The sequence below is a fragment of the Carassius auratus genome, chromosome 18, assembly GCF_003368295.1.
Source record: "Carassius auratus strain Wakin chromosome 18, ASM336829v1, whole genome shotgun sequence".
Lineage (NCBI taxonomy): Eukaryota > Metazoa > Chordata > Actinopteri > Cypriniformes > Cyprinidae > Carassius > Carassius auratus.
In genome coordinates this window covers 14,376,596-14,448,684 of record NC_039260.1, presented here as the reverse complement: position 1 = coordinate 14,448,684, position 72,089 = coordinate 14,376,596, and the positions used below count along the sequence as shown (strand labels likewise).

The 72,089-nt window shown below is 39.4% G+C and overlaps 1 protein-coding gene, 2 long non-coding RNA genes and 1 pseudogene across 4 annotated transcripts in view; all 4 read left to right on the top strand.

Moving 5' to 3' along the window:
- LOC113118531 (uncharacterized) overlaps positions 1–2,002 on the top strand; it is a 10,047-nt gene extending 8,045 nt beyond the window's left edge. The window contains exons 2-5 of the long non-coding RNA XR_003294330.1: positions 810–881; positions 1,092–1,164; positions 1,252–1,354; positions 1,652–2,002. This is a non-coding gene — a long non-coding RNA (uncharacterized LOC113118531). The remainder of the gene's footprint in view (positions 1–809; positions 882–1,091; positions 1,165–1,251; positions 1,355–1,651) is intronic.
- An 18,849-nt stretch (positions 2,003–20,851) lies between these two features.
- LOC113118532 (uncharacterized) lies at positions 20,852–22,163 on the top strand. 2 transcript variants are annotated; one of them, XR_003294332.1, is made up of 3 exons: positions 20,852–21,209; positions 21,346–21,409; positions 21,538–21,571. It is a non-coding gene; the product is annotated as an uncharacterized LOC113118532 (long non-coding RNA). The 2 variants fall into 2 exon arrangements; XR_003294331.1 differs by having other exon boundaries at positions 21,346–22,163.
- A 1,299-nt stretch (positions 22,164–23,462) lies between these two features.
- On the top strand, positions 23,463–35,357 carry LOC113118020 (vomeronasal type-2 receptor 1-like). The gene is made up of 5 exons (XM_026286873.1): positions 23,463–23,581; positions 23,677–23,719; positions 23,815–23,918; positions 34,248–34,338; positions 34,548–35,357. Exons 1-5 carry the CDS (start codon positions 23,463–23,465, stop codon positions 35,352–35,354), a joined length of 1,164 nt encoding a protein of 387 aa, XP_026142658.1. The 3' UTR covers positions 35,355–35,357.
- A 658-nt stretch (positions 35,358–36,015) lies between these two features.
- LOC113118530 (extracellular calcium-sensing receptor-like) lies at positions 36,016–37,421 on the top strand (annotated as a pseudogene).
- The last annotated feature ends 34,668 nt before the right edge of the window (positions 37,422–72,089 follow it).

Here is a 72,089-nt window from a genome sequence, read left to right as displayed (position 1 = left end):
ATTCGATGTTCAAGTGTTTTGATCAAAACACTTGAAAACGCTTATTTTTTGCGTCTCGAGATGCCTTTCTCTGCGTTAGCCCTGAACACTGCAAGTACTGAATCGGGCTCTTTCACATATTTTTGTTTGTTCAAACTGCGATTTGTATTTGTTCGTTCCGGTGCAGGAGGGACTTTGAGGAGAACTTCGCAGAAGAGAGCTCGGTTCAGTGTCATTGTCCGTTAGGCTGGCCTCACCCAAGTCGGTTATATAAAATGTCAATCTCAAAGTCATCATAGGTTGCTTAGTATATACCCAGCTCCCAACCCAACTTTGAGAATAGATTAACGGCGATATTTTTTTTATCGCCCGATAAGAGTCTCGCGTTAACGCAGCACGTTAACGCCGATAACGGCCCACCACTAATATATATATATATATATATATATATATATATATATATATATATATATATAAAATACTTCCCTTGGTAATGGATGTCTTATTTTACGTCATGAGCAGGGTAACTCATACCTTTTTACAAAACTCACTCACTCACACACATACATACATACAATTCAAATATAGATTTAACATGATTTAATGACTTAAACCATTTCTCTCCCTCGCTTACAGCCAGCCTGGAACAGAGGCAATTAATAGTCAGGCTATGCGCCTGATTTTGGAGGGCAGCTCCAGGGCCAGGAGTACTTATTTCTTAAAAGTTAGAGTTATGTAAATGTTTAAAGTTAGTGTTCAGTGCTGCTGAACACATTAGGTGTCAAGTTTATGTATGTTTGTTCATGAATGTTTTCCTCTTTTCCTGTCAGAAAAAAATTCTTAAAGGAGCCAGTGCCATCTTCGGGCCCTACTTGCTGGGAGAGTGCCACTGGACCCTCTTTGTAGGTTGCTTTTAGGTTATGCAGACACTAAATAGCATCACACTAGTCATTATTGTTGCTGTTGTGTCATTATCATTTGTGTTGTTTGAGCTGTTAGTGCTTCACATTTTAAAAGAATTTAAATAATTTTCAACACAGATTGGTTGAAATTCTCCTTCAAACCTTTCTCATATGTTTTCCCATCTTTTGTATACCATTGCAACTTGAAAGAGGGAACTATTACCTACATCGACTCCTTGGGGGAGCAACCAAAGCATTGCTTCCAAATAATGGAAAATTGGAGGTACAAGGTTTTTGTATTGCTCTATAAAATGAGATAATGAAAATTCAGCAGAGATCTCCTTCACAATTATTTTCTCTAATCTTTCAGCTTATTTGCTGCTAGCAGAGGCTGCCAAGGGCCCTGAAAGATGATGAAGAGGGACCATGACTTACAAAACGACTCTTTGTCATGTGGGGTGTTCTCACTAATGGTACAGTTTGGTCGTTTTCTGCATAATGTTTCTGTTTTCTTTTGGAAATATAAATATTTTTAGTTTTCACTTTAGAGCAATTTTGAATGAAAGTTTCAGATCAAATATTAATGGATGTTTGACATGGACACAAGTACTACCTTCAACAGACAATACAGTAGTCATGATCATATAATTATTAAATGAGCACCATAATCTTCTCTTGTAATATAGTCCAATTTTTTTTACCACAATTTGTTGTTCACATTTATTATAAGTTACATTATTTCATTAAAATAGACTTTCTGTTGCTCTTAGTTTGCAGAAATGATCCTCCAGGGACAACTAGGGCACCTCCAATGCCTCCCTACCGCTCAAGAGTGAGAGAGACTTTGGACTTTGTTGTTCAACTCCCTTGGTAAGTAGTAGACATATGTATGGCATGGGTGCTCCTTATTGAGCTCTGCTGGCTACCTGTAGCTGCCTGCATTAAGTTTAACTTACTGATGATTTGGAGTGGTAGCTTTAACTTGTAAATTCGGAGGATGTCATACTTTGGAGTACATTGTTACCAGAGATGTATAGTAACGAAGTAGAACTACTTCACTACTGTACTTAAGTACTAAAAGGCGGTATCTGTACTTTACTAGAGTATTATTTTTTTCTCCTACTTCCACTTTTACTTCAGTACATATTTTCGCTGAGTTTAATACTTTTACTCCGATATTTTTTTTATGTGCTGCATCGTTACTCGTTACAATTATAAAAATGTTACGAATCATTCCATTACAAACCACTGCCAGAACTGTAGATGGCAGGTTTGATGAAGCTGGCACATCATTGAGCGAATCAAGCGATTAAGAAGACTGCGCATGCTGACTGAACTGCTGTGAAGAGAGAAATGAACACCGAGCCGAGCCAGATAATGACTCGTTCACGAGTCAAGAACCGGTTGCATCGGTTCTCGGATGACCAGTAACGTTAGTTCTTTCTGACAGTTCGATTCAATAAACCAGTTAAAGAAAACAGTTCACCGATTCTTTTGCGCTCGACGCAATGGCGTCATTGGCGTTGACTGCACCTGGGCTCAAAACTATGGCGAGTGGAATGTGACAGGATTACCAGCCGAAGTCGAAAGTCGTGTACTTTTACGTGTGAGAAGGGTACGCCGCCTCAACTGACGCATGATAAGCACGCCGCCTCAACTGACGCATGAAAGGCACGCCGCCTCAACTGACCTCTGCCAAAAAAAAAAAATTATTCATTATGTACATCTCTGCATTACACTTACTCTCTAAATAATACATAATCATCGAAGGTGTGATTTTTACCAAGTATTAAACAGTAATAAAATGAAAGAGAACATGTTTTTTTCTATAATCCAGTGATACAAGTTAAAATAAGTAATATCTTAAGTATAATTTCATGCATATAGTAATGCATTTGATTTTACTTAAAGGGATGTATTTGTATTTTACTTAAAGGATAGTTTACCAAAATAAAAAGCTTCATAATCAAGTAATCACTGAGTAATCATTTACTCATTTTCATGTCTGTCCAAGCCTGCAGGATTTTATTTCTTCTATGGAACATAAAAGTTGTTCTAAGACCTTCCTATAATCCAATACTTTTTCCATGTCCCTCAAAGATATGATTTTTGGCTTCCAATAAGTACAATGGCTCATTTCACTGAATTTTACAAAAAACTATCATGACTAGTAATATTTATAAAACATATCATATATGGATTCATTTAAAAAAAATAAAAAAAAGAGAGATGAGATAACATGATAAACAGCCAACAAGTATGACCCATGCTCAGAATTCGTGCTCTGTATTTAACCCATCCAAAGTGCACAGTGAACACACACTCCGAGTGTGTGTCAGAAGTGCCACTTTGTCACTTTAGTAGTTTATCAATTTATTTTCTGGTATTTTTTCCTCCATTTTAATTTGTTGACTTCTGCTGTTTTCAGATTTTATTACTTAAACATTGTTTGTACTCTGCTTGCTCATGGAATAAAGAAAAGTATAAAAAATTGACACTGCTTTATTTAATATTGTGGGAAGAGGTCTTAAAGCCATCACAATTCACTGAATCTTAATTTTGGATTGTGAGAAATCTAGATAAACGAAAAAAATATTAAGAATAAAAATCAAAGTATACTTTCATACTGTTTTGATGACTTAAAAAATACAAAATAGACACATTTTTTTAAAATGGTTATTAAACATTTAAACTTGAGTAAAGGTCACAACAAGAAAACCATGTGATGTTTCAGATGAAAGTTTAATCATTTAATAACAAATATATTATTGGCTGGAGTTTTTGTAAATGTTTTACAATAAAATCTTTAATCTTTAACTGTTATTTAATTAACAAAAGTACAAATAAATATAATATATTATTAAATATATTTTTTAAATATAAAAACATTTTAATTTTGATGGCTGCAAAATAATAATAATAATAATTTTTAAAAATAAAATAAAAATGAAAGTAAAAAAAAAACACCTCCTGCATGAAAAATAATCAAATTAGTAAGTAACCCCTGAATGAAATTACCAAAGAAATATTTAAAAGCTTAGAATATCTCAGCTCTAATGAATGTAAGTAATATTATTTTTGGGCTTTATTTATTTATTTATTTTTGCTCATAAAACATAAAACAAAAATAAACACCACTATTTAGATTCTCCTGATTAAAAAGGGCCCAAAATTACCATAATCCGTCATTATCTAAAGATATTCCTCATGAAGTTATTACTCACACATTAAACTACACAGGAGCTTGGCAACAAAAAAAACATCAAAGATATCTGTAATGGCGATTTCGTTCGTAACCTCATGAAACATCATATATCATAGAAAAAGGCACGTCATTATTTGCAGAAAATCAATCATTTAGATCCTAAGATATCTGTCATAAAGCTATAATACATAAAAATTAATTATGACATGTAGCTGAGCAAAATATAAATTAATTAATTAAATGATATATATATAAAAAAATCAGAGGTTGCACTCCTGCCAAACATGCATAGATCTTGAAAAATGACACATTCTTTTCATAAAATCCTTCCAATTAATAATCCAAAATTGACCATGATCAGTCGATCAGATTGATAGATAGATATTCCTCATAAAGCACAACACATTAAATCAGACAGGGTCACAGGGACACATATGGCGCAGCAAAGAAAAAAAGGCTCAATGCTACAAGTTTTCTCGAAACATGCTCATAATTGGATGTCATTATTTTCAGGAAATTCTCCTGATTAAAAAGAGTTTACCATAATCTGTCATAGATCTAAAGATATTCATCATCTAATTATAAATTACAAGTGTGTAACTTTCTCGTGGATTTTTATGCTGGTCATTTCATAACACATGCTCTGATTGTGGAAAATGTCCTATCATTATTTACAGCAGATTCTCACGATTGAAATGAGTCTAAAATCAAAACAACCCATTTCGTCTTTCATGTGAATAATAATACCTAAACCCATGAACTAAAGAAATCAGTTGGAAATATCCTTTGAACACTTGGCAAGCAGAATATAAAACCTAAAATGTTTCTGTATTTTATCTTTTATATAACTTATATAACTATACCCTTGTACCCTAATATGTCAGAAACATCATACAGCTCAGTTAGTTTTTGTCATATGTAATTTAAAGGGTCTCATAGTAAAATAAAACAAGTGTAATTATTTAGGACTTTGACTAAACTTGAAATTCAAAACAACAATTTCTAAATGTCAAGCACTAAGAGTACCTTGGTTCCAAATGCTGTAACTTTTGATTACTTCATGATATCACCATAAAATGTTATTCACATATATGAATGAATCATGTGGAACATCAACATTTATTTCAGACAGGAACCACTTTGGCAAGTTTACTTGAGTATATTGAACACAATTTATCTTTGGTGGTATGGTTCTTTATGGGGGTTCTTGCGCCCAGAATAATTGATGTAACACCAATGAGCGGATGGTATTCAACCATCTGTTCCATATTAATGAATCCTGACCCTTTTGACACATTCTACACTCAAAGACCAGAACGTGAGTTAAAGAAAAAACAAGGACTTTCGTTTTACAACCCTCTTACAACATAACTCACCACCCTGGGCGCCGCCATGACGGCAACATCCTGGCGTGGATGAGAGTTATAACACCTTGGAGACTATCCAGAGATGCAATATCGAACTTCAAAAGGGAAGACAAACACCCCCCCTTCTTGATTGCACATTCCAGTGAAACAGACGCACACACATTCATGAGACGCACACACACTCAAAAACAGGCACAAGCATTTTTGGCTAGCCCATGGAACTACCTCTAAATGTATTTTAATGTCTCCCTTTTTGTGCTCAAATGTATGTATGCGGCATAGTGGAATATATGAATGTTACTGTGTGTTTAATGCAAACTTTATATGCATTTAGTTAAGAATAACTCTGTACCTCTGTATATGGGATTGGTAAAATCATAGTTCTTGGTGTCTGTATAATCGTAAAAACACGACTGTAACGAATCTTGATAGCAAATTACAAAAAGATGCATTGTTTCAGAGGAACGATCTTGCTTAAGAAAAATGTTTAATCTTGTCATTGCCATAAATTAGACCAGTGGGCGGTGATCAGCAAACAAAGAAGATTTTTCCCGCCTCAGTTTGTTTACACTTCATTGGCTCATACTGAAAAATAGGTGTAAACCTGGTTTTACGTAAAAGCTCAGGGAAACCTGTATTCTGGGCATTCTGCCAGAGAAAAAAGAGGGTTCCCAGCTTTGAAACCGGACTTCAAGAAGTTCTCCGTTTATTCTTCTTTACTTTTCGTTTCATTCTAGTTTTTCTTTATTGTCTTCGGATATTTGACTTCGTTCAATTGTCTTCACGAGCCAAACGAACTTAAGTCTAGTCATCTTTTGGCAAAGTTTACCTTCGCGTTAACCATCGAGCTCGCGCATCATCTGCTCTGGAAAGAACCACGCTGAGGCCGCACGGACCGGACAATTTGAGCGCAGCTACACACAAGAGCCAGATCAAAGCAAGTACTTTCTAAAATTAAAATCACAACTAAAATTGCTGTTTAAGGTTGTCTAGGCTATTCCATGTTTGTGAAATTATTCAATGACTTGGGGTCTCTTGCAAAGTTAACTGTTGTTAACTGTTAATTGTCACGCTGAGATTGGTTCTCACTTTCACTTTCTCTCCCCCCCTCTCTCTCTCTCTCTCTTTATCTCTCTCTCTCATTTATCTCATTATTATTCTTGTTCGTTTACCTTGTTTAAATTGTATTTTCGTTTTGCTGTATACTCATATTTACTCCGTGTGAATTGTAGTTATGTACTCTTTAGTGTTTTTATTAAATCCTATAATTTGCTTGAATTTAATTGTTTTATTGCTCATTGAGATCGAAGTCCCTGAATCGTGTGATCTACGCTACAAGCTTTGTTTTATATTATTTAATTTCAGTAATCTTAGTAGTACAGACACAGAAAATATTGTTTTTTCCTGATCAGAAGATTAATATTTCTTGGAGTTTGTAAGAAGGGTATTTTTATTGAATTTTGATAAGGAAGTCTAGCTTCCAGTTCGCTGGACGAACAGATTGTCTAGAGTAACTTAAATTAATTCTAATAAAGCTTACCTTTAAATGATTAAATATTCCCTCTTTGGGTAATTTAATATTTGTAAGCAATAAGCGCGTTATATTAATAGACTCATGAATATTCACTTCATTTGAGTTAATTATTCCCCAGAAAGTGATTGTTGCTACATTGAACATACAAGAGCTTTACATTAACCCCCTGGAACCATGAATTTAGAAATACATAACAATTAAGACTTTATTAAAAGTCTTTAAAGCAAACGGTGATAATCATATAGATGTGGCACGTCTATCCTGTAGCCTGGTTATGAAGATGGGTGTCTCTCTGCAGTGAGGTCCATACCAGCTAAGATTTAGGAAGCCTTAGTGATCTGAAACAAAGAAGGCGACAGCCACAAGGTGCGCAGTAATGTGCTCATGCTTATAATGGGGAGGGAGGGTTGTGAGCCGTTGAGCATACTTACCGAGCAGTAGTGCCACATATATATATTTCCCGTGTCTAATAGAAGAGAGGTGGTGATTGGAGTGATTTGACAGCTGTTCACAGCCTTTCCTCCATGGCCTGACTGAACTAACGCTGCGCTCGATTTATCTTAAGATAAATATTGGATGCCAATTAAGAGAGATATTAAAAAAAATATCCCTTGACCACGCAAATTTCTCTTACATTTTATCATCTATTTCTCCACATGAGAATATTCAGAGGGCAAAGATTTTTTCCCCTAAAAATATAGAAAGATTTCTGTCAATTGATACCAACCTTTTGACTCTCCTTGCTACAGTTTTTGAGCTACGAGTCATTATTTTTGTGTATGTCAAAGCAAAATCAATACCTTCACTGAGGTGAAGCCTCAGGGCTTAAAGGGTTCAAACGGTCTATAATCAGAGTAAATTGGTAATAGGTCAGGGTATCAGGTTTGACTCATCAGAAAGCTATACATCAATTCTATGCAGTGATGCCATGGATTATCTCAGATAGTCAGAGACAATGGAAATGTGTGATGTGCTCAGATGAGTCCACTGGGAAAAACAGATGAGTTCTCAGTCCCAAAGACCAATGGGCCATCCAGACTTTTACCAGTGATAGATGCAAAAGCAAACATTTGTTATTGGAAGGGGGTTCATCAGAGCAAGAGGCTTGGTGACTGGCATGTGTGAGGGTACACTGACTTGGAGGCATTACATGTCATTGGTACATCTGACATCTTTCAAGAGAAGTCCATGGTTATTAGACAAAAAGACAACGCCAGCTCTCATTCTGTCCTTCTCTCATGTGCTACAACAGCATGGTTTTGTAGAGACAGAGTGAATGTTCTAGATCAGTCCAGATCTGTCTCCTATATTGAACATCATGAACCCTAACCCATCATGAAAAGGACATCCAGGCAATGATGACCACAGACTGATGAGCAGCTGAAGTCTTGTAAAAAAAACTATTAGTATCTTCGATTTACAAACAATTAAACATTGTAATTTAAAAGAGTTACTGGGACACAGTGTTAATCTTATATTTACAGATTACCAATTATTTGGTCAGTGAAAACATTGAAAATCTTTTCTTTGCACTTTTGCCAATCAAATAAACAATAGAATTACGATTTTATTATAAGATCTTGATTTTATTGCATTTTAAAAATCTTTTTCTCATTTGGGGTTGTATTTAATCATATCTTGATGTTTTTGTCTTATTGATGTCTATAAAAGTTAATGTAATGATAAATATAAAATTCAAAGATTTCTATGTACTGTAATTATATAAAACTATACTGTAAGCGCACCATAGTTATGCAAATGAAGTAGATCATTGTGTTCGATTCAATTCATAAGGAATTAAAACTTCTCGAAGCACATTTGGGTTAAAATCAATCCCATGGCGCCATCTAGTGGACAACATTAATATCACAGCCTTAGTGTCCCAAATATCATAAATTAATAAACCTAATCATGTTTGCTTAGAATTACTTTGTTCTCCACGCAATTTAATATTAAAGATCGAATGTCTAATGAATATCTATTATAAATACAACTTTATTTCTGTTAAAATTACACTCTTCTATGTCAAGATCACAAGGAACCAAGAAAGAAATGTAATTCAAGCTGAAATCATGCATTTCCTCTCAGTTTTTCCCTACTTTTTGTAGCATCCAAGCAAACTGAACATTACTGTGCTTGTACTTCACTTCAACACCAACTTAACAGATAAACATAATTTATCAAACATAAAATAGACTTTATGCAGTTATTATTATGCACTATTACCACGTTTTGGGAAATATCTAAATAACAACCTGTTACAAATGCATCTACTGTAATGCAAACTTTACATTTCGGGTAAAGCGAAGTATACTGAGACGATGTATATATCAGGCGTCTTGTGAGGCGACGTATATTGAGACGGCATATATATCAGGCGTCTTGTGAGGCGGCGTATATTGAGATGGCGTATATATCAGGCGTCTTGTGAGGCAACGTATATTGAGACAGCGTTTATATCAGGCGTCATCTAAGGCAACGTAGCTAGTTCAGACGTACTTATAACACGTATTATTTTTGATAAATTTCTTATGTACGCCGTTGTCACGTCGCCGCATATGATTGGTTCCAACAGTCGGAAGGGTCGGCTGCTCCTTCTCCTGCTAAGCCTTAGATTTGGCAGATTTCACACTTCATACATAACATTAACAGATTCACACATGCACAGTATCATCAGCTCCTCGTTTCACGAATCGGACGCGTCTGACAGAAACGGTTCTTGACTCGTGAACGAGTCATTATCTGGCTCGGCTCGGTGTTCATCTTCAGTTCTCTCTTCACACCAGTTCAGTCAGTGTACTGTTTGAGTCAATGAATTACTCCGGGATATTGGTTTGTTTTAACTCAGAGGGAGTGTCAGACACATTAAACAAGTTAACAGCTTAATTCATCTGTGGATTAATGTGTATTGGAGACGCGAACCGTTTAAAACGATTCAGTTCGATTTGGTGAACTGTTTCAAAAAGATCCGGTTACATCGAATGATTCGTTCGCGAACCGGATATCACAAACTGCTTTGTTTTTAACTGTCTTACAACAGACACGGAAGAGAAGACAATGCTGAATAAAGTCGTAGTTTTTGCTATTTTTGGACCAAAATCTATTTTCGATGCTTCAAAAAATTCTAAATGACCCTCTGATGTCTTACGGGTTTGAAACAACATGAGGGTATGTTATTAATGACATAATTTTGCAAAGTGGGCTAACTAACTCTAGTAACTGTTTTTTGTTTAGAAGAAGTTACAGTCAAAGGAATTGTGATTGTCCTTTAGGTTAATCATTTGAAATAGTAAAAACAATATGTTCAAACTTTTGACTACTTTCTTTAATAGTTACATAACACAATACTTCTACTTTTACTTTCAGTACTTGAGTAGTACATTTTAAAATAGACTACTTTCAATACTTAAGTACAAAAAATGTTGAATACTTTAGTACTTCTACTTAAGTGTGGTGCTTAAAGAGCACAATAAAAGCCCAATATGTTCACTTAAACAGAGATAAATTTAAAACATCCCAGTATGCTACAAATTCACACAAGAAAAAACTCACAATTAGTGGACAATCGGTGATTACTCTGGAAAAGCCGTAAAAATAAATCCCTCAACATGTGCTGATCCAAGACAAGTGAAGAAGGCAGCACAGGAGACTTCCACCTGAATAAAATCAAAAGTCTAGCCAATAGGGAGACAAAGAGACCCAGTCAGCTTTATATTTAGGAAGTTGCAAAGACAATTTGGGGAGGATATTCATCTTAACCGAATTGACCATGGCCACAAGGGAAAGAGGCAACAATGACCACCGTTGAAAATCCAACCGTATCTGATATAGCAAAGGAGCAAAATTATAATCTAACAAATCAGTCTCTAATATTAATAATAAGTTCAATGAGACAGACGTTATTTTTCAGCACCATTTATTGTTTCTGTCATTTTGAACAATAAGCTTGAACATTACACATCGTGTTTTGTAGCTGGAAACCTTTAACAATGCGTGCAAACAAACTAAAGTACAGATTAAAAGCAAAAAAAAGTTAACAAAGAAAAAACGTAAAGCAGCCTGCAGCAATTAGGCTATTGTAGAACATAGCCTACAATTAACTTTGAAACTATGAAACTGTCAGCAAATCATTTTTGCTTTTTTTCTATGGTTTTGCATGTTCTTGTTAAGAAATACGGACATGTAAACATGATCGGGGGAAAGTCGCCTCTTTAGTCTGTTAACAATAAAGCAGACCGCAGATAAAACCCGTTCTGACGGCACAGACGTTGCTGGGACACACAAATAACGGTGTGCTAAGCAAATAAGTTTTGTGAAGCTCTTCGTGTTTTCGTTTCACCACTGAATGGGATCCTCATCTGGTGGAATACATGGCTCCAGCAAGAACTGTTCCCACTCGTCTCGGTTGGACTCTCTGTATAATCATCGCTGAAGAACTGCCTCAGCCTTCTCCGACGAGTGGGCATTGCATCCTCTTCATCGTTGATGGGGGTGGCTGCATCCGCACCACTCGCATCAAGGAAAAGAATGTTCTGATAATGTTCAAAAAAAAAAATTTTCTTACTTCTCTCATGTTTTCATCGAGAAACCTGAGATGTTTGTTATGAGGGTCTAAGGCAGACGCGAGAAGAGGAGTTTTCACTGCATTCTCCAAGTTAGCAGTGTTTATTCGTTGCTTGAAAGATGCCGCGACAATGTTCTTGAATTCGGTCACTTTCTGTGATTCTCCATGGCATATTTGAAGTACTGTAGAAGACAGCAGTTCACATATCGCGTCTTTTGCACGCTCAAGTTTGTTATTTCCAATGTAGGCGCGCAGTATGCGCGTTCATAATGGAAGCTACGTGGTCGCGATGCGCATGCGATGCGACGCGCCCGTTTTTTCCAGGTGCGTCCGCACCGCATCGAGTTAAAAACATCTCAACTTTTCAGAGAGCCGCAAGCAGAGGTGGGTAGTAACGAGTTACATTTACTTCGTTACATTTACTTGAATAATTTTTTTGGGTAACTAATACTTTTGGAGTATATTTAAAGATGGGTACTTTTTACTCGAGTAAATTTTGGGGGAAACATCTGTATTTTTACTTCGTTACTGTGGGCAACGCTCCTCTCTTTACTTTATCTTAATGCAATAAATGTTATAATTGCTTCAGTTTATTCCAAACAGCGATGAAGATCTTTATTAGATGAACACTGCATGTGCTGTCTACTGTTTAACAGGTAATAACTTGGGCTATATTCATTTACAGTACACGATACCACTGTGACATTAGTTTGTTGTACATAAGACTTATAACAGAAGGGAACCAAGGTGAATGCAGCTTCCAAAAGACAAAAAATAGCTGATTAAGATTTTATAAATTTTAATACAATCACACCGGCATGAGTACGTTCAGCGAGTCATATCATCAGCTGCTCAATTCAGATCTGTGATCGCTTGCTGGCACTGAGCCATGTTTAACAGGTAATAACTTGGGCTATATTCATTTACAGTACACGATACCACTGTGACATTAGTTTGTTGTACATAAGACTTATAACAGAAGGGAACCAAGCTGAATGCAGCTTCCAAAAGACAAAAAATTGCTGAATAAGATTTTATAAATTTTAATACAATCACACCGGCATGAGTACGTTCAGCGAGTCATATCATCAGCTGCTCAATTCAGATCTGTGATCGCTTGCTGGCGCTGAGCCAGAGAAAGACACTTTTTTATAGCACTGCTCATTATAACCAATCACACACGATTCTGTTGAGCTTATTAAAGCATTTGCCAAATAGAGGCGTCCAGATGAATCATCGATAAAATGCCGGTGCTTCCTTCACTTGCTCACTGACGCAATACCTCTTTCTGGCTAATTATCTCATCAGAAACTACAAAGTGCAGATGTGTGTTCGAATCTACAAATAAGATATTGATTTCACAGTGTTAACAGGTTCAGTGATTTTAATGGGAGTTTCTGAGAGTGAATGAACTCTAGACTGTCAGTGAAAATGATCTTTGATAATGTAAATGTTATTTGCTCTCTATCTGAACAATGAAAGATTAGTAGCAGTTTTTATATCACATTTACTTTCAATGTTAAATTCACATGTAATATAAAGTCACCCGTATTATATGTTATGGCATGACACCTATATATGTTACTTAAGTAAACAGACAGGTGTTTATAATAGATTACATAATTAGGCTATTTTGACCAACGCATATTGTCATTAATAACTATCTATGAAATGTGAGAATCGAGATATTTCATTATATAGTTCATCCATCTGGGAATGTTTCTAATAATAAAAAAAACAAATATGCTTAATAATAATTTGCCAATATGCTGTTGTGGCTGCTGTGTGTCACAAGACGACCCACATATGCCTAGACACAATTAATTATGATATTTCCACAATATTTACGCTTGCAGAAATATACTTCTGCGTGCAGACAGAAGAAGATTCATCAATGTGCATTTGGTTCGTTATGTTCAGATGTTCTGTAACTTAACGGTCATGAGGAGTTTTTACTCTTCTCTCTGTCAGAGGTTATTTATACATATATAATACATACTTTAAAATATAGTTTACTTTGTGATGCAAATCTGAATTTTCATCAGCTGTTACTCCAGTTTTCAGAGTTATAATACTTCAAAATATAAATCTAATATATTGATTTATTACCAGTGCTGCAAACCGTTTTGCTGCTTAATATTTTTTTGGAACCTATGATATTTTGTTTAGGACTATTTGATGGATAGAAATCTAAAAAAAGTACATCACTGATAGTAAATCAACATATTGGAATGATTTCTGAAGGATTAAATGACTATCGCCCCGTAGCACTCACACCCATCATTATGAAGTGCTTCGAGCGACTGGTCCTAGCACATCTCAAAGACTGCCTCCCACCCACACTGGACCCACACCAATTTGCCTATCGCAGAAATAGGAGCACAGAGGATGCAGTATGCACAGTGCTGCACTCTGCACTCACACACCTGGACCATAACAACACGTATGTTAGGATGTTGTTTGTTGACTTCAGTTCAGCATTTAACACCGTCATTCCCTCCAAGCTGACCAAAAAACTTGGAGAACTGGACATTAACACCTCCCTCTGCAACTGGATTATGGACTTTCTGACCAACAGGCCTCAGCATGTTCGGTCAGGCCACAACCACTCCACCACCATCACACTTAACACTGGCGTACCACAGGGCTGTGTGCTGAGCCCATTCCTCTACTCCCTTTACACCCACGACTGCAAGCCTGTGCATGGATCCAACTCCATCATTAAGTTTGCAGATGCCACCACGGTGATTGGCCTCATCAGTGACAACGATGAGACTGCCTACAGGGAAGAGGTACAGCACCTGGCCACATGGTGCGCTGACAATAACCTGCTCCTTAACACCAATAAGACCAAGGAGCTCATTGTGGACTTCAGGAAGAAGAAAGGAAGCACGCATGACCCCATCCACATTAACGGGATGGTTGTTGAACGTGTCTCCAGCTTCAAGTTCCTGGGAACCACCATCTCGGAGGACCTGTCCTGGACTACAAACACCTGAAGCCTCGTCAAAAAGGCTCACCAGCGCCTTTTCTTCCTCAGGACACTGAAGAAGAACCAGCTGTCTTCAACCATCCTGGTGAACTTTTACCGGTGTGCGATCGAGAGCATCCTGACCAGTTGCATCACAGTCTGGTATGGGAACTGCTCAGTGGCTGACCGCAAGGCACTGCAGAGGGTGGTGAAAACTGCCCAATGAATCACAGGGACACCACTTCCTGCTCTTGCGGACATCCAGAGGAAACGCTGTCTACGTCGAGCTCGCAGTATTCTCAAGGACTCCTCTCACCCTGACCACGAACTGTTTAACCTCCTCCCCTCCGGAAGGCGTTTCAGGAGCCTCCGGACAATGACCACAAGATTCAGGAACATCTTTTTCCCTAAAGCTGTCTCCTTGCTGAACTCTGCCCTCTGACACCCCTCGACACCCCCCGATATCCGATACTTTTTTACTCTTACTCAAGTAACTATTCAGACTAGTATTTTTAACTTTTACTTGAGTAAATATTTCTAGAAGTACTTTTACTTTTACCTGAGTACAGTTTTTGGGTACTCTACCCACCTCTGGCCGCAAGCGCACCACAGGTCAAGTGACAAGAACTAAACATTCAGCTTCATCCTTTCCCGTAACAGATGAAGCAACAGCTGATCATAGTTGTGTATGGATTGCCATTTTGAAATAAAATTAGGAGCAGAACTACTGAAAGCAATTTTTTGTGCTGCAAATCTATTTATCCTTTGCTGAAATTTCCGCATCTTCATGGAGAGATCGCTTCATTGTCACCTCTGCCCGAGCACTTTGGAAAGGAGAAAGTGGCGCGCCTAGCGTTTTCCACGCGTTTTTAGGCGCGATATATGAACGGCCTCTTATTCATTCATTACCTTTTTTTTTTTTTTTTTGAAATTCGAATATCATTTTTATTTATCGAATAATTAGAGCAGAACGAATATTCGAATGTTCGGCTATCCGTGCACATCCCTACTCTGAACACTTCGTTCATATAGCTTCGAAAGACTGCAGGGGCGTTGGATAAACCGAAAGGCATTACCCTGTACTCATAGTGGCCAGAGGGCGTGACGAAAGCAGTCTTCCACTCCTCACCCTGACGAATACGGATCAAGTTGTATGCGCTGCGCAGATCCAACTTGGAGAATATACGGGCCCCACGTAGTTGTTCTAGTGCTGCTGGGACCAGAGGAAGGGGATAGCAAAATTTGACTGTTTGGGAGTTGAGATGGCGGTAATCAATACACGGTCTCAAGCCTCCATCCCTCTTAGCCACGAATAAGAAGCTGGAAGCGACAGGTGAAGCCGATGGACGAATGAACTTGTAACGGATATGCAGATCATCGATTCATGGGTTAAATTCAGGCATAAAAAAATGAAACCCATTTTGCACTAATTGCCTGGCCTGGCGCCAGCCTGGCTGGACTTAAATTAATTTACGATACCCGTGCAAGCCTCAAAGGAGAAATGAAAACCCCCAACCAAATTCCTGAAGACGAAGGAAACCTTTCTTAGAAGTTCCTTACTTTCATAATTTTATTAATAATATGTATTTTAAATATGTTTATGGATTGCATAAAATGGTTAATCCTTGTTATGTGAAGAGTATAAGTTGCTAGCTTATACTTTAGGAAATGTCTCTCCTCACTTTAACTTTCTCAAAGAGAGCCATGTTTCTGCAAAACTTTATGACCACCCTGGACAACAGGACAGGAGAGAAGCCAAATCACTGGTTTCCTTTCCTTATGGAATGTATTCATTACCTTTTTGTTTTTATGTTTTATAAATGTATTACGTATTCCTTTTTGGTACATTTAGATGTTTCCCATATAAATTGGGACTATCTGCAGTGTTATCATGTGTTAATCAAATCTTTAAATATGTGTAATTCTGCATTTGAATGTAACTTCATGTTTTGATCACTTATATATATTATGTTTAGTATCTTTGTGATCGTCATGCTCTGACAGACCCATTTATCTAGAGCAAAGTAATGAAAAATGTATGTAATCTGAATTACAAACTCGCTAGAAATATCCCTGAGGAAATCTGACACGCCCTAGATCACCAGGGGGTTGTTTCTACAGAGACAAAGGAACTTTTTCCCGCTGCAGATCGAGGACATTCATTGGATGTTCCCTCGAAAAAGGGGCGTGAACCATTTCAAGCCATAAGAACGACCGAACAAGGTCCGCTCTTCCTCTCACCTACGCTCTTCTTCTCCTTCTCCGTCCTCGGACACGCTGCTCTCCAACGTTGCTTCCGCGCTCATAGCGCAAGCCCCCTCAGCACAAGGGCTGAGAGAAAAAGCCATTTTAATGGCTCCTTTGGAAGCTTTCGTTCTTTTCTTTTCTTTTCTTTACTTTACTAAGTTTATTCAACTATTCGCCTCTCCACGCAAGGAAGACGAATTCTGGAACATTGTTTGTTGAACCTTTCAAATACCGCGCGAGGACAGAACAAAAGACCACGTGCTCCAGCGTGCGCCGGTCTCCAGCACGCGCACGCCGGTTTCAAAAGATCCAGCGCGCCCCGATGTCCAGCTCACGCACATTGGACACTTTGCAAGTATCACTTTCTCTATGGAGATTTAAATGCTGCTTTAAATTGTTGCTGTGATCTGATCGTTGTTGGCTTCAAAAAGTTACTGATTATGATTTCCATACCTGAGCTCCTTATGTGATCTCATTCTATTTTCTCTCTCTCTCTCTCTCTCTCTCTCTCTCTCTTTTATTTGGATTTCGTTATGTCTTGTATAAAGCTTATTGTTTGTATTGTCGTACGCATATTTACTCTGTGTGATTTGTAGTTTAATGTATTACTAGTTTAATTATTAAAAACCCATATACTGACGATTGGCTTGGACTCCACCCCACTTACATTACGAGTCACTGAGATGTCTGATCTATAGCTACAAGCTTTAAATTTAGAAACTAAATTTATCATAAGGATAGGATAATGTTTTCATGGCCAGAGACTATTTTTCCTTGAATTATAAGGCGTGATAACCTTATTGAAAATTGATAGGTCAACAGTGGTTTGCTGGACATACCACTGTTTGATTTGCAGTAATTTACAGTAAGAGATCACAATAATTGATATGAAGAATGTAATATTGACATATTAATGAGTAAGTTACAGTGCCCTGTGATTATTTATTGGTATAGGCAATTAAGCTATTTTTCATAATCAATCAAATTTAATGTAACTGTCATCTGAGATATAAATTAATCATATTCCTGATTAATTATTCAAATTCCCTATATATCATTTGAGTTAATTATTCTGTAAAACTCATTGTTGTTACAAACTGTTGCTGAAGGGATTCTTTTTACTTTCTACTCCATGGCGTTCTGTTCCGGGATGGAGAGAGGGTAGATACGGCCTTCAGGTAGAGTGACTCCAGGTAGCAGGTCGATGGCGCAGTCCCATGGCCGATGAGGTGGTAACTTGGTAGCAAACTGCTTGTTGAACACATCCTGGAATGCCCTGTACTCAGCAGGAATCTCTACTTGATGCTGGTGTAACACAGGTTAAATGAAGTTAATTATTTTATTTAGACAATTTAGTTATATGATTGTCCCTTAATAAAAGTTGAAAAGTGATGTATTATTAGAGCTGTAGTCAAGTCCGGCTTTGTCGAGTCCAAGTCAAGTCCAAGTCCAGGATTAGTCGAGACCGAGTCAAGACCGAGTCCAAAGAGGTTCGAGTCCAAGTCAAGTCCAAGTCCAAAAGTTTCGAGTCCAAGTCCAAGACCGAGTCCAAATGAGTGAAAAAAGGGTCCTATTCAAGAGCACATACTTAACTACTGATAATGTTTGTGATGGGAGAGAAAGCATATCTCCTATTCTAAGAAAATCATTTTACATTATTATTTGTAATGATCAAAAAGCATGTGCAAAGTAACAACTCTGTAGGACAGGGGTCTCCAAACTACATCCTGGATGGCCAATGTCCTGAAAAGTTTAGCTCCAACTGGCCTTAAAACACCTGGAAGATTAGTGTGTCTAGTAAGAGCTTGATTAAGTTCAAGTGTGTATAATTAGGGTTAAAGCTAACAGGGGCGTTAAACAAGATCCTGGGCCCTATGCATAGGCAGTCCTGATGGGCCCCCATGCCCCCCACCCATGAAAATATCCAGGTAAAATAAAATATATTTCAGATTCATACTTTTCAAGGGCCCTCTCTTCCTTTGGGGCCTTGCTAATGAGTACTGGTTTTACCCCCAGTCCGACCCTGGGAGCTAAACTTGGATAAACAAACAAAGTTTGGAACTGTAAGGTCAAATAATTTTTATGTACTTTATTTTTTGTTGACATTATATCTGTGGTCAAAAATGTATATGACTATGCCTAATTGGCACAGTGCACAGACACACGCAAAGCTCGGGATATGACAAATGCACGCAGCAAGGCTAGAATGGATACGTTTGGCTCTACTGGGCATGCGCACATAAATACAGCAATTTTTGTCATACTGTGCTAGTGTTTGCATAGACTAGTCCAGCACTGTCGGAAACAATCGACTACTCCAGCATGTATTAACCATAATGCATACAAAGTGTTTGCAAGTACGACGTGAATTTTAGAATTACAATATTGCGTGGAGCTGTTACTATATGACCTTATCTATGTTGCATGTAAAAATAAAATAGGCCTATGTAATGTAATAATTAGGGTTGTGCCTGAAGCCGAATACCTTATTCGGAATGGCACGGATAATGGCTTAAAAAACGAATAACGGACAAGGAATAATTCTGCCTGAATACTCGGCTGAAGCTAACACAGTCTGGTGTTTGCTAGATAACAGGTGAGCCAGGGCATCAGCGCCAGAAGTGAATGAATGTAAACTTTATGAGTGAAAAGAGCGCAAATCAAACACCGCATTGTTGTCGCCTCTCTGTGCATCTCTCAGAAATCAGAGCGTTGCAAGAGTAATTTTACCTATAATAATACATCATAGCTACACGTTATATTATTTGTATATATTTAAAAGGCAAATATTGAAAGCTTAGGCTACCATGATACGAATGAATGGAATAAGCACAGCGCGCTCACCAATCAAACAGCCGCGCTGCGCATCTCAGTCTCTCAAAAACCAAATCAGTTCTCTCTCAAAAGTAGGCTAATAATCAACATAGATATGGATACATTGTCTACTTGTCCTACATGTTTGCATCTTTATGTTTTGCTGGTTTGCGCGGCACACACACATCTGTTTAGTGAAGTCGACTATACATTATAGACTCGCTCAAAGTGTTCTGCGTAATGAGAATGTGTGCATTGAATGGATTCAGTCGTGTTCAAATGATCACTATGACACGTTTGTCATGACATCTCTCTGCTTGCATGATAAATATTATTTTAGAAATTAATAATTAATTCAGTTTAACACGACATACTTGTTCAGTGATAACTACGAAAAAATATATAAAAAGTCATAACAGTCTTATCAAGTAACTGTAGGCTACGATGTTGTATCCGAATGCAGATAGGAAAAATTTTGTGATTGTTACAGATACAAATACTGGCTGTTACATGAAAATGTAAATATGTAATGTCATATATAAAGTTTTTAAAATTTACATATTTAATTGTTGCATAAGGCTATACATTAATACGCGTTTATTGATTAAAAAAAAAGGCTATCTAGGTGTAGACGTAAATAAAACACAATCTAACAGGTAGAAAATTAAATTAGAAACATCTAAACTTTTCAGGTCGCAGTAAGTGCACCACTGGTCATGCACATCCTTTCCCGGAACAATACTGAAAGCTAAGGCAAGATGGAGAAACAGACGATCATAGTTGTACAAGGATAGTCATTTTTTAAATGAATCTATTAGCAGAGCTACTGCAAGTGATTTTAAGTGCTGGAATTCCAATTATTCTTTGCTGAAACTTCTGCGTCATCATGGAGAGCGGGTCATGGTTGCCCAGCAACAGCAGACGCCACTGGAGCACGAGCGCAGATTACAGAGTGCTTTGGAAATAAGGAGAGCGGCGCGCCTAGCGTTTTCCACACGTTTTCAGTCGCGACATCATGCAAATGTGGTTTTGTTTTGAAGGAGACATTTTTTATTTTATTTTTTTTTGCTGGACTCGGTCGAGACCAACTAGAAGACTTGGCGAGTCCAATGGCCAAGTCCGAGACAAGTCCGAGTGCAAATTCAACGAGTCCGAGACAAGTCCGAGACGACAGAAAAATGTCTCGAGTCCGGACTCGAGTCCAAGACCGGACTCGAGTACTACAGCCCTATGTATTATAAAAAGAAAAAAAAATGATTTAACTCAAACAGTTGACGTTTTAAGTTATTACTATTTGATTGGTGATTGACCAATGAGCGAGCGTCATCACGCGCTGTGTGTGTGTGTGGTTGGACGCGCCTGCGTAACGAGAAGAGAGCTGAGCATAGAGGAGAGAAGACGCGAGTCGATCTCTGCGATCAAAACTAGAAGTATATAATTGAAGAAAAGTAGAAAACCTTTATTTGATAAATTTAATACCAAGCAGCGTATGGAGAAGCCGAGTGAATGTTGTTGAGTCACATTTCACTCCAGGCTTATAGTGAATCGTGTGGGTATTCATCGTTCACCAACGCCATTGCTGGCCGACGCGTGCTTGGGTGAAAGCAAAAGACGCTAAATATAGAGGTAAATGATTAATATAGGATTAAAAGTTCTTGTGAAAAATTAATATTGATATGTTCTATCGTTTAATTGTACTATTTCACTCTAAATGAGTATAAGTGTGGTCATAGTGAACCTCGTGGTTATTCCTCCATTTCAGTTCACCGGCGCCATTATTGGTCACATGCGCCTGTGTGAGGAAGACAGATAGGATTGTTCTAGAGGTAAATTAGTGTGATATATGATGTCTTGAAACACATATTTGTGTGTTAATTGTTTATTTTGATTGTTTCGATCTTTGATGTGAAATTATTTCTGAAATCACTAAATGAATGGTCTGGTCTGTGATCAGGCCAGGTTTTTTTTGTCCCTTTCTTTTTTTTTTTTTTTTTTTTTCTTGTATTTCTATTTTTTTTTTCCTTGGTTCTGGATTGTGATCTTCTGCGATATCCTGTGAAATTCACGTTTGATGGCGAGCCACCCGAATCTGCTACAGAGAGGAAAAGACTACAATTCATAAAGAAGGGGACCATATCCTTTCTTTCATTCTCCAGTCTTGCTTTAAGTAAGACAATTCCTATTAGAGACTATTGAATACTTTTTTTTTTTGAGATTGACAAATACAAGGATTGACAAGAAACTGATCCATGCTTTGAATAGCATTGAACACTCTTGATGGTGTATGGTTACCCATAGCCATAAGTTGATTGAAATTGATATGTGATATATTTTGAGAAAGGTGTTTTAAAAGAGAAAAAAAAGACACCACTCCTTTATTGAGTATTTTTGTTTATTTTATTTTATTTCTTTTTTTGACATTTAATTTACCAGTCTGTACAATACTTTTCTGTTTTCTGGGGTAAAAGAAGAGTGCACTCTCGAGGGGATTTTCATGCTTGAGATTTGTATCATTGCCTGATATTGTATTTAACCTGATTATAATTCTCACTGGAAATCTAATTACATACCAGTTTGCATCTAACTTGTGTTGTCTGTTGTTTCTCATTACAACCCGCTACCTCTTTTACGACTCTTAAAATCTTATGATAAACCTATTTGCACCAACAGCAATTCATTTAATTAATTATTTGTTAAATTCTTTAAACACCTGTTACAATGGACTTCTGAACTCTCAACTGAAGTCGAACAAACTGGAAGCTTGGGTTTTTGCACTGAAGACGAAGAAGAGGGAGGAAATAGGGCTCTCGGGTTCCTCTTGACCGGAGCTAGATAGGTATGAGTACAGTTTTCGCCCCAACGAAGGACCTCCCCGGATTTCCTGTCAATGGTGGGTTGATGTTGGACCAACCAGGGGCGTCCCAGGATGAGCTCAGCAGTAGACTCCTCTAGCACCAAGAATGAGATGTCCTCTGTGTGTAAACAGCCAATGCGGAGCATTAATGTGGGAGAAACATGACTGATTCGACCTCGATCCAGCGGCTTTCCTTGAATGGCTTGGATTCTGAGTTCTTGATAACTGTGGTGCTTGCGGATGTTCAGTTTTTAGAGGAGCTGGGTTGAAATGAAGTTCCCCGCTGAACCGGAGTCGAGGAGGGCTTGCGCTGAGACACAGACATGAGAGGTTAACAGATGAACCATGGTACGGTTTAAGGATTCAACTTTAAGAGGGATCTGAATGGAGCTTACCGCTGAACGTTGAGGTCGAACAGGGCAGGAGCAGATGAGATGATTGTCGCCCCCGCAGTACAGACAAAGGTGAAGCTGGATGCGACGCTGACGCTCTGAAGGAGTGAGATGGGTGTAGTCCACTTTCATGGGTTTGTCACTTTAAATGGATTGTCACAGGCAGATAAGCATTGAGATACTCTAATGGTTTTTTGAATAAGGTTCTCAATTCCCATTGAGCCATCATAAACTTCCAGCAGCTGACGGATGTTTGAATTCAGGCCATGGCGGAAAGCAGTAATCAGAACAGATTAGTTCCAACCACAGGATGCCGCCAGGGTGCGAAACTGGAGAGCATATGTGCTGACAAAAGAATTCCCTTGACGGAGATTGTAAAGCTGATCATGAACTGAGAGATCTGAAACTGCTTGGCCAAAGACTTTCCTAAAATGAGAAATGAAACCTGACAGGGACTTTAACACTTGAAAATTTGAATTCCAGAGAGATTGTGCCCATTGGAGGGCTCTGCCAGATAGTAGAGATAATCAAGGCCACCCAGGCAGAATCGTCTGTAAACTGATGCACTTGCATTTGGAAATATAATGAAACCTGAAGCAAAAAAAACGCTGCAATCCTCCGCCTCACCACTGAATGGCACTGGTCGGACCATGGGACTCGCAGAGGCAGCTGGCGAAGCAGCGGGTGTTTGCGGAAGTTGGTGTTGGCGTGCAGAGTGAAGGATTGCTTCGGGATGGTGGGTGGGTTGTCCGGTAAAGATGAAAGGATTGACTGGCACACTGAACTAGTTCAGCAAACGGGTCTTGAGACGGATTCCCCACAGGTTCCGTAGAATTCTGCATCTTAGGTCTGGTCTTCTGTCACGGATGAGACAGGAGGCAGACAAGGTGGTAAGTCTAATAGCTTTATTAACAGAATGCTCCGAACCAGATGCAGAATATGAGAGCGAACAGGATGATATGAACCAATGTCGACTTAACTGAAGAGTCTAGATCACAGGAAGTGGGTGAGGGATCACAGAAGGAGGACTGAAGACAGAGGAAGACTGGACGATCTTTGGGAGATGACTGATGAGTTGCGGATTCTCAGGTGAGTGTATAAATAGAGTCTGTATGCCATGAAATGACGAGACCAGACGAAGACTGAAGGGTGAGAGTGGGTATATAAAGATGAGCAGTGATGAAGGATAGCAGATGACGGTGATGAGGATGAAGAGATGCAGGTGATGATAATTAATATTCAGGGGATAACGAGCGAGTAGGAGGAGGGAGTGATGATGAGGATGGTGTTGATGGTGGAATCCTGACAGCATGCTTTCAAAGTCTCCCAAAGAAGGGAGGCTGAGATCCCTGGAGTTCTGTTGGTAGTAAGAAAAAAGTCAATTCGATTAGAAAAACAACTTAACAAAATCCTCATTAGATGGCAAGCACGTATTGAGACGCCACGGGGGGCACATATGTTTGCACTCCTGTATGAATAACTCCAGTGTGGTCAAAGCATAATCTGATATTAGAATATCATCATAAGAGCAAGACTGAACAGAATAGAGAAAATGGTTGTCCAGGAGATAATAATCAATACGACAAAATAAGTGATGTGAGAGAAAAAAAGAATACATTTTACCAGACGGATTAAGAAAGCGGCATGGATCAGAGACCGAGAACTCATCCATAAAAGATAAAATTGTCTTAGAAGACTTTGAGGGCACTCCTTGTCAAGTAGAAGAACGATCTAATAGAGGTGAAGAACTTTGCTATGTTTAATAGGCTGATTTAAATCATTACAGTTCCAGCTAAAAAAAATTGAATCATGTCCCTGAATGTCGTGCTGCATGCTATTCAAGTATTAATGCACACTGCAACATGGAATATATGAATGTAACAGTCACAGAAATAAATAAAACATGGGCGACCTGACAAACTAAAAGACAAAACACACAGCGAGAGAAAAAGAGAGAACTCCTCAGTGTTGTAGTCGAGACCAGCTCATTCGAGTCAGAGTCCAGATCGAGTCCAGAGATGGTCGAGTCCGAGTCAAGACCGAGTTCAGAAAGGGTCGAGTCCGAGTCAAGACCGAGTTCAGAAAGGGTCGAGTCCGAGTCAAGACCGAGACCAGAGAGATTGGGTCTGAGACAAGACCTAAAGAAATCTTCAAGAGTATGTAAAATGTATGATGGAAACAATAAAGGGTAAAAGGGCCACATAGTATGTGGTGTAAAGGTAATTTTATTAGAATTATGAATTGTTACTTGTCAATATTAAGTGCTCATTTTCACATAACATCGTTGTACCACTATACACATCCATATAACCTTTCTAGTACACATAACATTACTGTACGACTCTATATTGTAATTCCACATAACACTTAAGGTACAAGTAACATCACTGTACCACTATACCTGTAAATGTTCAACTGTAACAGCTTTTACATAACTTTTAACCCTGAAGCTTAACTAATGACTGCTAATATCCTGAAAATGTCTTGGATTATGTGCACTTTAGATGTTGTGAAGATTAAAGATGGGCATAATTACTTTTCAAAAAAAATAAGTGAGGAGACCATCCTGCTACCCAACCGAGCACGATGTGGTCTCATGATCAATCCACCCAGACTAAAATCTCTCTCTATTGGTGCAGAGGAAGTGGGGACTGACAAAAGGTACCATTTCATCACTTTCTGTAACAGCAATGGATAATCTAATGCTAATTTCACTGGATGGTGGGTTTTAATGCAGGGTAAAATACACACTAGTCTAAGTTTTTTTTAGTTACGGAGGGCATACACACAAGAGCCGACTGACTGTCCAAGAAAATTTCATGCAAAAGTGTGTATGTGCCAGGGGAAGAAAGCTGGTTGAAATGCCATATAAGTTCAATGCCTTCTGTCAGACATTTTTTTTTTTTGGGGGGGGGGGATGTTTAGTGTTGAGACAGTCAGTCTGTGTCTGTATTCATTATATAATTTAATTAAACAATATTTGTTTTTTTCTGTGACCATTTTGTCCTACTTTGTAAAAATAACACAGCTGAGAGAAATAATGTAGCAATGTGGCTTTCTGGAAATCGGGATCACTACGGGCGGATGGCAGGAGGGTAACTTAGGCCGGTGACACACTGCCCAGCCAACATTCTATCATGGGGCCATGTGGGCCCCATATGGGCTGTAAATATGGGGCCTACATGGGTTTGTCCATGGGTTCCATGTGGGCCCTATCTGAATTAACCCATATGAATCCCATATGGGGCCTGACTGGGGCTAAATGGGCAACACATATAAGACCCATACTGGTCCCACTTATGACCCATCCAACAAAATAAAGGTGGGGCCTGACTGGGGCTAATGTGGGGCCCAAATGGAAAACACATATAAGACCCATATTTGTCCCACATATGACCCAGCCAACACAACAACTGTGGGGCCATTGTGAGCCCCACATGACTTTAAACATGGGACCTAGATGGGTTTGTCCATGGGTTCCATGTGGGCCCTGTAACGAATTAGCCCATATAAACGTCATATAGAACCTAAGTGGGGGCCAACTGGGCAACATTCATAATCATACATCTGCTTGACTATTCCACTGGACATTCATCTACAAAAAATAAATAAAATAATTACATGAAAGCAGCAATTTAAAAGTTCAGTATATCAAGTACTTTATTATAATTCAGACATTTTCAATAAAAGTTTTTGTAAAGTGTTAAACACCAACATTACCATTTATTTTAATACAGGGTGATACCATCCCAACAGCTGGTTTTACATAACCAAACGTATGTAACATTTAAAATATATATATATAAACATATACACACACGTGTGTGTGTGTATAATATATATATATATATATATATATATATATATATATATATATATATATAGACACACACACACACACATTACAGACCAAAGGTTTGGACACACCTCATTCAAAGAGTTTTCTTTATTTTCATGACTATGAAAATTGTAGAGTCACACTGAAGGCATCAAGGGCTATTTGAGCAAGAAGGAGAGTGATGGTGGTGCTGCTCCAGATGACCTGGCCTCCACAGTCACCGGACCTGAACCCAATCGAGATGGTTTAGGGGTGAGCTGGACCGCAGACAGAAGGCAAAAGGGCCAACAAGTGCTAAGCATCTCTCGGGGAACTCCTTCAAGACTGTTGAAGACCATTTCAGGTGACTACCTCTTGAAGCTCATCAAGAGAATGCCAAGAGTGTGCAAAGCAGTAATCAAAGCAAAAGGTGCTACTTTGAAGAACCTACAATATGACATATTTTCAGTTGTTTCACACTTTTTTGTTATGTATATAATTCCACATGTGTTAATTCACATGTGTAAATTGTGTGAATCTACAATTTTCATAGTCCTGAAAATAAAGAAAACTCTTTGAATGAGAAGGTGTGTCCAAACTTTTGGTCAGTACTGTGTATATATATATATATATATATATATATAAAAAACTTTTTAAAAACAATTCTGTCTGTTCACCCAAACTTCTGATGCTTCCAAACAGTAATAAGATTTAAAAAGAGATTTTTCTGAAAATTCATGAATAGACTTTATATGGAGAGACAGAAATATCTTAATTTCATTAATAACATCACTTGTGTTTCAAAGATGAATGAAAGTCTTATGGGGTTTAAAGCAGTGGTTTCAAACCCCTGGAGGGCCACAGCCCTGCGTATTTTAGTTACAACCATGTTCCAACACACATTACATCTAGTTTTAAAATAATCCTGAAGGGTTTGTTTAGCTGGATCAGGTACTTTTAAAGGGGGGGTGAAATGCTCGTTTTCACTCAATATCCTGTTAATCTTGAGTACCTATAGAGTAGTACTGCATCCTTCATAACTCCAAAAAGTCTTTAGTTTTATTATATTCATAAGAGAAAGATAGTCTGTACCGATTTTTCCCGGAAAAACACGATCGCCTAGAGGCGTGACGTGTGGGCGGAGCTAAAGAATCACGAGTGCCAGTAGGCTTTTGCGTCGAGAGCGTTTGGAAGCTGTGACATTACCCAGAGATCTGCCTTGACATTGCCTTGAGGAAAAAAACATCATCCAAAATAAACCATGGCTAACAGTCAGATTCAGCCGTTTATTTATGATCCAGAATCAGATCCAGAGGCTAAAACTGAAAGAGAGCAGCAGGAGCAACGACTCGCTTCGAGCGGGGCTCGAACCCGGGTCTCCGATGGGAGGCGGACGCACTAACAAGGAGGCAGAGATATTTGAAGCAGTTTTACTCACCGCCTGCGGTTCCAACACATGATCGTGACCCTTTTTCGCTGGGATTGCATCATCCTTAAGAAATAAACGATACGCAAATCCGGCGTCAAACTGGCCCTTGTTTGTAAAACAAGAATCTTCGAAATGCAGGGAACAAACACAAAAACTTGCACAACTCCGTTGATGCTCTGTAAAAATAAACTCCGTCCACTGGTCCCTTAATGCTGTTTTTTCTTTGGTAATCTGTGCAGGGTTGTCTTGCCCTGGCAACCAAAAACACTCCTCCTTTTGTGACATTTCGCGACGCTCTCGCTCTGATCAGTGATTGTCTGTGCACAGCCTCTCTCTGCTCTGCTATACGGGAGCGCGCGCTCTTCCGGGAGAAGTGCCCTCAGGACCCATATAAGGAAATTCCGCTCCATCTAACATCACACAGAGCCATACTCGAAAAAAACTTTCCGAAACTTGTGACAAACCGGAAGGAGTATTTTTGGAACAGAAATACTCCTTCAAACGTACAACTTAATTTTTGAAACTTTGTCCATGTTTAGCATGGGAATCCAACTCTTTAACAGTGTAAAAAACTCAGTATGCATGAAATAGCATTTCACCCCCCCCCCTTTAATTAGGGTTGGAGCCAAGTTCTGCCCTCCAGAATCAGAGTTGGTTTAAATCAATAGAAGAGAGAGAAAAGATTTTTATATGTTGGGTGAACAATCCCTTTTAAACACTTAAAACCTCAACGACAACATAAACCACAAAAACTGTTCAACTTACAATACAGTATTAAAATACTTGGTCTCAACAATTTGTATGGATGGACACAAAACTGATCACAGTGCTGTGACCTGATTGCTCTCTTTACGCCCGTCTCTAGCCCCCGTGAACCATTTTGAGAGTCCCTTTTTTGAGAGTCTTTCTGGTCACTGCGCTCTTCTTCAGTCCACCTATAAAAACAAAAGTTTACACATTTAATCATGAAATGTCCAGCTTCAAACTTGGTTGACATTTTATTTTATAGTGTCCCTGTCACAGTGTAGGTGTACATATAACTACTTAGTAATTAACAACATTTTACTTACTACAGCATTAAAATGTTAGTTCTCCCCAAAATGAATATTGTAATTTACTCACTCTCATGCTGTCCCAAACCCATAAAACTTGTTCGTCTTCTAAACAATTGATTCACCTTCTGTCCCTCCACTGAAATTAATTTTTTTGTAGGTTTGTACTGACAGGAGGCTAAGTATATGATGAATGAACTAAATGAACTAAATTAATGTGCAGTTTATTTCAAAAATATGTAAAATGTAACAAACACTGTAAAATAGTGTTACCCATATGTTAATATTTACTGCTGTAGATAAGAGAATAACTAAACCAAATAGTAAAAAACGGATGCTTTACACACATTACAAGCTTTAGCGAGATATAACTTGGATGATCCAATCAAGATTTTTAGACATGTATAGAAGGCCTGAAATTAATTACTCTCTTAGGTGACTCTTGTGAGAGGGATGAGGGGGCATTTTATTTTTTTGACATTTTAAAATATATACATTTATCTCACCTAAATGTTTAATGTTGACATTCATGAAATGGTTGCACAATAGCTTACAGACAGCACAAGCCTGATTTCATAAGCTGTATGTGAGGCAATGTTACACCAGGTTCACGCATTCACGCATAAGAGACACCAGACTTTAAGTTCACCTTGACAAAGTCCATTGCAGTGCCTGGGTCCTCAAAGTTGTGTGTAGCTCCACTGGGAAGAGTGATCTTCAAAATCGCGGGAAACCTCAATACAAACTTTACTCCAGGACACGAATGTAACAGACGTTTAACGTCTGTGAATGCAGCACATTTCTTTGCAAATGATGAAGTATAGACAGGAAAGAGAAACAGTCTTTTGCCTTGGTGGAGAAAAGGGGCCTCACTGGCCTAATGTAAAATGTCATTCCTCATATGAAAAAAGTGCACATAAATCACAAAGAGTTGGGGTGGTTTACCAACACTGTGCTTGGATCGGAGAGTACGATGAGCCCGATCGATGTTTGAATGCCTTGACTACATACATTTTTTTATTACCTTTCTGAACATGTATAGTATACTGTCCACACACACTTTCAATGGAGGGACAGAAGGCTCTAACACTAAATCTTAAATATCTTAAACTGTGTTCTGAAGATGAACGGAGGTCTTACAGGTTTGGAATGACATGAGTCATAAATGACATAATTTTCCTTTTTTGGGTGAACTAACCCTTTAATCCAAGAAAATGAAAGACAGAAAATCACTTACTGCTCTTGACTGAACTACTTTGTAGTTTTAACAAGATTTAATCCACAGCAAACCTAAAATTATTCCGACACCAGATATAATTTTTTTTTACATTTTTTATTAGTGGGCGCAGGACACTATAGTTCATTTATGTAAGTGAGTAGGCTATAGCAAAATAAAGCAAACTGTGAAGTATTATACCCCAAAATTCTTCATACTGTAGACTACCAGTGAAATTGAATTGGTCAACAAAGTATTGATAGTTGGCATACTAACAGTTGTCTGAAGTTAAACCTTTTTATCAAAGTTTTCTGGAATTAAGAAGACAAATTTCTTCTGACAGTTTAACTCTTCTATTTTTTGTTCTATTTTATTACCATGTTCTAAACTTTAGCAAATAAACTATGTCAATGTGAGAAATGTTGAAGGTATCTGAATACATTTTGGTTTGACTGTATATTTTATTTTACACTGAAGACTATTGCTATTTTACATTTGATTATTCAGATTCTGTACTGACACTTACACCTACATTAAACAAGCGTAAACAATGTGTAAATAGCACAAAATAAATAAATAGAATGAACATGGAAATTAAACAATTTCATACATATATATATATATATATATATATATATATATATATATATATTTTTTTTTTTTTTTTTTTTTTTTTTTTTTCTTTATCATTTCTGCAATGATAAAATGGATAGCATCGAAATATAATAAAAAATGTAGAATCTACATAATCTTGTAATTCAACTTCAATCATCCCACCTAAAGAAAAACTGCAGTGCTTTACAACTATGAAAACTATAACCTACCACTTAATCTAAACCAACAATATGTTCACTGTACAGAAATAGCACTTGTTAAAGGGGTCATTTGATGCAATTTCAAATTGTCCTTTCTCTTTGGAGTATTACAAGCTCTTGGTGCATAAAGAAGATCTGTAAAATTGATCTGTAAAGAGATATTCTTTATACAAGTTAAGAGTCAACCACACCCTCCTAAAATGGCTCGTTCTAACATGCCCCAACATGTCTATGTCACGATGTGGGAAGATTTGCATAACACCACCCAAATGTTAACAAAGAAAAAAGGCGTATTTTATTCTCGTTGCAGCCGGCGCCATGTTATGGAAGAGACACTATGTTTTGTTGTAAAAGTAAAATTACTTTGTTTCACCTTCCAAAAGAGGACATAACTAGAAATCAGTGGTTAAGTTGTATTTACAACACTGTTACAGAACAGTTCAACCCAAATATTTAGATTTGTGCTTATAGAGGATAAGGACTGTTTCCTGCACCAGTAGCCTACAATGCGTCTATGGCACAAAGGCTGTTTCTATAAACTGAGGCAGTTCCAACTTTGAAAGGACAATGTTGCGCTTCTCACTCACAGTCTGTAAGTAACGTTACATTTTTTTATATTCAATAATTTGCCAGTGATGATTCAAATGCGAGTTTTGAGCAGTGCAGAGTAGGCTTACATATTTTCAATATAAAAAGTGATTGTGGACTGGATATTTTTGTACCTTTTATCACAGTCTTGGGCATGTCAAAGATTAGTTACAAGATTGGCTTTGATGCATTGTTAGTTTTTGTGCAGCATTAGATTTTAATTTTTCTCCCTCATTTGTTGTTGCTGGCTGTTTTTGCTCCATTGACTTTCATTATAACAACATTTTTTGGTTGCAAAGCCATGACACCATATAATCATGCATTCTTGATTGTTTGTGGTTTTCCCAGTTAGGCCTGTGCAAAAAAAAGGCTTAGTTTTTGGCTTGTATATAGAGTTATATGGAGTATAACAGCAAATTGTAGTGTTTGTGTGTATGTGAGATTCTTGATTGTTGGTGGTTTTCCCTGTTGGGAAGAGATACATTTTTTTTATTTATTTTTTTTTACAGTTAATCACTAGATCACTAGACCATTAACCCTTTGCTGATGAACGTGTCAGGGTGGGGAAGTTGTTTCTCTCCAAAGCGTAAGTGTTGTTGTATTGAGTTGTAATCTGTATTAGTCCTCTGCTGAAAACTTTACTTGTGCATAACTTAACGCAGAACGGTGTTATTAATGCATAGTTATTTTATTTAGAGGTGAGAAAGGTGCTCCATATAGACCCTTTGTGCTTCCAGTGTAAAGCATTCAAGTGAGTGTTCACATTTATTGATTGTAAAATTGTTTAACAGTGTTTCACTAGAGTGAAATGGTTTCATTGTTCTAATGTCATGTGTTTCAAACGTTAAGGAAAAGTTTTATATTTTGTCCCTTTATCATCCACAGAGGGAAATCAAGTCAGCATAGGCAGTGTTAACGTGCTAGAGCGGAGATGAGCTGTAAGTTTGAATCATCAAATTAGTCCTATGAGTACTGATTTAGTAAAGTAATGTTGACTGCATATTAAATTGTGCATATGTGTTTGTAATGTATTAGGGACATCTAAAAATGCAACTTCTAATTTCCTTTGCATGTACTTTTCATGTAACTTGGGTAGCCTTATTTGGTTTGACAATTTTGTTTTGTTGATTGCTGTTACACCTGTGTTTTTATTTGTTTTCCAGCATGAAAGGCCACTACAGTTGTCTATGTTAGCTGGTTATTGTGAATGTGAGAAAAGAGACACCCTCATTTCTTTATGAGGATCAAACTCTATTGTTCTCTGTGGCTGTATTTAAGTTTTAATTTCTCTGTCTAAATTCCACAAATTTGCATACTTAATGCTGCGCTGTTTCAAGTACAGTCTGGAATAAAAGACCCTGTTTAAATTCTTGATCCTGTGTACAGTTTCACCAATTCATATCCCGGGCAACACATACACGCGCACACACACACACACACACACACACACAAACACACACACACACAAACACACACACACACACACACATATACACGCACACATACACAAACACGCACACACACACACACACACACACACACACACATATATATATATATATATATATATGTATGTATGTATATGTATATATATATGCACTAGATGATAGATGCAGAAATGTCCTTGAAAGAAATTTATACACTGACATAAATAATTTCTTAACGTTCACATAAACAAATCCATAATCCTTGGACTTATTATAGCACTACCCAGTGGATTGGATTGGTGTTCTCTTCTCTGAGTATCAATTGGGATTTGGAATCATTACATCAATTTGGAGTCTTTGCTATTTACAACTTCTGAAACTTTAGGGTGTAACAATAAAATACATTCAAATAAAATAGCCAAACAACAGTTGAGGATTCAATGTGCCAACCACGATTGGCATATGAAGACACAATAAAAGGAAGCACAGTCCCTGTCCTTTCTCAGAGGTTCCTGTCCTGCATACATATTGGCATGGAAAAGAGGACTGCGTCACTGCTGCATCTACTGCTCTTGGTGTATGGGGTCTGTGTTCCAGTTTCAGCACAAGTATGCAGACTGCTTGGTCAGCCTGTCCTCCCTCTACTTTCTGCACAAAAAGATATCAATATTGGGGCAGTTTTATCATTCCACAGAAGTGCTCTGTTAAAGATGCATACCTTCACTTCTGAACCAGAACAAACAACATGTGGCAGGTCTGTATGAAAACAACTCTTTAGAACTGACATAAGACATTATTTAAAAACAACCTAATAAATAATTCTGATGATCTTGCAAGAATTAAAGACAACAAACTGATTCTCTATTTCCACAGCTTCAACTTGCGTGGGTTTAAATTTGCTCAGACACTGATTTTTGCTATAGAGGAGATAAATAATAGCACACACCTGTTACCTGGTATTTCTTTGGGCTATAGTATATATGATTCATGTAGCTCTATAGCTCAAACTATTCTTTCAAGCATGTCTTTGATGAATGGTTATAAACTGACTTTGAGTGATACATCCTGCTCTAGACCACCAGCTGTTTATGCCATTGTTGGAGAGTCAAACTCGTCTCCCACCATAGCACTGGCTTCAGTAGTTGGTCCTTTCAGCATACCTGTTGTAAGAACTCTTACTTATTTGCTCTTTGATAACATGTTGAATCAGCGTATGATGAAGCACAGGAACATGCACCATTTGTAAATGATTTGAATTAAAATGAATAGCAATTGTTTTAAATATATAAAGCAATGTTTAGATTGTAGCATTTGTAATGTTTATGAAACTGTTATTTGTATAGTAATGATAAAAAGGGGTTATGTTTCTTGTAGATCAGTCATTTTGCCACATGTGCTTGTCTGAGTGACAAAAAAAGATATCCATCCTTCTTCAGAACAATACCCAGTGATTATTACCAAAGCAGAGCACTGGCTCAGCTTGTAAAGTACTTTGGCTGGACCTGGGTTGGGACAGTCAGGAGTCGTGGAGACTATGGTAATTACGGCATTGCAGCATTTGAGGAGGCTGCAAAAGAAGAGGGGGTATGTATTGAATACTCCGAGGCCATATTAAGCACCGATCCAAAAGAGCAGTTTCTGAAGACACTAGAAGTGATAAAGAAGGGCACTGCCAGGGTGGTGGTTGCTTTTGTTGCATTAGGAGATTTTGTTCCCCTCCTGAAAGTAATGGTTCAACAAAACATCACAGGGCTTCAGTGGGTTGGGAGTGAATCCTGGATCACTTCTCGAACTCTTGCTGAAACAAAGGACTACAGTTTCCTATCTGGAGCTGTGGGTTTTGCTATAGCAAATGCCAAACTTACTGGCTTGCGCAATTTCCTAGTGAATGTGCACCCTGATCAAGAACCAAACAATGAAATTTTAAAAGAATTCTGGGAAACAACTTTTCAGTGCTCTTTCAGGACCACGGGTAGTAGTGCCTGCAGTGGCTCAGAGAAACTGGCAGAGCTGCAAAATGAATATACTGATGAATCAGAGTTACGAATTGCAAATAAAGTGTACACTGCTGTGTACGCTGTAGCATATACACTACATAACATATTAGAAGACTTCAGATACTCCACAAACAGTAGCATAAAAATAAAACACACACCACAAAAGGTATATAATATAAGATAAAAAACAAAAACAAAAAAAACCTTATAGTAGAAAATCATTCTGAATCTAATTATGTTTCTGGTCTTTCCTCTCAGATGTTGGCTTATATGAGGGATGTAAGATTCACTGTTAAAACAGGTGAAGAGATTTTCTTTGATGCAAGTGGTGATCCAGTGGCAAGATATGACCTGGTGAACTGGCAGCCTGCTGGGAATGGAGGTCTGCAGTTTGTGCATGTGGGAGTGTATGACAGCTCACTGTCTTCAGAACAACATCTTAGGATCAATCAGGAGCGTGTATTATGGGCAAAAAACACTAGACAGGTACATCAATATTATATAATGTATCATAAGTGGGCATGTTAAATAAACGTTTAATTGTGAAAAGAACAACAACTAAAGAACAGTTAAAAAGTATGTATGAAATATGTATAAAACAATTGTATAAAAGCATAAAAAAGTATAAAAGTAATAACAGCAATTATGTTATGGAAGCAATTCATTAAAGACTTAAAATTGTCATGCATTGTGTGAGAAATTATTTTTGCATAGTTGCCTGTGTCCATGTGCAGTGAGAGCTGCCCCTCCGGCACCAGGAAGGCTGTGCAAAAAGGACGACCTGTCTGCTGTTATGATTGTATTCCATGTGCAGAGGGTGAAATCAACAATGTAACTGGTAAATAAATAAAAAATAAAAAAAGCCACTGAGTATCTCTCATGAACATAATATATTATATAATACTGTCCATTATTCTTTCTTTTCTTCCCTTTTTTTTCTTTACAGATTCTATTGACTGTTTTCCTTGTGATTTGGAATACTGGTCGAATGAAAGCAAAGACAAATGTATATTAAAAGTGGTTGAATTCCTGTCCTATACAGAAATCATGGGAATGGTGCTCTGTATTCTCTCTTTCTTTGGGGTGTTATTAACAGCAATAGTATCTTTTCTTTTTTATCTTCATAAGGAAACACCTATTGTAAGAGCCAACAACTCAGAGCTGAGCTTCCTGTTGCTCTTCTCGCTCTCAATGTGTTTTCTTTGTTCACTTACTTTCATTGGTCGTCCCACTGAATGGTCCTGTATGTTACGTCACACAGTATTTGGGATCACTTTTGTCCTCTGTATCTCATGTGTTTTGGGTAAAACAATAGTGGTCTTAATGGCTTTCAGGGCTACACTTCCTGGAAGTAATGTTATGAAATGGTTTGGGCCTCTTCAGCAGAGACTCAGTGTTGTTTCCTTAACACTAATACAGGTGATTATCTGTGTGCTCTGGTTATCAATATCCCCACCTTTCCCATATATGAATTTGAGCTATTACAGAGAAAAGATCATCCTTGAATGTAACTTAGGTTCAGGTCTTGGTTTCTGGGCTGTTCTGGGTTATACTGGTCTTCTATCAATCTTGTGTTTTGTTCTGGCTTTTTTTGCTCGGAAGCTCCCTGATAACTTCAATGAAGCCAAGTTCATCACATTCAGTATGCTCATATTCTGTGCTGTCTGGCTCACATTTGTCCCAGCTTATGTCAGTTCTCCTGGAAAATTTACTGTAGCTGTACAGATATTTGCTATTTTAGCTTCAAGTTTTGGTTTACTATTTTGCATATTTACGCCAAAATGTTACATAATTTTACTAAAACCAGATAAAAATACAAAAAAATTAATGATAGGGAAGTCTTCATAAATATTTAAACTCAAAGATAACAGATAATAGCAGCACTACTATGTGTTGGTTGGTCAGTCTCCTGCCCTCTGCAGTATAGCTTTGGACTGCACTTACAGTAACTCTCTCTATGCAGCCATATTCTGGACATACTTTATATAAATTATTATATACAATGATTACTGTTTATAAGACAATCACTTGTTGCAATTAGAAATAAATCAGAAATAATAGCCTGTATTCATTACACCTTTCTGCATCACGCACAGTAAACCAACCTGACATTGATTTGTTATCTAATTGTATAATTTACATATATATGCAAAGGTTTAAACTTTTATGTGTATGTTATATTTTAAGCCTCACTAATATGTAAATTGCAATATGTCTAATGCAAATTAAAGTTGACTAGATTACAGCATTGTTTTTTTTTTTTTAAACATTTGTTTAAATTATATGACTGCACCAGACTGCATGGTTACTTAGAAATTATTCTATCCATTACTATGCAAAATAATTTAGATTACGGGATCAATCCCGGGTTAGGGACCAAGTAACATTGCCAGGTTCATTCCCGGAACGAGTTCTGTGTGAACAAAAGCCAGAACCAATGCCATAAAGGATATGGTAGTGATGACGCTTGTTGTTATGCAACATTTTTACCTAGTGCTTGAAAGGCAGATCAATGTTTGTGACGAAAAATATGTGCAAACTGTAAAGAAGCAGAGATCAGGTAGCTCCTCACTATCTGCTCTGAAGCTGAGATCATTCTCCAGCTTAAGTCAAACAGAATGTGTCACATTACACGTTACATCATAATGTCATGTCTTTTACGGGATCTTTAAAGGATTTTGTGAAGGATTTTTTTTTTTTTTGGTGAAAACATTTTTTTTTTTCTTTTTTTTTTTTTCTTGAAGCCCTCCCAAAACAACAATCCACATAAGCAAATGCACTTGGCCCAAATGTGGCCTCAAGCTATCACTGCTGGTCTATGGTGGCAATGGCATATACCCTTTCAGCCAGAGCTTGGCCATGTGTGGCAATGATGGCACAGCGTGCATCACGGCAAACAATATGAGGGCAAGACTGGTGAGATGAGTGTGGCCCAGATCAGTTCAGTGATCATGTGGCCCACATCAGGCTATGATCTGGCAGCATATTATGTGAACCATGATAAACCAGATAAATACAATATTGCATGTATAATGGTTTAATGACCACATACATTTTAATGAAGCATAGTAATGTTTAAATTCAAATCAGGAGCGTCAGGAGAAGGTGCGGTTAGTGAGTGGGTTAAGCGCAAATAATGAAACCGTCTCTTGTTGCAGTAATTGGCATGGAGAGAGTATAAAACACCAGGAGAAACAGGAGCGGGGGAGAGAGAGAAGGACTGCTGGCTGCTACATTTCTACAGAGTTTATGTTGATTGTTTTGTCTTTTTTTGGTGCCTGTTTTGCACACTTTTTGTTTTGAATTATAAATAAAGCAGACAGTAGTAACAGCCGACAGTGCTGTCTTCCTTCCTACAAAACGAACATTGTTACAAGGTCATTAATCCTCTTATTAAGAAACCACAACTAGATCCTAGAGAACTGGAAAATTATACGGCCATTTCAAATCTTCCATTTATGTCTAAAATTTTTAAAAAAGTTGTGTCTGCTCAATTGAGCTCCTTCCTGCAAAAAAAAAAAAAAAGAAAAAAAAAAGATCTGTATGAGGGTTTCTGGCCCCACCAAAGAACAGAAAATGCACTTGTTAAAATTACAAATGATTTGCTTTTTGCGTCAGATCAAGGCAACATCTCATTGCTAGTTTTACTTGATCTTAGTGCTGCGTTCAAACACCATAGATCATGACATACTCATAGATCGATTACAAAACTATACAGGTTTTCAAGGGCAGGCTCTAAGATGGTTTAGATCCTACCTGTCCAATCGCTACCATTTTGTTTATTTAAATGGGGAGTCATTTCATTTATCACCAGTAAAAGCTGCGGTAGGGAACTTTTGATGCTCTAGCGGTTAATAAACATAACTGCTTGCATCTTGCAGAAGAACATTGTAGCCGGAACTACTTCTCTCTGTTTATGTCTGTGAAGAATCACAAAGGTACTGGGTTACTCCGCCGCGGTGCCCCCGAAGCAATCTAAAATAGTCAGAATATAAACACTTATTATAGGTGAACCCTAGTGATTCAGGACAAGCCAAAAACACGGTTTGGAAAATGGATTCATGGTGTACTCGCTTATTATATACATTTTTCTAGATTTTGAACACAAACAAAGTTACGGACCGCAGCTCTGATTGGTTATTTTTTACCGGGAGTGATGGAGTTTCTGCAAATGGTAATAGGACCACTGGGAGGAGCCAGAGGAGCTTGATTTTTTTCACAGATTATCTGTCTCATATTCTACTGTCAGGACATAATGACAGGTTTAATAAATATGTAAAAAATATTTTTTTTTACAAAAGTTCCCTACAGCACCTTAAAGTGATAAAGTGCCACAAGGATCTCTCCTAGGTCCTCTTCTATTTTTAACATACATGTTGCCCCTTGGTAATATTATTAGAAAATACGGGAATAGTTTCCACTGTTATGCTGATAATACTCTACTATATATCTCAATGAGACCCGATGAAACTTCTAAATTATCTAAGCTAACAGAGTGTGTTAAAAATATAAAAGATTGGATGACCAGTAATTTTCTCCTTTTAAATTCGGAGAAGACAGAGATATTACTTATTGGACCAAAAAACAGTACACAGCATCTAGTAGACTACAGTTTGCAACTAGACGGATGTACTGTTTCTTCCTCTACAGTCAAAAATCTGGCTGTTATATTAGACAGCAACTTGTCTTTTGAAAACCATTTTTCCCATGTTACAAAAACAGCATTCTTTCATCTTAGAAACATTTCCAAGCTATGAAATATGTTACCTGTTTCTGATGCAGAAAAGCTAGTTCATGCATTCATGACCTCTAGACAGGACTATTGTAATGCACTTTTAGGTGGTTGTCCTGCTTCTTCAATAAACAAGCTACAGATAGTCCAAAATAGCAGCTAGAGTCCTTACCAGGTCAAGAAAATATGATCATATTACCACAATTTTTCAGTCTCTGCACTGGCTACCTATTAAGTTCTGTATTAGTTAAAAAATTATTATTGCTTACCTATAACGCCCTAAATGGTTTAGGTCCTACGTACCTAACTATCCTCATACCACACTACAATCCATCACGCTCCCTGAGGACAAGAAATGCTGGACTTTTGGTAGTTCCTAGGATAGCAAAGTCCACTAAAGGAGTTATACTTTTTCACATTTGGCTCCCAAACTCTGAAATAGCCTTCCTGATAATGTTCGGGGTTCAGACACACTCTCTCTGTTTAAATCTAGATTAAAAACACATCTCTTTCGCCAAACATTCAAATAAAACATCTCATAATTTTTGACTGCAGTTGTATCTGATCAAATGCACATTCTTAATCTTTAGCTCGGGTTAAACTAATTAATTTTACTTTGCTGGAACAGCAGCTATGCTAATTATATCTCTATTTGTTTCTCTGTTTTGCCACAGGATTTACATTGTGTTGTAACTAGGATTTACAGAAGCTCCAGTCTGGATCCAGAACACCTGAGAAGAGATGATTCCAACCCCTCAGAGGACCTCAGATGATGCTAACCCTGAAACAACATTGTGGCGAGTGGGGCGGGGCTGAGAGGCGTGGGAACGAGGAGTGAGGCCAGGTGTAGTGATTGAAGATGAGCTGCACCTGCGCCCCACCGCCAGTATCGAGTCCCACGTAGGTAGATGGAAGGATATAAAGCGACGACCGTGAAGGACGAGAGAGGACCAGGCCTGGGCCATTATTTTATGTTACGGAGGGGCAGGGAACGGGGGACTCCTGCCGCTGCCCAAAACTGGAGGAGCCGGCTCCGTCCATGGGGCGGCGGAGGAGTGTCGCGCTGTCCGCCGAGGGCCGTCCAGTGCCACCGACAGGCACCGCGGAGGAGATCACCCAGCTGGTGGAGGGCCGAGCAGCAGTGCATCTGGGTACCGGAATTTTTTTTTTTTTTTTTTCTCCTCTCTCCCATCTCTCGTCTCTGTCGCTCCTCCTTCCATCTCCTTTTCTCTCGCCTCGTCTGTCCTACCCCCAGGTTCCTGCAGGTCCCCGTGAGGGGGGGGGGGGGACTACTCAGGACTACCCCCCGGCCTGCGAGGGGCGATGGGGGTATGTGGCGAGTGGGGCGGGGCCGAGAGGCGTGGGAACGAGGAGTGAGGCCAGGTGTAGTGATTGAAGATGAGCTGCACCTGCGCCCCACCGCCAGTATCGAGTCCCACGTAGGAGATGGAAGGATATAAAACTGGAGCAACGACCGTGAAGGACGAGAGAGGACCAGGCCTGGGACATTATTTTATGTTTGCTTTTTATTTGCGCGTACCAGTCGTCCGCGAGGGGCTGGTGTGCTGTTTTGTGTTTATTTTGAATATTAAAATTATGTTTTGATTGTGCGCCGGTTCCCGCCTCCTTCTTCCCGATGTATATGGAGTTTCAATATCGTTACAAACATACAGAACGTCTCGGTTAGGTATGTAACCCTCGTTCCCTGAAGGAGGGAATGGAGACGTTACATCAGAAAGAGACTGAAAAATGGGATGTCACCCAAGTCAAAGTACCAAAGTACCCTGCAGTAATTGCATCGCTAGTTTCGCCCCTCAGAGTGGGTATATAAGGAGCAGTCTTCACTCGCACTCAAGTCTTCGCTGAGGAGCCGAGCCCAGTGACCTGGCCGTTCAGTGGAACAGGGATGTGGCAAGGGGACGTAACATCTCCATTCCCTCCTTTGGGGAACGAGGGTTACATACGTAACTGAGACGTTCTCTTTCAGTCGGTCACGTTCTACGTTATGTCAGAAAGAGAATGACGAATGGGGTCCCTTACAAAACACCACATGGCTGTCTTCCAGTGACCCGTGTGAGTGATAGCATCCTGTCATGAGGCCAGCACGAGTGAGGGCCTATAGCATACACAGAGTACACTTGGTAGCATATTCTAGCTGGACATATGCTAGCAGGCTGCCTGCTCGTAGGAGGACTTACAAAGGTAGGTATTGACCCAAGGGGTTGATACACATGACCTCAGAGGTACCCAGCCCACAGGGTGGAAGTTTCAATGACAGAGCTGGCAAGGTGCTTGCCAAGGGGAAGACACATGCTACAAAGAAACGTACTGTGGACAAATACATGTGGGATTGCCCAGAAGGGGAATCACAACACATGGAGGCACCTAGTCCCACACAGGTCTGACTGAAGGGAAATTTATGCAATTGCTGGACATTAAAAGTGCTGGAGAAACCCAGGGTTCTGAACTGAGGAACTCAACTGAGAGGAATAGTGCATGCATCCAGTCCATGGAGTGGAATGGCACAGCAAGCGGATTGACACCGAGCAGGTCCTTACTGGCCCTAAGAGGTGAGCACCCGGAAGGACACAGGCTCAGAGATTATAAAATCTTGCAAATGTTGTTAGGTGTCACCCAGCCTGCAGCTCTACAGATGTCTGTTAGCGAGGGGGCATGGCAGGTCTTGAGCCTGATAAGCCAGGACAATAGCATCCACTATCCAGTGGGAGAACCTCTGCTAGGAGACAGCCTTTCCCTTCTGCTGGCCTCCGTAACAAACAAGGAGCTGGTCTGAGGTCCTAAAGCACTGAGTTCTGATGGACACAGCTCTAGCTCCTGGCCCAGCAGCCAGCTGTGTGCCAGAGTGTCCGTGCCAAGGGTGCCCTTGGTCAGGGAGTAAAACAACTGGCAGTGTCAAACAAGTCTACCAGAGCATCTCTGAAGCATTCCCAAATCAGCTGAACCAACTGGGGGTGGAGTCTCCATTCCCCGGAACGATACTGTTGCCGTGAGAGCTCGTCGGCTGCACAATTGAGCCTGCCCGGGATGTGAATGGAATGAAGCAACCTCAGATGCTTCTGACTCCACAAGAGGAGATGGCGAGCGAGTTGCAACATGCATCGGGAGCGTAGACCGCCCTGATGTACGCTACGGTTGCAGTGTTGTCCATACAGACCAGAGCATGCTTGTCCTTCGTTAGGACCCTGAAGGGGCGCAGATCAAGCCATACTGCAAGCAACTCAAGGCAATTGAAATGCCACTGAAGTCGGGGACCTGTCCAAGAGCCCAATGCAGCATGCCCGTTGCACATGATAGCCCTGCCCGTGGCAGAGGCATCTGTTGACCCTACAACATGTCTGGACACAGGTTCTAGGGGAACACCAGCCGTAGAAAGCCTGATCATTCAGATGAGCCAGCAGGATGACCTGGGGAGCTCTAGCCAGACTCCCAGAAACCTATCCAGCGGAGTCAAGGGAACTACAGGTGTACCCACAGTGGGTCAGCGAGGTGGAGCAGACAGCCCTGGCATGGGAGGCGTGTGGAGGAGTGTGGGCACTTGTCTGACTCCAAGTACGTCGCCAAATATAGTTCCTGGCCTCTTGGAACCCTTAGGTAGAGGAAACAGCTCTTTTAACGGAACAGAAAGAAAACAAGAACAAAGGATTCTCCCCTGGCCCTCTACCGGGGTAAGGAGTGGTCCTGGAGCTTGCAGTAACCTCCGTCGCCCAGAGAGTGAGGTCGGTAGCAGTGCGCCTCCTGCAAAACCCTTGGGTCAGCACTGCCCCCGTGCAGCTCTTTAAGCAACTTGGCCAGGTAGACCTGAAGGGTGGTCATGGCAAGCAGTGCAGAAGCGACCTGACCCACAGCTCTGTAAGCCTTGGCCACAAGCCTGGATGAGAACTTACAGGCCTTGGAGGGAAGCTTGGGACCACCATGCCATGCGGAGGCGCTCTGCGGACACAGTTGTGCTCCACAGGGGGAATCCCAGCATACCCCTTGGCCATTCCGCCATCGAGGGCAGTGAAGGCGAAGGAAGCACAAGAACAGTTTCGGGCAGTTAAAAGTGTCTTCCATGAACTGGTCACTTCCTGGTGCACTTCTGGAAAGAAAGGAACCAGCAGGGGATGCTGGCGATCAGCACTAGCAGCCCCGAGGAACCAATCATCCAGCCTTGAGTGCTCGGGACAGGGTGGAGGGTTCCACTCAAGCCCTCTCATGAGAAGAGGAGCTAGAATGGGGTGTGGCAGAGGGGACTCTACACCTTTTAAGATAATCGAGTATCGATCTTAACGCCGAGATGGTCATGTCCCCACAATGAGAACATGAGTCATCCACAAACGTAGTCTCAACGTGCTGAAAGCCCAGACACATGACACAGCGATCGTGGCCATCATGAGGAGCGATATATCAATTGCACCCAGAAACACACAGGCGAAATGACATCTTTAAAAAGACGCAAATTCAACTCATTCTCTTTTAGTGAGAGAAAAAAGCTATTTCAGTGGTGCTAAGGCACTCAGGGGAATGTGGGAGCTGACTGCAGGAAACCCAGACGAATCGCTGAATCGCGCCGTCACACCAACACCAGCTGACTTGCTTGTAAACACTCCGGTGAAAGCAGCAAGCGATGTGCTTGGCTCCGAAGCAAAAGCTTGAGTGCGAGTTGCTCGCACTGCTCCTTATATAGCCGCTCTGCGGGCCGGAGCTTGCAATGCAAATTCCGCAGACCAAGGTACTTTGCGTACCATTGTTTCATTTTGTAACCACTCGAAGGTGATTGGGCTCTCAGGCGAGATCCCATTCGTCAGTCTCTTTCTGACATAGCGTAGAACGTAACAAATATTGCTACTTACTATGAAATCACATAAAAATTACTGTTAATAGTGTTCATTGTTTGGTTTACTATGTTTTTTTACTACTAACTTTTCTGAAAATTTTTATCATATGCACATAAACTGACAGTCAGCACTTATAAGCTACTACTAAATATTGTAGAACCTTAATTTACTGTAAAGTTGCTTTGCAATGATTTGTATTGTAAAAACTGCTATACAAATAAACTTGAATTGAATTGAAACTTTATAGTTTTAAAATTAAGCAAATCAGTATATCAGTCAGCTGCATTAAACTGCACTTAATTATAATGAGATTATATTTTAAATTATTCTCCATACAAATAATCTTAGAATCCTAACATAGAGTGAGAGAGAGAGAGAGAGAGAGACCTTTAAACAGCTTTTATTACAAAAATGTAAAAACAATCTTCAATCAATTATTTAACCAACAAAGAAAAATTATACAAAAATTATTCAATTATACATGAATTTGTAAATTGCCATTGCAGTCAACATCACAAATACAGTTATTTATAGCCCACTTAAACTTAAAATCTTCAATATTTTCATTCAGTCGATAATATTCAAATTCTATTCTTAACCTTGACTTCATCAAACCCTTATAAATCAGTACCACATCAGTTTGTACCACACAACCTATTTTACTTTTACGAGAGAGCAAAACAGCTAACTTTGCTTGTCTGAAAATAAAATTGAGTAAATGATAAATCTCCCTCTTGCTACGTTTATATTTAGGTCCATAGATATAAAACTCAAGTGTGAAAACTTCTCCTAATGTCTGACACCAACCTCCAAGGATTTCAAAGAGAGGCAATAACCTGCTACAGTCAGCAAACAAATGAAAAACTGTCTCCTGCTCTACACAGAAAGAACACCCTATCCCCGCTAGTGGATCAAAATGTGCTCTGTGTCTGTTTGTAGCTATAATACCTTGTTTGTACATGGTCCTCCAGCTACCTTTCGGGGAAGAGTCTGATCCAAAAATTTCTGTCCATTTAGTCTCTTTTACCGTCTCAAGTGCACAACAAAGAAGAACTTTTACGCATAACATATAAGTAGCTTTTTTCCAATGTCTCTGAAACGTCCCAGTTCAGGTGTCTTAAAGGATAGAATACCACCTTCACTTTCTTGCCACAAACCAGTTGCAGCTGTAATATCCAGTTCTGGGAAAGAAGAGCCAGCATTTTCTTCTTTGTGTAAAAATAAAGAGTCTCTGTAGTCCACCGGCATGCTCTCATATAAAATTGAGTAAATGATAAATCTCCCTCTTGCTACGTTTATATTTAGGTCCATAGATATAAAACTCAAGTGTGAAAACTTCTCCTAATGTCTGACACCAACCTCCAAGGATTTCAAAGAGAGGCAATAACCTGCTACAGTCAGCAAACAAATGAAAAACTGTCTCCTGCTCTACACAGAAAGAACACCCTATCCCCGCTAGTGGATCAAAATGTGCTCTGTGTCTGTTTGTAGCTATAATACCTGGTTTGTACATGGTCCTCCAGCTACCTTTCGGGGAAGAGTCTGATCCAAAAATTTCTGTCCATTTAGTCTCTTTTACCGTCTCAAGTGCACAACAAAGAAGAACTTTTACGCATAACATATAAGTAGCTTTTTTCCAATGTCTCTGAAACGTCCCAGTTCAGGTGTCTTAAAGGATAGAATACCACCTTCACTTTCTTGCCACAAACCAGTTGCAGCTGTAATATCCAGTTCTGGGAAAGAAGAGCCAGCATTTTCTTCTTTGTGTAAAAATAAAGAGTCTCTGTAGTCCACCGGCATGCTCTCATATAGATGGTCCAACAGCCTTTGCACAACTCGGACTGATCTTATTCCAAGCTTGGTAGCCAGAGTCTCTGCAGAAATCCATCCATCATCAGTCATTAAGTGTCTAATTTTTACAATATTTACAGACCATAAAACATTCCTTTACAGACGTTGATTTTAGAACATCCACGTTGATTTGTGGGTTAAAGATCAAGGGTTCTTCCAATAACCACTGACTCTGTTCTCCGTTTAGATCTCTGCAAACGTTTAAAAGAGTCCAACCTCTCAACATTGACTTGTAGAAGGAAGACAAACCAGTTAAGTCCAGCTTATTGATGTCCATTAAGAAGAGTTGACAATCATAACACATTTTATCTGCTCTTCTCAGGAGGCCATGGGCTACCACACGCCAGCTCACTTCTTCACCATACAGGAGTCTTTGTGCTGTCTAAAGTCTGAAAGCTTTGATTCTAGATCTGATGTCATTGAGTCCTTGACCTCCCTCCGTCCTGGGGAGATAAAGTATTGGTGCTTTTAGCCAGTGATACCTGGATCAAATAAAATCAACTAGTTTTTTTTCTGAATGTCAATTATCAGTTCTTCTGGAGGTTCTAAAATCATAATTTTATGCCATAAAGTAGCAGCAATGAGATTATTACAGACCAAAACTCTACCCCTATAGGATAACTGAAGGAGCAACCATTTCCATCGAGACAACCGAGCACATGTTTTCTCCACTAGTCCCTCCTAATTCTGTTTTCTATATTCTTCAGATCCTAAAAACACCCCTAAATATTTAAAACCTTCTCTTCCCCATTTCAACTCTCCAGGAAGGATGGGACCATTATTGTCATGCCCACACCATACTGCCACACTTTTGCCCCAATTGACTTCTGCAGAGGATGCTTTTTCATATGTTTTTAAACAATTTTTGACAACATCAACATCTTGATTGCCTCTTATTAAGACTGTAAGATCATCCGCATATGCAGAAATTTTTATATCCATCCATCCATACGTACATCCATCATCTTCCGCTTATCCGGGGCCGAGTCACGGGGGCAACAGTCTAAGCAGAGACGCCCAGACTTCCCTCTCCCTAGCCACTTCTTCCAGCTCTTCCGGGGGGACCCAGAGGCGTTCCCAGGCCAGCCGGGAGACATAGTCCCTCCAGCGTGTCCTAGGTCTTCCCCGGGGCCTCCTCCCGGTGAGAAATGCCTGGAACACCTCCCTCAGCTGGCTCCTCTCGATGTGGAGGAGCAACGGCTCTACTCTGAGCTCCTCCCGAGTGACGGAGCTTCTCACCCTATCTCTAAGGGAGCGCCCAGCCACCCGACGCAGAAAGCTCATTTTGGCCACCTGTATCCGGGATCTTGTCCTTTCGGTCATGACCCACAGCTCATACACAGCTGACCATAGGTGAGAGTAGGAACGTAGATTGACCGGTAAATCGAGAGCTTTGCCTTACAGCTCAGCTCCTTCTTCACCACGACAGACCGGTACAGTGACCGCATTACTGCAGAAGCTGCACCGATCTGTCTGTCAATCGCACGTTCCATCCTTCCCTCACTCATGAACAAGACCCCAAGATACCTGAACTCCTCCACTTGAGGCAGGAGCTCTCCACCAACCTGAAGTGGGCAATCCACCCTTTTTCGAACAGTTTGCCAGAATCTCTTCGAGGCCAACCGATAGTCTTTCTCCATGGCCTCACCGAACTCCTCCCAGGCCCGAGTTTTTGCCTCCATGACTACCCGGGCTTCAGTCCGCTTGGCCTGCCGGTACCTGTCAGCTGCCTCCGGAGTCCCACAAGCCATCCAGGCCCGACAGGACTCCTTCTTCTGCTTGACAGCATCCCTTACTTCCGGTGTCCACCACCGGGTTCGGGGATTGCCGCCTCGACAGGCACCGGAGACCTTACGGCCACAGCTCCGAGCAGCCGCAGTGACAATTGAGGTGGAGAACATGGTCCACTCGGACTCAATATCTCCAGACTCCCTCGGGATCCGGTCAAAGCTCTGCCGGAGGTGGGAGTTGAAGATCTATCTGACAGGGGGCTCGGCCAAACGTTCCCAACAGACCCTCACAGTACGTTTGGGTCTGCCGAGTCTGTCCAGCTTCCTCCCCCGCCATCGGATCCAACTCACCACCAGGTGGTGATCAGTTGACAGCTCCGCCCCTCTCTTCACCCGAGTGTCCAAGACATATGGCCGAAGGTCTGATGACACGACCACAAAGTCGATCATCGACCTCCGGCCTAGGGTGTCCTGGTGCCACGTGCACTGATGGACACCCTTATGCTTGAACATGGTGTTCGTTATGGACAAACCGTGGTTAGCACAGAAATCCAATAACAGAACACCGCACGGGTTCAGGTCAGAGGGGCCGTTCCTCCCAATCACGCCCCTCCAGGTGTCACTGTCACTGCCCACGTGAGCGTTGAAGTCCCCCAGTAGAACGACGGAGTCTCCAGTTGGAGCACTTTCCAGCACCCCTCCCAGAGACTCCAAGAAGGCTGGGTAGTCTGCACTGCTGTTCGGCCCGTAGGCACAATCGACAGTGAGAGACCTTTTTCGAAGACGCAAAATTTTTATATACTGGGAAAAATCTATTTCTCTGATTTGCAGTCCCACTAATTTTATTCTTAATTTACAAAGTAACGGTTCAAAAGCAATGCGAGATAGGGCAACCTTGTCTAATACCCCTCTGAACATTTATGGGGACACTGAGACTGCCACCAATTTTTATAAAGCAAGTTGCCTCATTATAAAGCAATTTTATACATTAAATAATTTTTTCTCCAAATCCAAAAGCCTTCAGAGTCTCAAAAAGAAAAATATGATAAACTCTGTCAAAGGCTTTCTCTTGGTCCATTGAGAAAAACCCAACATCAACATCGTTGTAAAAAGCATAGTCATACAGATCCCACATCAAATGTAAATTATCTGCGATAGTTCTGCCCCTTACACAATATGACTGATCCTTGTGAATAATTTCATGCAGTACATCATTTAACCTTTTAGCAATACACTTAGAGAGAATTTTATATTCTGAACATAGGATAGCTACAGGTCTCCAATGTTTTTGTAGCGTCAAATCTCCCTTCTTTGGAAGCAATGTTAAAATAGCATGCTGACAACTTTTTGTTAAACATCCTTCACTTATACATTTCTGAGCAACTTCAAAAAAAGCATGACCAATAATAGTCCAAAAACATTTATAAAATTCGGCAGGAAATCCATCAATCCCTGGTGCCCATCCTGATAAGAGATCCATTACTGCTGAGGTCAGTTCATTAAAAGTAAGTTGTGCTTCCAAAAGTTTTTTTTTTTTTTTTTTCTATAGATACAGTAGCTCAGGAAGATTTTGTAAAAGTGAATGTCTATATTGTTCATTTAAGGACATGGCAGAATATAATTCAGTATAAAAATCCACTGCATGTCTACGCATCCTTTCCGGGTCTGAAACAAGGTGTCCATCCTTATCTTTTAAAAACAACATATTTTCCATGTTTAGTCTTCCCTTCTAAATCAAAAAAGAAGGATGTAGGAGCATCTATGTCTCTTTTTGTTAAAAAACGATTTCAAAGTTCTCCTTTGAATTTTTCATCAAGGATTAAATTCAAACAGTTTTTCTTTTCAGTCCACATATCCTTCAAATTAGGAGAAGCGTTTACAATCATATTCCCTTCAATAATCTTAAGTTCTTTCTCCAAACTCTCTAAAGTTTTCTTCAAACACAGGGTAGAGTAAGAAGAATAATGTTGGCAATACTCCTTAATAAACACTTTCCCAATCTCCCACCACTGAATAATATTGTCATATCTTCCTTTCTCAGTCTTCCAAACTTCCCAATAATTCTTAAAATATTCACAAATGAATGTGTCTTCCAACAATGTAACATTAAAATGCCAATAAGAACTCTTATAGGTTTTTGTTATGAGACTACATTCAACTGTGATTAGTTTGTGGTCTGAAAAAGAGACAGGAGTAATAGTTGAATTCAGGGTCCTGTTCCTCATATTATGAGATAGATAAAACCTGCCTAAACGAGCAGCAGAAAGTGTGTCATTACTAAAACTCACCCAAGATTACTGTTTAACTAAAGGATTGTTTTCTCTCCATAAATCTGATAAGTTAAAATTATTTACCAATCTAGCAAGACAAGTGGCTGACACTTGATGTGGTTCTTCCCTATTCCTGTCTAATACGAAATCTAAAGTGCAGTTCCAGTCTCCACCGAAAACAACTAAATCTCCATTATGTTGTTGTCTTAAAAACTGTTCTAATTTAGAAAAGAGCCTTATTCTTTCAATGCCTAAGTTTGGAGCATAAATGTTCACAAAAGTGAAATTCATATTATGTATTTCAGCTCTAACAATCAAGAGTCTTCCAGGTTCCAATTCATTTTTTCCACAAAATATTGAAATTGAGAGAAGGAGCAAAAAAAAAATTCCCACCCCTGCACTTAGATTATTCCCATGGCTTAGAAGATGTTCTCCATTCCACCATAGCCCCCAGTCAACTTCATTGTCTAAATTACTGTGGGTTTCTTGCAAGAAGATTTCAAATTAATAATCTCAGAAAGAAACACAAGTTTTTTCATATCCCTCATCCCATTCACATTTAGTGATCCTACTCGTAAGATCTCCATCAGAAAGAGAGAGGAAAGAAAGTAATAAAGAAAAATTTAAGAAAAAGTGAAACCCATTATGAGTCTTTAACTTTCCCCTTCGTTAATTTCTCCTTTCCAAACGTTTTAATTTTGTCTAGCAGATGTGATGTGTTTCTTAAGCCGAAACCTTTTCTGTTGAGAGAGCTCAGTACAATTATTCATTTTTCGTGCCCAAGCTACTGAAGAAACAAATTTCTCAAGATCAGGAAAAAAAGTCACCAATTTCTACTCCTGCTTTCCCTTTTGTTTCATCAAGAAAACTATTAATTTGTTCAACAGTGTACAAATCACTTTCTCTTTCTCTTTCCATCTCAGACCACTGTTCCTCTCTCACGCTATCTTCAGTACTCTGAGATAAATCATCCATTTCATCTCCTACATTCTCCTCTGAACATTTTACCTGAGTCACTAGAGAGTGTTGTTATATATTTTTATATTTTATAGATATTTAAACGAGAGGAAGGAGTAAACGTGACCAGTGATTGCCATTTATTTCACACTCAAAATCTACGGTGTTGACGTAGGATAATCACGTAATGTAGGAGGGTATAAGGAAACATAGAAAGGTCACTTTGCATTTCGTAAATACACAACATATTCCTCCCTCCTAAATTTGTAGTAGAGAAAAAAAAAAATTACTTCAACAGGAACATTTTCTCTTAATATCAGATGCATACAATATCCAGAAGGATTTTTTTTTTTTTTTTTTACGAACTAGGGAAAGAGGGTAGACTACCTCTATTCCCGGACATAAACCTGGGGATTATTCTGCCCCATTGTTGTGGGCTTGTCACTAACTAGAGTGTCAGTCTATTTGGAGGTCGACTTTCTCTTTTAGGATATGGCTATATGGTAGACATTTACAGTCTCTTTCACAGGGGTTTGGTTTGACAAGGGCACTGACTGACTTGTACCAGGAACAGTCTCTTTCGCCTGACTTGGTAGAGTCTCAGTCTGTGCATTCCCGAGGGTTGGTGTGGAAGAATTCTCAGACAGATCATGGTATTCTGAAGCAATTTCCAGGTAAGGATCTATCGTCACCTGTTCTCCCAAGTTGTCACATGGATTTGCAGCTAATAACTGGTCTACATGCCTTTTCCAGATGAGATGACCATCAGCCAGTTCAACCGTGTAAGACACTGATCCTGTTTGTGCAATCACTACAGCTGGTAGCCATTTGACATCTTTCCTATAGTTACGAGCTAGAACTTTGTCTCCAGGTCTGAAACAATTATGTTTTGCTTTTAGACGCCGTTCCATCTGAAGGTGTTGTTGCACTTGAACCGTCTGTTTTGTTTTCAGGGGTTTCAACAAATCCAGACATGTGCAAAGTTGTCTTTTGAACATAGCGGCGGCAGGAGACACTTTGGTGCTGGCATGTGGGGTGTTTCTGTAAGAAAGTAGAAAAGTGTTTAGGCGTTGATTCAGCGATCCTTTACCCTGTGTCGACTTAAGAGCTTACTTCATTGACTGGACAAACCGCTCAGCAAGACAGTTAATGGACGGGAGATACGGTGCTGATTGAATGTGTTGAATCCCGTTGGCCTTCATAAAAGCCTCAAACTCCTCCGAGACCAGCTGAGGCCCATTCTCACTGACAAGTTGTTGTGGCAAACCAAACCGACCGAAAATTGAACGAAGGACTTCCACAGTTTTCATTGATGATGTGCATTTCATTACCTCAACCTCTGGCCATTTGCTGTGGGCATCAAGAAGAACTAAAAACATATGGTCTTCCAATGGTCCTGCAAAATCAATATGGACTCTCACCCACGGTTTCTCGGGCCATTGCCAGGAGTGTAACAGGGCTAGTTGAGGGTTATTTCTCAGCTTTTGACATGCGCTGCACATTTTTGCTTTTTCTTCAATCTCAGAGTCCACACCTGGCCACCAAAGGTAGCTACGGGCAATCTCCTTCATCCGAACAACTCCACAGTGTCCAGAATGAAGTTCCTCCAGTACTCGTTGTCTCAGTGGTGGTGGAATAATGACCCTTTATCCCTGCCTGCATTTCCATGTATTACCTTGAACTGTTCTGATCCTGACGATTCTCTGCCGCCTTCCTTACTGACCCTTTGCTCTGCCCAAAACTTGTCTACTGTCTGCCGCCTGCCCCGATTCAAGCCTGGTAATCGACCCTGTCTTTGATTGTCTCTGATATCGTTGACGCTGTTGTCTGAAGCCTGCCTGTTATCACTACGAGTTTTTAATAAGCATTGCACATGGATACGAATGTCTCTGACTCAACGTTACAATAATAAGTATATTATTAGCCATTGTTTACAATTAATTAAACATAGAGACACAAATTTATGTTATTAATAAACAATAATAAGCTTTGATTAATAATTAAAAGAATTTACAGTAAACATATTTTAGCCATTATTTACAACTTATTAAGCCATATATTATTTTTGTGTAGTGATGTTAATATATTTCTGTGATTCACCATTTATTAAGTTCACTGAACAGTAAGCTAGTAATTATGTTTGATTACAGTTGGTTTGCAATTATATATGGTTAAAATAGCGTAAAAGGCCTGTTCGACCCCATTTTACATTAAAGTTAACTCCACATTAATTATGGCACTTATTGAGTGATATTAAAGTTTATTGACTAGAACTAGCTAATAATTGAGGCTAAACTGCCATTAATACAGTACCAATAAAGGCAATTTGACCCCCGTTCTAAAGTGAAAATTATATCCATATTAATTGTGACACTTACTGAGTGATATTTAAGTTTATTGACTAGAATTAGCTAATTATTAAGGCTAAACTGCCAGTAATACAGTGCTAATAAAAGCAAATTTATAGTTAACACTTAAGAATAACACAGTTGATCAATTACTACTTATGTAGACTTTAAAATCAACATACAACATAATACAGATAGAAATACAAATAACTTGATAACAAATGCAGCGTGATAGACAACTTATTTTATACTGGTTAAACAAATAACATTGTAGTTACGAATGAAGTTGAAAATGATTTATGTAATAGAATATGCCACATATTAATAATAATAATAATAATAATAAAAATATATATATTACCTTTCAAGATGATGGTTGGTAAAACTAGTCACAAACAGGAAATAATGGTGAGTAATAAGAATAAAAGGTAATTCTGCACTTTAGATTGTATTATTATTATTTTTTTTGGCTCAGAATGAGTATTCCAAATAGAAAAGAACAGTGAAATTAAAGAAATTTAAACAAACATACAAACAAGTAAGCAAACGTCAGACAACAAGCCTCAACCAAGCCTCAATTATAGCCAGGCTGCAAGGGTAGATGGGGGAAGATGGGGTGAATTCTCCTGTATGCAGGAGGAAGTTTGAGGTGGACTGCCAACGGACTAATAATCTTGGGTGACAGTAAACAGGCCAATAAACTTGGGAGCAAGCTTATTACAGATGGAACAGAGAGGAATATTCTTAGACGATAGCCACACTTTTTGACCAATGACATAGACAGGAGGCTTTAATCGGTGGCAATCGGCCTGGGCCTTGGTGCGCGACCCCACCTGGAGTATGGCTTCTCTAGCCCTCCTCCAGGTGCGGTGGCACCTCTGGACAAAGGCGTGGGCAGAGGGGACCGCGACTTCGGATTCCATACTCTGAAAGATTGGTGGCTGGTAACCTATGCTACACTCAAACGGAGATAGGCCCGTAGATGACACTGGTAAAGAATTCTAAGCGTACTCCACCCATGAGAATTGCTGACTTCAAGAGGATGGGTTTTGATGGGAGGCCATGAATACGAAAGACGTGATCAATGACAGCAACCACTGTTTCTCTGGCTGAGGGTAATTTGGACAGAGGAACAAAATGAATTGCCTTCGAGAACCAGTCCACCATGGTCAAAACTACTGTGTTACCCTGTGAGAAGTCCCGAAACAAAATCTAGCAAAATGTGGGAGCAGGATCTCTAGCCCCTGGTTTCTGCGCCTCTCTTCCTCCTCTCGAGAAAGGTGAGCTCTGCCAGGTGGGTTCAGGATCAAAACGGTCATCAGTCGTCTTCTCTGTTATAGCTGAGGACCGGTCACATTAATGTAATCTAGTGTCCACTCGGATGGCCTGATCGATCAATCAGTCAAGTAAAGTGGGTAATTCCAGAGTGTCAATTTTGTTAACTATCCGGTCGGCCAACCCATGACTAAACATGTCCCACTGCTCTTCCTGGTTCCATTTACATTCCGCTGCCAATGTGTAAAACTCAATAAGTAGGTAACTGATCGATCTCCTTGACGTAACTCCCTCGCCGCCTCCCTTCCAGATGCAGCCCGATCAAACACTTTCCTGAGTTCCTATGAAAATAATTGAATAGAGGAAAAACAGTGATGCATTTGTTTCCACACCGTTGAGAGTTTTACTCGGCATACAATAGCTGAAGCAGCTGCAGATTTTAGTGAGAACATTGTATGCTTGGCTGAGACTTAATTGCAAGAACAACCCAACCTGTGCATTGTATAGTGATATATGCGAAAGTGTAATGTGTGTATTACTGCAGGAAACATGAGATATATTGCCCAAGACTGTTCATGGTTAAGTAAGACATGTCTTCGACTGTCTTAAAGTGGCCATTGTGAGATTCTGTTTGTCCAAATGAACATCTTGTCTCCAGGGACATTTGGTGCTGAAGTTGATGTGCTAGACTTGAACCTTGCTCATTTGACAAGTTTATCTGATTATATAATGAAGTTAGTTATGCTTATTCAGCTTGTATTATCCAGATGTTCTATTGCTTCACCCCTGCTAAAATGCTGTATATATGTGCCACCCAATGCACAATAAAGTTGAGCTAAAATGAACTGCACCACTCGTGTGTCTCATTCTTTGGTCCCGGGTACCTGCTCTCCTCTGCTCAGATAGCCCAACCTGAGCCAGAAATTATATTTGCGATCTCGAAGGCAAGAATATAAAATGTATTCTTACAATGAGAATTTAAAGAAAAGAAAAACACTTGAAATATTTCAGTTTGTGTGCAATGAATCTATAACATAATAAAGTTTCCTTTTTTGAATTTAATTAAAAAGATAAAGAACTTTCCATGATATTCTATGCACCTGTATACACACACACACACACACACACACACACACACACACATATTAGTGACCTCGGAATAAGAGAGAAACAGAATAATATTAGCTAGATGACATTCTTCTAATGATGTAGCAAGTACATTGTGTGTTATGGGAAGTGTTCCCGTTTTTCCTAGTTAATGCAGCCTAAAAATCCTTTAACGGATTTGAATATTAGAAATGTGTAAATGTGTTCCCTATCTGTCTGGCACTAGGAGTTATGTTGAATGACATATGGGGTCTCACTTGGGGGGCCAATCATCTCTGAGTTTAAAAGAAAATGGCAATGAAAATTGACTAGTGGATTTAACATACCTGAGCCACTCCCCATGCCCACAGGTATAAATAGGCGACAAGTGGTCAAGCATCATCCAGCACCCTCGGTGGTCAGACTTGGCGGAGAAGTCTGTCACCAGGCCCAGTACTTGTGTTAGCATGCCCGGAGTCCCAGTCAGCCCCCTGTACTGGGATAGATGTCCATATGGCTTGATTCCCTATGGGTAATCCCATATGTGTATTCTTCCACAGTAAGGTTTCCTTCTTGGTAAACCTATGTCTTCCCATGACAGACCCACTCTGTCAGTCTCTTCTGGCAGCTGTTCCATCCTTACTCTAAGGTAGGACCTGCCTCAGAGACCCATTCCATATGTAGCACTGCCCCCCGGGTCAGTCCATATCAGTACCTTCTTACAGGTCAGATGTGGTCTCCTTAGCAACCTTTTCATAAGGTTCACTTCCCCATCGTTTTGCCAAGCTGAACAAAGAACAAACAGGGAAGATTTGGAGCAATCTTTCACTGAAGGTCGAAATCCCTTCCACTAACTTTGTGTGGGTGGAACAGGAGCATTGCTTTCTCCAGCAGCAATGTACTCACCCTTTGGTCCCTCTGTACCAAGGTCAGTGAATTTGCGCTGGGGCTTTGGGAAGGTTGCGACCTTTAGCGTAGCTTTTGTGGCATACCACAGGGTTATGCCGGTGTTCAGGTTGTGCCGTTTTCCATAGGACCCCATATGTTGTTCGACGTAACTCTTAGTGACCGACAGGTAGGGAACGTCTCGGTTACGTACGTAACCCAGGGAACGGAAACATTATATCCCATATATAAACATTATAAACATATATATGCCACAACCTTGAACCATTCACTATTGCTAGGACATGATTCTTCTGCACAATCTGACTTTGCTGCAGCCTGGAATTGAACTACTGGTTTCGTCTGGTCAGAGGAGAACTGGCCCCCCAACTAAGCCTTGTTTCTCCCAAGGTTTTTTTCTCCAGTCACCGATGGAGTTTCGGTTCCTTGCCGCTGTCACCTCAGGCTTGCTTAGTTGGGGTCACTTCATCTACAGCGATATCGTTGATTTGATTGCAAATAAATGCACAGACACTATTTAACTGAACAGAGATGACATCACTAAATTCAATGAAATGCATTTAACTATCATTTTGCATTATTGACACACTGTTTTCCTAATGAATGTTGTTCAGTTGCTTTGACGCAATGTATTTTGTTTAAAGCGCTATATAAGGTGACTTGACTTGACTCCTTAGCGTAAAACCTGAATGAATTGATGCACCTGTCAACTATTTATACCCATGGGCACGGGGAGTGGCTCGGGTATGTTAAATCCACAAGCCAATTTTCATTGGCATTTTCTCTTAAACTCAGACATGATTGGCCTCCCAAGTGAGACCCCCATATGTCGTTCGACATAATGTCTCCGTTCCCTACATCAGGGAACGAGGGTTACGTATGTCTATCTGCACAATATGTATTGTAAACATTGGTACTCCAGACTCAAAAGTTATCTGAAAGGAAATGTTACAGGGCTGGATTTCCCGAAAACTTCTTAACTCTTCGTCGTTTTTAAATTATACCTTAAGCTAAAGCTGTATCTATCATTAATATGTGTTTCGCAAACGTTCTTATTTAAGTATAACTTATGTAAGTCATACGTTAGTAAGGTTGGTCTGGACCACTCTTAGCTTTACCGTATCACTGTTGATATATACAAATATAATTCTGAAGCTGTAACACACCCAGTGTTCAATTAGGATTATGGCAAAGAATAAATACAAAGATTCACTTCTGAATGTGCTTTTGCACTGAACCTGAGACAAACACGCTAAACGCTTGTCATATTTCATACACAGATATATATTTTTTTCTATTCTAATAGTAGTACGTGGTAGAGGTGGTGGGGTACTGACATTATGTTTAATTACTTAAATTCTTCTAAATATATTCCTTTGTGTTCAGCTGATCAAAAAAATTTTTATACTAGTTTGAAACTAATTGAGGGGGAGTACATTATGACTTTAATAATTTAAATTTTTGGGTGAATATCCCTTTAAGCAACAATAAGGTATAGTTCGGGTAACACATTTAGAAAAAGTATATCTTCATTTAAGATATAACTTTAGAGTCTTTGTAGCACGCTAAGAGACAACGTTATCGGGAAATCCAGCTCTGGTCATTATAGTGTCTTTAAACCTGACAATTACTAGTAGTTCTGGAATTTTCTTACTCATTGTAAGAAATGCCATTTGTAACTGTTATATTAGATGTCTAGCATCAGCTTTTGGTTTTCCCATACATTTTTAAAATACATTTGACATATTTAACATCAAAACAAATAAAACTGGTTACCTGAGATCGTCGATTCGGCGGATCCATCTTGGCTCGTCTTGATTAAACTTCAGTGAAGTTATTCCATGTGTTCCATATGCGGTTCAATATCAACCAATAAGATTCCATGTACGATGTCGCGTTTTCATTAGTCAGTCGTTGAAGCCTATTTCTGATTGGTTGTTGCTGTTTTGACAGCGTTTATGCCAAGAGCAAAGAGAAAGAAATCGAAGAGAAGAGTACTTGGCCATGCGCGAACGCACAGGACACAGTCTAAGCAAATACACGCTTACTTTAAGCGAAGCAGAGAGATTCACGAGATCAGTGAACACGTTATAAGTGCAGGCATACTTTCTGAGCAAGCCCAGATTTTTTTTTTTTACAAGAGCAACGTGTATCTGAGAGTGCACGCCCAGTTCCCGCAGAGAGATCTTGTTTAAATGGCAGGGCATACACAGCAGCAACAGGTCAGGCTGTCGCTTCATTGCACACGATGGTGGTGCTTCAGGCATATCAGGCTGATCTCCTGAAAGACCTGGATAAAGGCAACGGTCTTACACACATTGAGGAAGCTGAGTTGCACCACACCACAGATCCCGCTCTCTGTGCTACAAAGTTCCAGGTCTGAGCCCAAACAAACCCAGGGGTCCTGACCCATCTCGATCTGAGGACCAGAAACGGACACAGAAGGCTAGTATCATGACTTGTGCTCCTCCTCCGCCTGCGGGTAAGGGTATGAGGAATCGCGGGTCAAAAGAAGGTATGCAAGTTAAGAGATGTGATCCAGACGAGGCTTCAAAACTTTCGCCCGGATAAGAGTGATACTTGAGGGTCTACTCATTTCCCTCAGGGGGTTTAACATCTGCCCTTATCTTCCCCTTCCTAATCACTATTTCTCTACCTGACTGAGGTTAGGTAGGAAGTTTATGCACTAGTCTCCTATGCTGGACATATGATGTTTGGTTAGATCTATGGTCTGGACTAGAGGCTTCCTTCTTGAATAGGCCTCCTGCATGGGAAACCATGATGGGCGAGTATGATTCACTTAAAAATTATATATATATATATATATATATTAGTGCTGGGCCGTTATCAGCATTAACATTCTGCGTTAATGTGAGACTCTTATTGGGCGATAAATAAAATATTGCCGTTAATCTATTCTCAAAGTTGGGTTGGGAGCTGGTTCTATATTATGTGAGCTATGATGACTTTCACCTTATTTTAGCGCGGATTTATACCTAGCCGAATTGCACTGTAGGGGGCTAGAACGAGTCTTCGAACCTGTGTGTATGCCTGCTGTGAAATAAATTACCACATCAAACGTGTCGTGCTAACATGGATGCAGCTGAAGTACGTAAACAATCGCTGGACTGCTGCAGCACTTGAGAAAGCACCTTGAGATGCATTTTGGAAACAGGAGATGAGCCCCTGGTCTAATGCAACACATGGCTTGAGAAACCCGTTCTAAAAGACTTACATTTAGTCTTTTTTTTTTTTTTGGGTAGCACACATATTCTGAATGTACAGTATCTAGGTCGCCCTGAGGGGCTTCCTGGTCATTAGAATATCTCCACTTGCTGAGGCATCAAGGGGGACGTATAGATGCCATTTGCGAGAACATTCTTGGGTAATGCTCCCCTTACCTCAGAGGGTTGTATTTAAGCTTGCCTCTCCTGTTTGACTCAGTACTTCCAGGTATCTGTGAGCAGATGCTTGGGAAGCTCTTAAATCCAAGATACTATGGTAAGTGCACACCCTAAGTGGTAAGTGTGAACATTGAACACTTTGCACACTTTCTAAAGATACACATAAGTGGTAAGTGTGCACACTAGTCTCTGCACACTTTCTGAAATCCTCTACGGTAAGGGTTACACGTTATTAGCTTCATTCCCTTTAGACCCGGTTAGAGTTGGTTAGACCCGGTATCTTGGGCTCCACTTAACCAGTGTGTTTTACGGCACACCTTTGAAGCATCGCTCCCCTCACCATTGAGGGTTATTGTGAGCATGGTGCTTCCTTTTCGGTGCTCAAGTTATCAAGTTATTTAATTCCACTCTTCATGGGCTGTTCTCGTGGTAGTTTAGCAGTGCTTCCCTTTACTAAAAAGGTTTGCCTATGAGTACACTACTCCTTTCTGAATTCAGAGTTCTCCTCTCACATGAGAGTTGAGTTCTCTGTTTTTCCATAGCACCTGGAACCAGCAGCATCAGGTGAACTAGGCCCTTCCTCCGCCTTCGAGTTTTTGGCTAGCTTGCAGTACGCTTACCTTTCTGATTCTAATGATCATGCTGTAGGTCAAGCCCCCTCTCTCGTTGAGAGCTGGGCTAATGCTCCCTCAGCTTTCTTAAGGTTCAAATATTCAAAAAATGCTGGAAAACCTGAGAGAGTGCAAGATTTGGAGGATTCTGGAGGAAACGGTATTTAAACTTTTTTTTAAGACACAGGATTCATTAAACACTATCACAAAACAAACGTGAACAACTATTTATTTTAATTTAATCAGCTATAATTCTGAATAGCAGAATAAATATAAACATCTGTTCAATTAAGCTTCCTATAGCTTCACCAGGCCAGTCCTAAATAATAATAAAAAAAAAATAAAAAAAACGTATTATATGAATGATACTTAACTTATTATATTATTATACTTATTAACTTAATATTTTGCAATGTGATGTAAAGTTTTGACCACAACTGTATGTTTTAAACAGTGAGTTGTAAGATTAATAAGGGAATTAATCGATATAACTCAAAGGGGATTGAATTACAGTGAATAAGAACCTAATTAGTATGCAAAGTATTCAGAATTAATATTTAACACAGGATCAACTATTCGTCCACCGATAAATTGAGATTAGGGTATTTTATCAGTTCTGGACAAAATATTATCCCGTGGCCTACAAGAATAATATCATGAAATTATGATTACTGATTATGAGCAAGGTTACATAATTTACAGTTTAAGGGAGTAACTTGTAAGCACACAGCACAAGACACTGGTATGTAAAATCAAACAAGGCTTATTTAACTACTCTTATACACACAAACTAAACTAACGAAAACACACAAACATTCATTCAAACAGTGACAGAGAAAAGTGTTGTTATTAACAGAGGGTGAATGGAGTCCCAAGTGTCTAGCGTTAGACACTATTTCTTGACCGCAACCTGAGAGAATCAATCTACTAGCACTTTAATCTTAGTTCATTTTCTTAATAAGATTTGCACCAGTTTCAGCCAGAATTAGGAGATATTGTGTACTTGCGTTTGGATGCTCCTTGTTGGCTTTGGATGCGTTCCCTTCTGTAACAAAGTTGCTGGAGAGGGATTTTTTGGCGCTGATTGGCTGGCAGTAGGTCGATGACACGTTCTGAGGGACAGCAATCGATGGTGAGTGGTCAGTTGGTTTTGCCGGGTGGCGCTTCGTTCGCGAGACTTCCTGGATTGCGGGTTGCTATGCAACGGAGTTTCTCTGAGAGGTTTTTCTTGGACGAAGTTCAATGAAGGATTTTACGGAAGAGTTGATGAGTTTTGAGTGTGCTCTTGGTGGTTTGAAGAGTACATGCTGGACGATGGAAAGGTCAGTGCATAACATAGGCAAGAGCCCAAGTCACTGCAAGCAGGGCAAAGATCAAGGCACAGAGCTAAAAGCTAAAAGCAAGCATAGCTGCTTGTCATTGGGTTATAAGCGTGTCCATCTGACCAGTCCTTCTTAGTGTGACAGCCAATCAGATATTGTCTTGGGCGGGGCCTAAGCCCCGTTCTCCGGTTCTTGCATGTAATTAGCGTAATTTCCACGTGATCGCGTGTGTCCAAACTTCTGAGAGTTTAGTTTAAACGCTTTAATAAGCAAACTTAATAGTTTAAATATGGTGCATCCTACACACATCTACTTTATATCAAAATTCTAGAAATCATTTACCCATCAAGTAGATACCAAACTACATACTTCCCATAGTTGAGATGGAAGTAAGGATTTAGCCATGATAAGTGTTTAACACACAAAATTACTTGAGTAATATAAAGCATGCATAATACAGAGAATACACATGTGTGAGGCAACTTTTGGTGATTAGTTCCTATAACTGAGGTAGAAAACCCTACGATTAGGCTGTAATGAAAGTTAAACACACAGAAACAATTCCACAGGTTATATAAAACATACATGATACTTAAGAAATGTGTGAGGTAAATACTTGTAATCAATTCAGATTATTGGAAGCAATTTTGAGACCGTTGTTTGTATTAAAGCTGCAGTAGTGAACTTTTGACGCTCTAGCGGTTAATAAACAGAACTGCTTGCGTCTTATGGAAGAACATCGTAGCCAGAACTACTTCTCTCTGTTTATGTCTATGAAGAATCACAAAGGTGCTGGGTTACTCCGCTGCGGTATCCCCGAAGCAATCTAAAATAGTTTGAACACAAACAAAGTTACGGACCGCAGCTCTGATTGTTTTTTTTTTTTACCGGGAGCGATGGAGTTTCTGCAAATGGCAATAGGACCACTGGGAGGAGCCAGAGGAGCTTGATTTTTTTCACAGATTATCTGTCTCACATTCTACTGTCAGGACATAATGACAGGTTTAATAAATATGTAAAAAATATTTTTTTACAAAAGTTCCCTACAGCACCTTTTAACCACAAGTGGGTTAGATTTCAGTCTTTTGGTTTTGGGAGACAAAGTCTGTGGTTTAAGGGTTTTGGTGATCCTGGGCCGAAGGAATGCCTTATAGCATCCTTCCTGATCCCTGATAAGGCTGGGCATTTATACATTGGGTTCACCACAGGGTTCCTGGTCATTTATTCTTAAATTTGGGGAACAAAGAGAAATCAATCAATCAATCATACATTGCGTCAAAGCACTGAACAACATTTATTTGGAAAACAGTGTCTCAATAATGCAAAATGATAGTTAAAGGCAGTTCATCATTGAATTCAGTTATGTCATCTCTGTTCAGTTTAAATAGTGTCTGTGCATTTATTTGCAATCAAGTCAATTATATCGCTGTAGATGAAGTGACCCCAACTAAGCAAGCCAGAGGCGACAGCGGCAAGGAACCGAAACTCCATCGGTGACAGAATGGAGAAAAAAACTTTGGGGGAAACCAGGCTCAGTTGGGAGGCCAGTTCTCCTCTGACCAGACGAAACCAGTAGTTCAATTCCAGGCTGCAGCAAAGTCAGATTGTGCAGAAGAATCATCTGTTTCCTTTGGTCTTGTCCTGGTGGTCCTCTGAGACAAGGTCTTTACATTGGATCTGTATCTGGGGCTGTAGTTGTCCTGTTCTCCGCTGTCTTTCAGGGCAGTAGAGGTCCTTTCTAGGTGCTGATCAACCATCTGGTCTGGATACGTACTGGATCCGGGTGACTGCAGTGGCCCTCTGATCTGGATACAGACTGGATCTGGTGGCCACGGTGACCTCGGAACAAGAGAGAAACAGACAAATATTAGCATAGATGCCATTCTTCTAATGATGTAGAAAGTGCATAAGGTGTTATGTGAAGTGTTTCCGGTTCCGGTTTACCTAATTAATGCAGCCTTAAAATCCTTTAACGGATTTGGATATTAAAAGCATATTAGTATGTTACGTGTATGCCAGGTTAAAGATATGGGTCTTTAATCTAGATTTAAACTGCAAGAGTGTGTCTGCCTCCCGAACAATGTTAGGTAGGTTATTCCAGAGTTTAGGCGCCAAATATGAAAACGATCTGCCGCCCGCAGTTGATTTTGATATTCTAGGTATTATGAAATTGCCTGAGTTTTGAGAACGTTACGGACGTAGAGGAGTGTATTGTAAAAGGAGCTCAGTCAAATACTGAGGTGCTAAACCATTCAGGGCTTTTTTAGTAATAAGCAATATTTTTAAATCTATACGATGTTTGATAGGGAGCCAGTGCAGTGATGACAGGACCGAGCTAATATGGTCATACTTCCTGGTTCTAGTAAGAACTCTTGCTGCTGCATTTTGGACTAGCTGTAGTTTGTTTACTAAGCATGCAGAACAACCACCCAATAAAGCATTACAATAATCTAACCTTGAAGTCATAAATGCATGGATTAACATTTCTGCATTTGACATTGAGAGCATAGGCCGTAATTTAGATATATTTTTGAGATGGAAAAATGCAGTTTTACAAATGCTAGAAACGTGGCTTTCTAAGGAAAGATTGCGATCAAATAGCACACCTAGGTTCCTAACTGATGACGAAGAATTGACAGAGCAACCATCAAGTCTTAGACAGTGTTCTAGGTTATTACAAGCAGAGTTTTTAGGTCCTATAATCAACACCTCCGTTTTTTCTGAATTTAGTAGTAAGACATTACTCGTCATCCAATTTTTTATATCGACTATGCATTCCATTCGTTTTTCAAATTGGTGTGTTTCACCGGGCCGCGAAGAAATATAGAGCTGAGTATCATTAGCATAACAGTGAAAGCTAACACCATGTTTCCTGATGATATCTCCCAAGGGTAACATATAAAGCGTAAAGAGTAGTGGCCCTAGTACTGAGCCTTGAGGTACTCCATACTGCACTTGTGATCGATATGATACATCTTCATTCACTGCTACGAACTGATGTCGGTCATATAAGTACGATTTAAACCATGCTAATGCACTTCCACTGATGCCAACAAAGTGTTCAAGTCTATGCAAAAGAATGCTGTGGTCAATTGTGTCAAACGCAGCACTAAGATCCAATAAAACTAATAGAGAGATACACCCACGATCAGATGATAAGAGCAGATCATTTGTAACTCTAAGGAGTGCAGTCTCAGTACTATGATACGGTCTAAATCCTGACTGGAAATCCTCACATATACCATTTTTCTCTAAGAAGGAATATAATTGTGAGGATACCACCTTTTCTAGTATCTTGGACAGAAAAGGGAGATTCGAGATTGGTCTAGTTTTAATTATAATTATAAATAATTAACTAGTTCTTTGGGGTCAAGTTGTGTTTTTTTATGAGAGGCTTAATAACAGCCAGTTTGAAGGTTTTGGGGACATATCCTAATGACAATGAGGAATTAATAATAGTCAGAATAGGACCTATGACTTCTGGAAGCACCTCTTTTAGGAGCTTAGATGGTATAGGGTCTAACATACATGTTGTTGGTTTAGATGATTTAACAAGTTTATACAATTCTTGCTCTCCTACAGTAGAGAATGGGTGGAACTGTTCCTCAGGGGGTCTATAGTGCACTGTCCGATGCAATACTGTGGCTGACAGCTGAATGGTTGCAATTTTATCTCTAATAGTATCGATTTTAGAAGTAAAGAAGTTCATAAAGTCATTACTGCTGTGGTGTTGGGAAATGTCAACACTTGTTGAGGCTTTATTTTTCGTTAATTTAGCCACTGTATTGAATAAATGCCTGGGGTTATGTTTGTTTCATTAACCTTCCTTAAGCGTAAAGGAGCAACTGTATTTAAAGTGCTAGAAAAGAGAGAGTCCATAGTTTCTGTTACATCATCAAGTTGTTCTGAGGTTTTGGATATGCTAAGGAATTTGGATACATCAGGAAGATAACTTAAAAAGCAGTCTTTTGTGGTAGAAGTGATGGTTCTTCGATACTTGTAACAAGAAGTAGAATTTACAATTTTGGCTATATGAAGTTTGCACAGAACTAAATAATGATCTGAGATATCATCACTTGGCGGAATAATTTCAACACTATCAACATCAATTCCATGTGACAGTATTAAATCTAGAGTATGATTTCGACAATGAGTAGGTCCTGAAACATGTTGTCTAACACCAATAGAGTTCAGAATGTCTATAAATGCTGATCCCAATGCATCTTTTTCATTATCAACATGGATATTAAAATCACCAACTATTAAAACTTTATCTGCAGCCAAAACTAACTTGGATGTAAAATCAACGAAATCTTTAATAAAGTCTGTATGGTGCCCTGGTGGCCTGTATACAGTAGCCAGTACAAACATAACAGGTGATTTATCATTAACATTTGTTTCTCTGGATAATGTTAAAGGTGCTGTAGGGAACTTTTGTAAAAAAAATATTTTTTACATATTTATTAAACCTGTCATTATGTCCTGACAGTAGAATATGAGACAGATAATCTGTGAAAAAATGGTCCTATTGCCATTTGCAGAAACTCCATCGCTCCCGGTAAAAAATAACCAATCAGAGCTGCGGTCCGTAACTTTGTTTGTGTTCAAAATGTAGAAAAATGTATATAATAAGCGAGTACACCATGAATCCATTTTCCAAACTGTGTTTTTGGCTTGTCCTGAATCACTAGGGTGCACCTATAATAAGTGTTTATATTCGGACTATTTTAGATTGCTTCGGGGATACCGCGGCGGAGTAACCCAGTACCTTTGTGATTCTCCATAGACATAAACAGAGAGAAGTAGTTCCGGCTACGAAGTTCTTCCGCAAGACGCAAGCAGTTCTGTTTATTAACCGCTAGAGCGTCAAAAGATCCCTACCGCAGCTTTAAATGAAGCACCATTACTTCAAACGAGTTATACTTGAAGCCTGCTCTCTGATAAATCCTGAAAACGTTGTTATAAATTGAAGCAACTCCTCCCCCTTTGCCTTTTAGATGCGGCTCATGTTTATAACAGTAATCTTGAGGGGTGGGCTCATTTAAGATAATGTAATCATCAGGTTTTAGCCAGGTTTCTGTCAAACAGAGCACATCTATATTATGATCAGTTATCATATTATTTACAAAAAGTGTTTTCGTAGAAATGGATCTGATATTCAATAAGCCAATCTTTATCATTTGTTTATCCATATTGCATTTGTTTTTTATTTGTTGAACCTCAATTAAATTGTTAACCTTAACTTGGTTTGGACGTTTTTTGTATTTTCTAGTTCGGGGAACAGACACAGTCTCTATAGTGTGATATCTAGGTGAAAGATTCTCTATGTGCTGAGAATTAGCTGACCTCTGTGACGGGAGGCAGCTAGCAGACGGTCGGTTTAGCCAGAAATATTTTCCTGCTGTCCTGACGTTGCTGGAATGAGATAAGACAGACACGAGAATTAGACAGACACAATTCAAGTTTATTTGTATAGTGCTTTTTACAATTCAAATCATTACAAAGCAACTTTACAGAAAATTACATTTCTACAATATTTAGTAGTAGCTTATAAGTGGTGACTGTCAGTTTGTGCGCATGTAAAAAACGATGTAAATCCCATTCCAAAACATAGAAACAAATAGAGACATCATTAGCATAGCTTTGTTCCAACAAAGTAAAATTAATTAGTTTAACCCAAGCTAAAGAATAAGAATGCGCATTTGATCAGATACAACTGCAATCACAATTTAAGAGATACATTATTTGAATGTTTGACGAAAGAGATTCGTTTTTAATATAGATTTAAACAGAGAGAGTGTGTCTGAACTCCGAACATAATCAGGAAGGCTATTCCAGAGTTTGTGAGCCAAATATGAGAAAGCTCTACCTCCTTTAGTGGACTTTGCTATCCTAGGAACTACCAAAAGTCCAGCGTTTTGTGACTTTAGGGAGCATGATGGATTGCAACGTGGTATGAAGCTAGTTAGGTACGCAGGAGCTAAACCATTTAGGGCCATATAGGTAAGTAATAATAATTTGTAACTGATACGGAACTTAATAGGTAGCCAGTGCAGAGACTGTAAAATTGGGGTAATATGATATATCATATTTTCTTGACCTGGTAAGGACTCTAGCTTCTGCATTTTGGACTACCTGTAGCTTGTTTATTGAAGATGCAGGACAACCACCTAGAAGTGCATTACAATAGTCCAGTCTAGAGGTTATGAATGCACGAACTAGCTTTTCTGCATCAGAAACAGGTAACATGTTTCATAGCTTGGCAATGTTTCTAAAATGGAAGAATGACGGTTTTGTAACATGGGAAATATGATTTTCAAAACACAAGTTGCTTTCTAACCCTTGTGGGTTGTTGGGGACGTTTTCGTCCATTAGGGGGTAAAGTTGAGTCTTATTTTGGCCACAACTTTCTCTGTGTTTGAGCTAATGGAATGATTTTTGGCTGACAAATCTTAATTTTTCAATAACTCAATGGTACACTGTGGGCAAATTCACTACCCTTTCAGGATGTTTGTGGATGAAAACATCCACTAAATTTAACTGCTGTAAAAATGTATCAGATAAATATTTTTTTTTTTTCAAATTTGTTTGCATAAATCTATTAATCAACCTCAGTCCTGATCAAAACTACCAATTTTTTTTTTTAATCCAAGATTGTAACTTTTTAATTACCAAGTTCATAAATGATATCACTGATTTGAAAAAAAAAAAAAAAAATACATATTTTCAATAAAAAAAAGTGATTGTGGACTGGATATTTTTTTACCTTTTATCACAGTCTTGGGCATGTCAAAGATTAGTAACAAGATTGGCTTTGATGCATTGTTAGTTTTTGTGCAGCATTAGATTTACATTTTTTCTCCCCAATTTGTTGTTGGTGGCTATTTTTGCCCCATTGACTTCCATTATAACGACATTTTTTGATTGCAAAGCCATGAGACCATATAATCATGCATTCTTGATTGTTTGTGGTTTTCCCTGTTGGGAAGAGGTAAAAAAATATATTTTTACAGTTGATCACTAGGTGGGACCATTAACCCTTGAAATAGGCCTGTGCAAAAAAAGGCTTGGTTTCTGGCTTGTATATGGAGTTATATGGAGTATAACAGCAAATTATAGTGTTTGTGTGTGTGTGAGATTCTTGATTGTTGGTGGTTTTCCCTGTTGGGAAGAAGTAACATGTGTTATTTTTTACAGTTGATCACTAGGTGGGACCATTAACCCTTTAGATAGGCCTGTGTAAAAAAAGGCCTAGCTTCGGGCTTGTATGGAGTTATATGGAGTATAATAGCTAACGATCAGGGAGCCCCATCTGCGCTCTGGCTGTCCGAGGTTCTCCGCTAACATCGCTCTAAACTCAGCGATGCAAGAGAGGAAATGGCATAAATCAAGAAACTTTACCGACTTCAGTGTGTATCTGTCTCTCCTATGTTCCTTCTCTGCAAATGTATTCACGGCTAAAACATCCTACAATCACAACAAAATTAACAGCTGTTGTGACGCTCGGACACTCTTCAAAACTTTCTCTTCTCTTCTTAATCCGGCTCCACCACCTCCTCCATCGACTCTTACAGTGGACGACTTGCAGTTTTCTTCACAAATAAGACAAAAACCATCAGTGACCAATTATCCACACCGCAGACTGAGGACAGCTTCACAATGACAGATGCACACTCTTTCTCCTCCTTCTCCCCACTCTCAGAGATGGACGTTTCCAAAGTTCTCCTGTCCAATCATCCTACTACTTGTCCACTTGATCCGATTCCCACTCACATCCTTCAAGCGATCTCTTCTTCAGTCATATATTCGCTTACTCACATTATCAACTCCTCTCTTCACTCTGGAACATTTCCCTCAGCATTCAAGCAGGCTCGGGTAAGCCCAATGCTTCAGAAACCATCTCTAAATATAGCACTTTTTGAAAACTACAGACCAGTATCCCTTCCTCCATTCATTTCAAAGACACTTGAGCGAGCTGTGTTCAACCAGCTTTCTATGTTCCTTGTACAGAACAACTTCCTGGACAGCAACCAATCTGGCTTCAAAAGTGGCCACTCAACTGAGACTGCTTTGCTCTCGGTTACTGAAGCCCTGCGACTGGCAAGAGCAGCTTCAAAATCCCCAGTACTCACCTTACTGGACCTGGCTGCTGCTTTTGACATACTTAATCACCAGATTAACATCTCTGGAACCGCACTCCTGTGGGTTAAGTCCTACCTCTCTGACAGATCTTTCAGTGTGTCTTCGAGGGGTGATATTTCTAAGTCACAACACCTTGCTACTGGGGTTCCTCTAGGCTCAGTACTTGGACCACTTATCTTCTCTATCTACATGAAGTCATTAGGATCTGTAATTCAGAAACATGGCTTTTCTTATCACTGCTACGCTGATGACACCCAACTCTACTTCTCATTCCAACCAGATGAACCGACAGTAACTGCTCACATTTCAGCCTGTCTGAGTGACATTTCTAGCTGGATGAATGACCATCACCTTCAGCTTCACCTTACGAAGACAGAACTCCTGGTGATTCCAGCTAACCAATCGGTTCATCACAACTTCTCTATACAGCTGGGTTCGTCAACCATTACTCCTTGGAGGACAGCCAGAAACCTAGGAGTTATGATGGATCATCAGTTAAGCTTCACAGACCACATTGCTACAACGTCCCGGTCCTGCAGATTTTCCTGATACAACATTAGGAAGATTCAAGATGACCACTGTCACGGCACCAACATACCTAAACTCACTGGTTAAATCTTATGTGCCCTCCAGAAGTTTGCGCTCTGCAAGTGAATGACGCCTTGTGGTGCCATCCCAAAGAAGTTCAAAATCACTCTCACAATCCTTCTCCTGGACTGAGCCCAGCTGGTGGAATGACCTCCCAATCTCAATTCGTACAACTGAGTCTTAACTCATTTTCAAGAAACATCTAAAGACTCATCTTTTTTGCCAGCATTTAACCAACTAATACTAGCATTTTTCCTTCTTTTCTTGTCTTTTCATTTTAATAACAGAAAAAAATACCTGGCTATGTGTTCTGTACTAGACTAACTGAGACTCATGGTACTTGTATACTGTTGTTGTTCTCTTGTTGACCTGACTGCTTCTATTGTTCTCATTTGTAAGTCGCTTTGGATAAAAATATTTTTTTTTTTTGCAGGAAGGAGCTCAATTGAGCAGACACAACTTTTTCTAAAATGTTAGACATAAATGGAAGATTTGAAATAGGCCTATAATTTGCCAGTTCAGTAGGATCTACTTTTGGTTTCTTAATAAGAGGCTTAATATCCGCCAGCTTAAATGGTCTTGGGATGTGACCTAAAGTTAACGACGAGTTAATAATATTGAGAAGCGGTTCTTCGGCTACAGGTAACAACTTTTCAGTAATTTAGTGGGTACAGGATCTAATAAACATGTTGGTTTAGATACAGTGATCAGTTTATTTAGATTTCCTATAGTTGTAAAGCATTGCAGTTTATTTTTGGGTGCGATGGATGAAACTGAAGTGTTAGACGCTGTAGAATTTACATTTGCTATTGTATTTCTAATGTTAACTATTTTATCAGTGAAGAAATTTATAAAGTAA

What these genes read in the sequence shown, in the direction of transcription:
- LOC113118020 (XM_026286873.1), top strand. Translation starts at nt 23,463, where the DNA reads ATGGCACTGGTCGGACCATGGGACTCGCAGAGGCAGCTGGCGAAGCAG. An exon ending in GACAGGAGGCAGACAAGGTG is followed by an intron (nt 23,720 to 23,814) that starts GTAAGTCTAATA and finishes ACTTAACTGAAG; the next exon opens with AGTCTAGATCACAGGAAGTG. An exon ending in GATGAGTTGCGGATTCTCAG is followed by an intron (nt 23,919 to 34,247) that starts GTGAGTGTATAA and finishes ATCCTGCTCTAG; the next exon opens with ACCACCAGCTGTTTATGCCA.